The sequence below is a fragment of the Nelumbo nucifera genome, chromosome 3 (assembly GCF_055504915.1).
Source record: "Nelumbo nucifera cultivar China Antique chromosome 3, China Antique-T2T, whole genome shotgun sequence".
NCBI classification, from domain to species: Eukaryota; Viridiplantae; Streptophyta; class Magnoliopsida; order Proteales; family Nelumbonaceae; genus Nelumbo; species Nelumbo nucifera.
This window is the reverse complement of record NC_142651.1, coordinates 81328104-81400192: the sequence shown is the minus strand read 5'-3', so window position 1 is coordinate 81400192 and position 72089 is coordinate 81328104. Positions and strand designations below refer to the sequence as shown.

General features: G+C 43.1%; 2 protein-coding genes across 4 annotated transcripts in view; both read left to right on the top strand.

Annotated features, from left to right (window-relative positions):
* LOC104588485 (uncharacterized) overlaps positions 1-8280 on the top strand; it is an 8601-nt gene extending 321 nt beyond the window's left edge. The window contains exons 2-5 of the mRNA XM_088900402.1: positions 114-860; positions 985-1116; positions 6591-7027; positions 7669-8280. Coding sequence (XP_088756528.1) covers positions 114-860; positions 985-1116; positions 6591-7027; positions 7669-8280 — 1928 coding nt within the window. The remainder of the gene's footprint in view (positions 1-113; positions 861-984; positions 1117-6590; positions 7028-7668) is intronic.
* Positions 8281-35324: 27044 nt separating this feature from the next.
* LOC104588484 (glycolate oxidase 1) lies at positions 35325-40907 on the top strand. 3 transcript variants are annotated; one of them, XM_010246424.3, is made up of 12 exons: positions 35325-35672; positions 37166-37327; positions 37664-37788; positions 38547-38593; positions 39037-39114; positions 39228-39352; positions 39548-39614; positions 39698-39760; positions 39906-39975; positions 40073-40173; positions 40259-40363; positions 40456-40907. In XM_010246424.3, exons 2-12 carry the CDS (start codon positions 37191-37193, stop codon positions 40654-40656), a joined length of 1119 nt encoding a protein of 372 aa, XP_010244726.1. In that variant the 5' UTR covers positions 35325-35672; positions 37166-37190; the 3' UTR covers positions 40657-40907. The 3 variants fall into 3 exon arrangements, with proteins under 3 accessions (XP_010244726.1, XP_010244724.1, XP_010244727.1); XM_010246422.3 differs by lacking the exon at positions 35325-35672 and adding an exon at positions 35683-35846; XM_010246425.3 differs by lacking the exon at positions 35325-35672 and having other exon boundaries at positions 37216-37331.
* The last annotated feature ends 31182 nt before the right edge of the window (positions 40908-72089 follow it).

Genomic DNA, 72089 nt, shown 5'->3' with positions numbered 1-72089 from the left:
GCAGGCTTGAAAGTGTTTTGGCTTTAGACAATGCACAAACAACACACACACACACTTCTCTGTCGTCTGTATCAAATCTTACTCTAACAATGAAAAGTTTGGTTCATTAACAGATCAAATCATGGATCTCCTTACTCATCGACAAGTGCTGAAGGAACTGAGTCATTTCCGGCTCCTGTACAAAGCTGCTCTAAGAGGTGATTGGGGAGCTGCTAATCTTTTCTTGCAAAGGAATCCCGACGCTGTGGCTGCTAAGATCAACGTCTCTTGGATGACTGCGCTAAGTGTCGCTGCTAGTGCCGGACACGCTCAATTCGTGCAGAAGCTAGTGGAGAAAATGTCTGTTAAACAACTGGAATCAAAGGATAGATTGGGTAGAACTGCTCTATTTTATGCTGCCATGGCCGACTGCACCCAATCTGCCAAGGCGATGGTAACAAAGAACCCTAATTTGACGCAGATAAGGAACGATGAAAACGCGACACCCCTTCTGTGTGCCTTAACATATGGCAGCAAAAAGATGGTAAGGTATCTCTACTCCGTTACCAGAGATGAAGATCCCAGTCCTTTTCGAGGTGGAAATGGTGTTCGATTATTAGTTTTCATGATCGCCTCTGGTTTCTACGGTGAGTGGCCACCTAAAGCTGAAGATATCACCAGTATCAGCGATCGTTCAATTACCGATCTATTTCTCTTTCTCTTCACAGATACTGCTCTTGATCTAGTCCAGCGCTACCCTCAGCTAGCTACTGCTCGTGATGATAAATCTGGTTACACTGCTCTCTTGGCGTTATCTCAAAGACCTTCAGCATTTCCAAGTAAAAGTCGCTATGGATTTCTAGAACGATTGATCTATTCATGTTAGTTTTCCCACCACTCCTTTCTCTTTTCTCTGTTAAGCACTTCCGACATCTCTCTTCTTCTCGTCATTAGAAGTTAGAGAAAGAATTCAGATATATTCTGACTGCCTTTTATGTCTATAAGTGATCAGCGTGGAAAAATCCGGCAGCCCTCGACCAACGATCAACGGAGATGTTGAGAATCCACCGGAATCTGGAAACCTTACGCAAGTGCCTGATCGGCCTTGCTCTCTCCTGAACGCTCAAATCAATAAAGGTCTGCAATTCTATCAAGTCAACGAGTTATGTTTTGACAAAAAAAAAATTAACTGCAGCCGAATTTCTTATTCCCTTTTGACTCCGAATCCGGAATCCACTATAGAGACGGAAGGATACTAGGCCAATCACGATATGCCACGTCAGCGTGGTAGTCGTTGACGTGCATGTGTATATCACGGACCCCACATGTACGGAATTAATGTGGCCTATTGCCCCAATCTTACCATCCCCTCTTTAATGTATTCGGTTCCTATCGAACATGATGTTTTAGTAATAAGTTCATGCCTGGGTCACAGTAGTGTCAACTCAAAATTGATGTCAATTCAAGGGGATATTGGTGTATAGAAAGGGAGTTTTTGACATTTTAAATATTTATAATTTGCAGTAAAATTCAGAAATTTCAACATTTTCTTTAATTGTTTTTATTTTATTGATTTTTTGTGCTTTTTAAGTTCAATGGATATTTCAATATTCACATCTTTGGGAAATTAGATTTTTATTTATATTTAAAACATGACATAATCTTTTTTTCTGTTAACATCTCCATGTCAAAGCTAAGGGAAGGGGTTAGTTGTATAATTTATGTGAAACTAGTTTAATAACATGTGATATGTACACATGTAAGTGATATATGATATGTGGTACCGGTATTTAGATTTAACTTTTATGATTCACACAAAAATTAAGTAAAGCATTTTTTTTTTTTGTTCAGGCTCAGTTTGGAATGAGTACAAATACAAATATGTAGAGTGTAAAATCTTGTATTGTTTTTATTATTTGGTATGTATTTCAGTATTTGTGTTGTAGATATATGTATTTGGGCTCAAGTTGAACAAATTAGGGTTGACTTTGGTTTAAAGCCTTAGGTCCAATGCATAGAGTTGGGTCTACATTAAACTTAAATTTAGCCCAACCTACTTGACTTGCACCATAATGGTCCAATCGTTTGGGTAAGCTAGTTAACCAATGATGTTATAATTAAATAATAAAAATTTTAAAAAATAGATAGAAACACAAAAATTTTAAAAATACACAAAATTTACAGAAAATTTTGAGATATCTAAGATATTATAAACTTGTGATATCAAACAAAAATAAGTGTGATAAACAAGAATTATTTTTAGAATTAATTATGTAAATGAAATAAAAAATTTAAAGTTGCCCAAAAATGATACTGTCTTTTTACAAGTCAAATAGGTCAGCACATGGTGTTATAATTATATAATAAAACCTCAAAAAATAAATGAAAATAAAAAAATATAGAAAGCACAAAAATCTGTTTATGGAATTTGTGCACATGTCTAGTATCATATATTTATCATATTAAACAAAAATAAATATGATAAATAAAAAATATTTTTGTTAACAATAAAAGTGAAATATAAAATCTAAATACATCAGCACACCTATTACTTATCCTTTTTAAATGGTTCTAATAAGGATATTGGAATTATTAATGCAATCTGAAATTACTATGTGTGCATATTTACTAATATATATAGAAGTCTTGCATAACCTTTCCATGCAATACAATAATAAATAATGTTTATCATATTTATGTTGTATATTATATTATATCATATAAAAATTATATTGTACGATATACCATTTCATATAATTTAAATATTATATTAAAAAATATGATTAGATAATATATATGAAGTTGTAAAGTATATATAGTAAGATATAAATATTATCTAAACTATACATAGTCCAGAAATATGTTTATAATTGTACTAAATGGTATAACTATACTTGTATATTCCTAAGGAGAAAACTCTAAAGAAACACATTTCAGGGATTCCAACGTACCAAAGGAGATCCCAAAAAGTAGAAAAGTTGTTTTTTATACTCAAACTTTTTAGCTTCCCAAAGAATAGAGTTAAGATTTAGGACTATAACCGGATCGAGTTCGGATCAGGTTCAACTATATCTAAATCCGGAGTTATTATTGAAATCCCAAATCAAGTATCATACTGGCATTGGATTCGCATTTCTTTTGTTATTAAAATAAAGAAAAAAAATATTAACTCGCATTGTTATTAAACGAATATTGCAGGTTTTTTTGTTTTATAAAAAAAAATATTGTAGGTTTTAACGAGTCCGTATAGGTGTCAATTGGACTGGATTTGATGTAACTCGATCCAGTCCAATGTGAGTCCACTTACAAATGGAGTGGACCCAATCCAGTCCAAATCCAATCCAATCCATTAAAATGTAAATAGACCGGATTGGATCTAATCCAAACCAAATGAAAATATCAAAAATTATATAAAAATTTACAAAAATATATTAAAATGAAGAAAATCTGAAAATTACAAAAATATACCATCTTGGCATTGAAAACACACCTTTGTAAAAGTGATTTCATAAAAGTATTTTTAAAAGTACTTTATACTTTTATAAAAGTACTTTTGTAAAACTGCTTTTGCAAAAGTGCTTTCGTAAAACTTCTTTCATAAAAGTGCGTTCGTAAAAGTTCTTATATAGAAGTACTTCCATAAAAGTGCTTTCGTAAAAGTTATTTCATAAAAGTGCTTTCGGTAAAGTGCTTATATAGTACTTCCATAAAAATGCTTTCGTAAAAGTGTTCTATAAAAGTACTTCCTTAAAAGTGCTTTCATAAAAGTATTTCCATAAAATGCTTTTATAAAAGTACTTCCGTAAAAGTTGTTTTGTAAAAGTGATTTCATAAAAGTGCTTTTGTATAAAAGTATTTTTCATAAAATTACTTTTATAAAAGTGCTTTTGTAAAAGTGTTTTTATAAAAATGCCTTCGTAAAAGTACTTCCATAAAAGTATATCGACTTTAATTTTGATCGATTTCAAATTGGACAAGGGTTTGGCCTCATGATCAGATTATTGAAAATTTGGTTTAGGTCCAATTTAGACCAATAAGAACATGGACCAATTTATTTTGGATTGGCTCAATCCAGTAAATATAATGAACCATCCAAATCCAATTTGGTAAGGTTTGGATCAGATAGGATCCAATCCAAAACCGGTCGATTGACACCCCTACAAGTCCAGATCTATTCCTCACAGAGCACGCCTCACACCAACTTCATGACGTCTCCTTACCACACATGGAGGAAGCGGGATTTGCTCCTCACAAATGGGCGCCTCACAAGTACATCCATTGTGCATTGGGAACATCTCCCATGAATAATAACTAATAAGTACAGGAGATGTTCCCAATGCATGATAGGATGTGCGTGAGAGGCGCCAAGTGTGAGGAGCAGATCTAGTCTCCACATGGAGAGCATATCCCGTATTTGTAATTACTATTCATGTTACCAATACAAGGTGAGATGTGACTGAGGTCGATGTTAGTGAGAGATCCATCGTATGGACGCCCAAATCATGCAGAATAAAGGGGCGAATTTCAAAATTTTTTCTCTCCCTTTCAATTGGGAATCGCATTCCCTATTTAAAAAATCATATTTTCAATGATCAATCTTGAACCATAAACTGAACCAAATCTGAACCAAAAAGAGTAGGAGAAGATTATACCTGATACGGAGAAAAAGTATTTCCCAACGAAGGTGTTCACGCCCAAGGAAAGATCCAAAGACTACTCCCACTGAAGATGGCGCAGTGCAGGATGGAGCAGAATCAGCAGTATTCTTCTCCAAGAATTCTGTCATTCGCAAGAAACAGCAGGATGGCATGTGAGCACAGCTTCCTATCAATTCATTCTCAAAGAACTGATGTCAAGATCGAATCTTGACTTCTCCCACAACTGGAGATCGAACTGGATGTCTGACGGTTGCAGGAAGGAGGCGGCAAGAAAGATCTTTTGCAGGGATTGCAGAAATCTTTCTTTTTTATTTCAGCTCTGAAGAGGATCTGATTATGTGATTCTTCTAAAGGCTGCCACCCCCTCCTTCTTTTGTAACCCTAAAAGATCAGCTCCTAATCCAATTAAGAGCTGCTGATCCAAATCATATTTGGATCAGACCTCTCTTTAGGTGATGAGGATAAACCCTTATCTTATCTGCAGATTAGATCAGCCTTCTCTTAATCTCAATAGGAGGTTTCTAGATCTGAATCATATTCAGATCTGGACTCTCTGAGTGGATAGGGTTAAGACCCTATCCTATGTGCTGATCCATCTTAGAATTCACCCATATTTAACTTATTAAATAAGTCCAATTCGAAATGGGCTTTAGGCCCATTAAGCTTATGTGCTCACTTAACCTTCCTAACTGCTGCCCAATTGGGCTTCCTTGTATGGCATGGGACCCAAGCATTGATCTACACATCAGCCAGATGGGTTCAGCCCAGCCTTTGTTACAAGGCCTGGCCGAATACACTGTTATGAACAGTGCACCCCCTGAAACCCATCAAATGGGCTCTATGGGCCCAACACTTATCCTAAGTGGTCCCTGGGCCAAGCCACCTTGTAACACCCAGGGACTGTGGGCAGATGCAAGATTAGCCCATCAGGCATTACCCTCAATGGTCTTACACTTAACCTCTCAGCCCATAATGATCATACACTGCCCGACAAGAGATGACCTCTCCATCAGCTGCAAGGAACAGTATTGCACTCTCTACTTATATGGATCCCGGGAATTAAAACCTTTTACAAACATTTTAGAAACCATAATATATATATTTTTATATCTCATATAAAATATACTTTGCAAAACAAATCTCAACGATTGAAATCGGCTGCCGGCAGTCTTGGTTTCCATCTATAAGAGTGCATCCCTAATAATTACCTTTGTCCGACAAAGGGGCTGATCCTGTCACTATGATCACCCACTCAGATGAATTCTCAGACTGTCCCAACATACCCAGGTTTTGACCCCCGCTAAGGATCTCACCGATTGGTACATCAAAGACAGCCCAATCCGACACCTAGTGTAGTATCATAATCGAGTCTAGGGGTTGGGTGTAACTTTCCAGTTTTGCCTATTAATCTCTAAGGTTCAGAGCAATACTGGAAATTTGGTCCAGTTCAAAGATTCAATTAATCCTACACTGTATATGCCTAGGGTCTCTCCCTAGCAGCTGAAACAGGCCACCCCAACCGACTTGGTGGCACAATAGTGTCAGCTTTATCAAGATAGGTCTCCCCAGACCGACCCACTGGCTGTGAACATTCTAAACTAACACGAATCTCATTAAGTGTCTAATTTAAGGGTATTACACAGAAACATACCAAGGGAACATGAATCAAATATGCACTTTTATTCATTTACAATAAATTCATAAAGTACATTCTGATTGAAGCTAAGGGCATACAAAACTGTCCAACAGTTCTTCTATGTGATGAGATACGAAACCGTTACTCCATCTCCTTTTTGTTTTTTCTTTTCTCTCGTGGCATTGGCACGACTCCTCTGATGTTTGAATGCTGTATTTTGGAGTTTGGCTGAACTAGGTAGCTCCTGTTGCCTATGTTACTCTGAGTAAATCATGTTCAGTCAAATTGATTCTTTTTCACTTATGAGATTTGTGTAGTTCCCATGGTCAAGCAAGTGCGCGACATGAAATTGACGCAAATCCAATCTGTCAAACTGGTAAATCGCATTTGTGAACAACTTTCATCCATGGAAACTGATGAGATGCTAGAGTGCTTCCTCAATCCCGCCGTTTTGAACATAGCCGCAGAGCATGGAAACACTGAGGTCGTCATTCAGTGCTGTGAGTATTTTCCTGATCTTTTATGGTTGACAATGAAGGGAAGAAGTATATTTCATGTTGCAGTTGAGCATCGCCAAGAAAAAATTTTCAGTCTTGTATATGGTATGAGTGCACGTAGAAGGCTCTTGACTTCTTTGAGAGTTGATGATTCCAATACCATGTTGCATATGGTGGCAAAGTTGGCACCTTCCCCACAACTTAATGTAGCTTCTGGTGCAGCTCTGCAAATGCAGCGAGAACTTCAATGGTTCAAGGCAATTCTTCTTACCCATTTGTCCATGGTTTTTAATTAATAATATTTCGATTTGGTGAACGGCTCTGATAGATTATGATAGATATACCTCGATGCTTCTACTGTTGTAGGTACTGTAATTGCTATTATCTTACCATCATCTGTTTTTTGTGAATAATTAAAACTAGAGAAACACATGAACATGGAAGACAAGATTCAATGTGGTTTGGCAATGGCTTCTTATGTTCATGGATGAACCCCTATGGGATTGACTAAGTTCATCACAAACCCTAATTCAACCCCTATTAATTCTGTTTAACCATTGTGAAATTATGATTAATTATTTAAATCATTTCTTACTATTTCAATTATTCAAGTCCTTTTTGTTTTCCCCTACCCCTTCTAGCCCCTTCAAGTTGCAACAGATTGATTCTACTTATGGGTGTTGTAGATGGCCTTAGAATACAAGATATCTACACATCAAACCTAACTGGACCATTGATGAGCCCCACTTCAAACAAAAAAAGAAAAAAAAGTTAGCATTTCTTTTAATTGCAAACCAATTCCACATAAACAAGTTACAAACTCATAATCCTAGAAAATGGAGACTCTCCTGAATGGACCAAGCCTCATGACTTATTCTCTCTAACCTTTTCTGCGTAGGGGGTCGAGAAGATTGTGGACCCTTCCTTTCAAAATTTGAAAAATTCAGAAGGGAAAACGCCTCGAGCTTTATTTACTGAACACCACAAGGAATTGGCTGTAAAGGGAGAAAAATGGATGAAGGAAACAGCAACACCATGCATGATTGTGGCCACAATCATAGCCTCAGTGGTGTTTGGGGCAGCTTTTACTGTACCAGGTGGAATTAATGGTGATTCAGGGATACCCATCTTTTTACAGTCCAACTATTTCATGGCTTTCGTGGTATCAGATGCGATGGCGCTTTTCTTCTCAACTACTTCAATAGTTATGTTCCTATCCATCCTAACTTCAAGCTACAACGAAGAAGATTTTCTAATTGCTTTGCCTAGAACGTTGATAATTGGTCTTGGAGCTCTCTTCATCTCTGTTGCAGCTATGGTAACAGCATTCAGTGCAGGCCTTTACATTGTACTTGGTCATCGAGTTAAATGGGTCATCTTTCCAATCACTCTACTTGCCTGTCTTCCATTGTCTTCATTCGCATTATTACAGTTTCCTCTCTTTGTGAAAATTATACATTCCACATATGGGTCTCCCATATTCGAACAGAATGGTGAACCCAAGGTTTAATTGCTAGTCCTAACCTCATATATATGGATTATATTTTCCCTATTGTAGGATATATTTACCATAGTATATAGTATATATTTCTCTATCTTTATTTGGAAATCAAAAACTTCTGAATTTCATTTCCATTTCTGCTCTTTGATAAGTAATTGAGAACGGTAGGAAGCATCATTATTTCCATTTTGCTCTTAACAGAGTATTATTTAGGCTTCAATTATGATGTTGTACACTTGAGAAATGACGATTTTACATAAAAAAGGGTAAATTGCTGAAACTTACGTGAAGTTTCTACTTGTTGCTGAAACCTCCCCTAAATTTTGGTAATTGCTATCACCTCTCCTGAACTTTCTGACATAGTTGCAAGTAGACTCTGTTAGACAGTTTTGTATGCCCTTAGCTTCAATCTGATCTGATGTACTTTTGACATTTAGTGTAAATAAATAAAGTGCATGTTTGATTCATGTTGTATGATATGATTCTGTGTAAAACCCTAAAACTGGACACTTACTGAGACTCGTGTGAGTTTTAAATGTTCACAGCCATTGGATAAGTCTGGGGAGAATTATCCTGCCAAAGCTGATACTGATGTGTCAGCAAGTGTTGGGATGGCTCGTCTCAGCCACCAGGGTAAGACCCAAGCAACATGCAGTATGGGATTACTCGAATCCTTGAACCGTACCAGATTTCCGGTATTGCCCTGGACCTTAGAGATAGATGGGCAAAACTGGAAAGTTACACCTGACCCCTAGACTCGATTATGATACTTCACTAGATGTCAGATTGGGCAGTCTTTGATATGCCAATCAGTGAGATCATTAGCGGGGGTCAAAACTTGGGCATGTTGGGGCATGTTAGACAGTTTTGTATGCCCTTAGCTTCAATCAGAATGATGTACACTATGAGTTTATTGTAAATTAATAAAAGTACATATTCGATTCATGTTCCCTTGGTATGTTTCTGTGTAATACCCATAAACTGGACACTTAATGAGACTCGTGTTAGTTTAGAATGTTCACAGCCAGTGGGTCGGTCAGGGGAGACCTATCCTGATAAGGCTGACACTGTTGTGCCACCAAGTCGGTTGGGGTGGCCTGTCTCAGCTGTCAGGGTGAGACCCTAGGCGCATATAGAGTAGGATTAATTGAATCTTTGAACTGGACCAGATTTTCAGTATTGCCCTGAACCTTGGAGATTGATGGGAAAAACTGGAAAGTTACACCCGACCCCTACACTCAATTATGATACTGCACTAGGTGTCAGATTGGGCTGTCTTTGATGTACCAATCAGTGAGATCCTTAGCGGGGGTCAAAACCTGGGTATGTTGGGACAGTCTGAGAATTCATCTGAGTAAGTGATCATAGTGACAGGATCAACCCCTTTGTTGGACAAAAGTAATGATCGGGGATGCACTCGCACTGATGGAAACCAAGACTGCCGGTAGCCGATTTCAATCGTTGAGATTTGTTTTACAAAGTATATTTTATATGAGATATAAAAGTATATATATTATGGTTTCTAAAATGTTTGCAAGAAGGTTTTAATTCCCGGGATCCATAGAAGTAGAGAATGCAACACTATTCCTTGCAGCTGAAGGAGAGGTCCTCTCTTGTCGAGCAGTGTATGATCATTATGGGCTGAGAGGTTAAGTGTAAGGCCATTGAGGATAATACCTGATGGGTTAATCTTGCATCTGCCCACAGTCCCTGGGTGTTACAAGGTGGTTTGGCCTAGGGACCACTTAGGGTAAGTGTTGGGCCCATAAAGCCCATTTGATGGGTTTCAGGGGGTGCACTGTCCATAACAGTGTATTCGGCCAGGCCTTATAACAAAGGCTGGGCCGAACCCATGTGGCTGATATGTAGATCAATGCTTGGGTCCCACGCCATACAAGGAAGCCCAACTAGGCAGCAGTTAGGAAGGTTAAGTGAGCACATAAGCTTAATGGGCCTAAAACCCATTTCAAACTGGACTTATTTAATAAGTTAAATATGGGTGAATTTTGAGATGAGTCAGCAGATAGGATAGGGTCTTAACCCTATCCACTCAGAGAGTTCAGATCTGAATATCATTCAGATCTAGAAACCTCCTAATGAGATTAGGAGAAGGCTGATCTAATCTACAGATAAGATAAGGGTTGATCCTTATCACCTAAAGAGAGGACTGATCCAAATATGATTTGGATAAGCAGCTCCTAATTGGATTAGAAGCTGATCCTTTGGGTTTACAAAAGAATGAGGGGGCAGCAGCCTTTAGAAGAATCACACAATCAGATCCTCTTTAGAGCTGAAACTAGAGAAGAAAGATTTCTGCAATCCCTGCAAAGATCTTTCTAATGGGCCTGAGGATTGATGTTTAATTAAATGGTTAATTCGGCCTAACCTGTAAAGGCCTAGTTTTAAATAGTTAAAACTGCTAAAAGCCCACTTAACTCTTAAAGCTATTTGGGCCGAACCTTTCAACCCTAATTCGGCCCATATACCTAGATAATATTATGGATTTAAAATGGGCTTCAAATGGGCTTTATAGATAATTAATTGATTGGATCAATTTATTCCTACATGAGATGTTTGGATGTGTGATGTGCTACGTACATGGGTCATAAGTGTTTGGCCCATGCTCAATCGACAGTGGCTATTGCGCACACCATGGCTGAATGCACATCATTGCCATGGTATCCCTTTTGGTCATTGGATGACCTCCCTCCGTGGTGGGCCCTACACCTCATGAAGAGGTTACGTGCGGAACCCTAGCCGATTTAGGCCCACCAAAATCTAGTTTTATGAAAGTCAGTGGGAGCCACTTTGGTTTGACTTAGATCAAACTAGGGCATAATTAACAGTTCCCTCCAGCTAATACGAGTGCATGTGATAGGGAGATTCATATGATGAACTCTCTAAAGGCCTTCCATCATTAGCATGAGGATGGGTCCTTCAGTAATGAGGAAACGCACCAGAAAATGGACTATCCATTTGTTGTTGGGCTTGTCTAAGTGTTTCATAAGATGATAGGGGCGTCATAGACCGATGTGGGAGGGGCTTCACCAGAAAATGGGAATTCTCTCACGGTACCTTGGCATTCACGAATATGATGGGTAAGCACTCACTGGACAGAAAGGGTTACCTGAAAACGGCTCTGAACCTTCACAGAAAGGTGGTGGGGTTATGCAGTTGAAACAGTTGGCTCTATGCACCCTATGTGGTTCCCCACATTTCTAGAGACAACTCGCAGTCTCCATCACTGAGAAAGGAGGGAAATCTCAGAGATGAATAAATGGAAATGGAACATAGATTAAAATCCATATCTATGAAATGAACATGAATCAAATTAGGTTATGGACTGATGTTTGCTCTTTTATCAGAAAATAGCAAACGGACAATTTGCAAAGTTGCTTGACGACAACAAGCTGAAGGGCCCAAACTATGCCGACTGGTACAGGAACCTTATGTTGGTCTTAACCTCTGAAAAGTTGGATAAGGTAGCCAAGAATCCTGCCCCGGATCGTCCGGGAGATAGGGCTTCCGAGGCCTAGAGAAGAGAATACCAAGAATGGGAAGAGAAAAACTCCCTTGCTCGCTGGTATATCATTGCCTCTTTGGACAATCCAATTCAGAGGCAGTTCGATCAGATCGAACTTGCTAAGGACGTATTGGATAGTCTGAAGACAATGTACGAAGAGCAGAACCGTTCTACTCGGCAGAAGGTCTTGAAACAGTTCATGACCGCGCAAATGTCCAAGGGCCAACAAGTTCACGACCATTGTCTCCAGATGATGGGCTATCTCAACGAACTGGAGACTCTTGGATCCGGGCTGGATCTGGTAACACAGATCGATGAGATTCTCAACTCTCTGCCTCCATCCTTTAATCCATTCATCATGAACTACAGCATGAACAAGTTGAACGTCAGCTTGCAAAAACTCAACAATATGTTGCAAAGGGCCGAAGAATTGATTAAAAAGGATGAGCCCATTGCCATGCTTGTTGAAACTGGAAAATCAGGCAAGAAAAGGAAGGCAAAGAGAAAGCCCCAGAAGAAGGCTGCCAAACCCAAGAAACAGAGGAAGGACAAGGCATCAAATGCCTGTCATTTTTGCAAGAAGACCGGCCACTGGAAAAGGAATTGTCCTGCCTACCTGGAATCCAAGAAAGGTAATCTCGAAACTTGTGTTATAGAAACCAACTTGTTGGTAGCTTCTGCGTCCTGGTGTATTGACTCCGGGGCTTCAACTCATGCGTGTAACTCACTGCCGGGGTTCAAGGTAAGCAGAAGGCTGAGTTAAAGAGAAGTCACGCTCTACTTGGGGACTACTGCAACTGTTGCAGCCGCGGCCATAGAAACCGTGGAGTTATTTTTTAGAGAAGGAACAATTGTACTGAAAGATTGTCTTTATGTACAAAATTTAAGGAGAATTTTGATTTATGTCTCAAAACTATGTGCAGATGGTTATTCTGTCTTCTTTAGTAATATGATTACTATTAAAAGAAATAACAGATTCATCGCATATGGGGAACTGGAGAATGGTCTCTATGTTCTACATCCTTCTCTAGAAACTAACATAACCGAAACTACGTCGGCTGAAATCCCCAAGAAGAGAGCCCGTGATACAGTTAATCCCACGTGTATGTGGCATTACCGACTTGGCCACATCGGTGTTGACCGAATCACAAGGCTGGTAAAGGATGATCCTTTGGATTTTCTAACTGTAGAAGATCTTCCCACTTGTGAGCCTTGCCTGCAAGGCAAGATGACGAAACGGCCATTTAACGGTAAGCCTGAAAGATGTATAGGCACACTTGACCTTATACATACAGATGTATGTGGTCCCCTGAGTGTTAGGACACGGAATCAACACCTGTACTTCATCACCTTCACCGATGATTTTTCACAATATGGTTACGTGTACCTAATGAGACACAAGTCTGAATCCTTTGAAAAGTTCAAAGAGTTTAGACAAGAGGTCGAGAAACAGTTAGGGAGAGAAATTAAAGCCTTCGATCAGATCGAGGTGGCGAGTATCTCTCTGACGAATTCAGGGACTACTTGAAGGACAATGGGATAGTATCACAGTTAGCTCCTCCTGCTACACCACAACTTAACGGTGTTTCAGAGAGGAGGAATAGGACCTTATTGGATATGGTCTGGTCACTTCTCATACACTCAGAGTTACCCACATCCTTTTGGGGTTACGCATTAGCGACTGCGATTTATGTGTTGAATCGGGTTCCAACCAAATCGGTTCCGAATACTCCATATGAACTTTGGACCGGAAAGAAACCAACTGTCAAACACTTGAAGATTTGCGGTTGTCCAACACATGTTAAAAGAACAAGTGCAGACAAGTTGGAATCCAAAACTAGTCGTTGCCTATTTGTAGGCTACTCAAAAGGCTTTGTAGGTTACCTATTCTATGACCCAAGTGAGCAGAAAGTGTTCTGCAGTCGAAATGCACATTTCTTGGAAACCAATTACATCCTGGACACCCATCGTCAGGAAGTTGTTCTTGATGAGGAGAGCTCAGGAGCAGTGGGAGATGTCCCACAAGTTCCAGGTAGTGACCAACCTAGAAGATCCACTCGGGTATCCAGGCCACTAGTCCGTTATGGTTATGACCAGGATAGTTACCTGGTGCAAAACCTTGACTAGTGAGGAGGATCCCGTGACTTACGCGGAAGCTATGTTGGACATAGATTCCCAGAAGTGGGTGGAGGTCATGAGAGCAGAGATGGACTCAATGGAGACCAATGGAGTCTGGACTCTAGTAGATCCGCCCTCCGGGGTAAAAGCAATCGGATGCAAATGGATTTACAAGAGGAAGAAGGGCCTCGATGGTAAGGTTGAGACCTTCAAAGCTCATCTGGTGGCGAAAGGGTACACTCAGAAAGAGGGCATCGATTATGAGGAAACTTTTTTGCCTGTGGCCATGCTTAAAACCATTAGGATCCTGCTAGCTGTAGCAGCATACCATGATTATGAGATTTGGCAGATGGATGTCAAAACTGCATTCCTGAATGGAGATCTTACTGAAGATATCTATATGCAGTAGCCGCAAGGCTTCATTGCTGCAGGTCAGGAAAACATGGTATATAAACTTAATAGATCCATTTATGGACTTAAGCAAGCTTCTAGAAGTTGGAACATCCGTTTTGACTCTGCTGTCAAATCGTTTGACTTCTAGCAGAATCCGGATGAACCCTGTGTCTACAGGAAATACAGTGGAGATAAGGTTATCTTCTTGGTTCTGTATGTAAATGACATTCTACTCATTGGGAATGATGTAGGAATGTTGACTACGGTGAAGGTATGGCTTTCATAGCAATTCTCCATGAAAGATCTTGGAGAAGCCTCCTATATACTAGGTCTTCGACTCTATAAAGATAGATCGAAGCGGATAATAGGATTATCCCAATCTTCTTACATTGATAAAATAGTTAAAAGATATAGCATGGAAAACTCCAAGAATGGAAATGTTCCTTTCAGGCACGGAGTCACTCTCTCCAAGAAGATGTCTCCCAAGACTTCTGGGGAGATTGATGGCATGAAAGACGATCCCTATGCCTCTGCCATAGAAAGCATCATGTATGCCATGCTGTGCACTCGTCCTGACATTGCTCAGGCAGTGAGTGTAGTAACTGGATTTCAGGCCAACCCAGGGCAGGAGCACTGGTCTGTTGTGAAAAACATACTTAAGTACCTTCGAAGGACAAAAGAGTTTTGTCTAGTATTCGACGGTAGCTCACTATAGATCCAAAGGTGTACGGATGTCGATTTCCAGTCGGATCCAGATGATAGAAAGTCTACATCTAGATATGTTTTCACGATAGGATCATGTGCTGTTTCTTGAATGTCAGCAAACAAGGGTCCTGAGTAGCAAATTAACAGTCCACAACCCTAGCCGAGCGCACTACCGTAAGTGAGGCTACCTTATGAATGTAGGTGTTCATTCCGGAATTTGGAATTCAGCACATCACCCATTCCACTGTTGTATGACAACACTGGACCTACGGGCGGATGATGTTAAGAGGTAGCATCAGCAAAGAATGTGGTACACCCATTGACTAAGCCACTGATACAAAAAGTGTTTATAAAACAAATGGAAAGTCTGGGACTCTGGCTTGTACCTAATTGAACCTAAGTGCAAGTGGGAGCTGTTAGACAATTTTGTATGCCCTTAGCTTCAATTAGAATGATGTACACTATGAGTTTATTGTAAATGAATAAAAGTACATATTTGATTCATGATCCCTTGGTATGTTTCTGTGTAATACCCTTAAACTGGACACTTAATGAGACTCGTGTTAATTTAGAATGTTAACAGCCAGTGGGTCGGTCTGGGGAAACCTATCCTGATAAGGCTGACAGTGTTGTGCCACCAAGTCGGTTGGGGTGGCCTGTCTCAGCTGTCAGGGTGAGACCCTAGGCGCAAACAGTGTAGGATTAATTGAATATTTGAACTGGACCAGATTTCTAGTATTGCCCTAGACCTTGGAGATTGAGGGGCAAAACTGGAAAGTTACACCCGACCCCTAGACTCGATTATGATACTGCACTAGGTGTCGGATTGGGCTGTCATTGATGTACCAATCAGTGAGATCCTTAGCGGGGGTCAAAACCTGGGTATGTTGGGACAGTCTGAGAATTCATCTGAGTAAGTGATCATAGAGACAGGATCAGCCCCTTTGTCGGACAAAGGTAATGATCGGGGATGCACTCTCACTGATGGAAACCAAGACTGTCGGCAGCCGATTTCAATCGTTGAGATTTGTTTTGCAAAGTATATTTTATATGAGATATAAAAATATATATATTATGGTTTCTAAAATATTTGCAAGAAGGTTTTAATTCCCAGGATCCATAGAAGTAGAGAGTGGAACACAGTTCCTTGCAGCCGAAGGAGAGGTCCTCTCTTGTCGGGCAGTGTATGATCATTATGGGCTGAGAGGTTAAGTGTAAGGCCATTGAGGATAATACCTGATGAGTTAATCTTGCATCTGCCCACAGTCCCTGGGTGTTACAAGGTGGCTTGACCCAGGGACCACTTAGGGTAAGTGTTGGGCCCATAAAGCCCATTTGATGGGTTTCAGGGGGTGCACTGTCCATAACAGTGTATTCGGCCAGGCCTTATAACAAAGGCTGGGCCGAACCCATGTGGCTGATGTGTAGATCAATGCTTGGGTCCCACGCCATGCAAGGAAGCCCAACTGGGCAGCAGTTAGGAAGGTTAAGTGAGCACATAAGCTTAATGGGCCTAAAGCCCATTTCGAACTGGACTTATTTAATAAGTTAAATATGGGCGAATTCTAAGATGGGTCAGCAGATAGGATAGGGTCTTAACCCTATCCACCCAGAGAGTCCAGATCTGAATATGATTCAGATCTAGAAACCTCCTAATGAGATTAGGAGAAGGTTGATCTAATCTACAGATAAGATAAGGGATGATCATTATCCCCAAAAGAGAGGTCTGATCGAAATATGATTTGGATAAGCAGCTCCTAATTAGATTAGGAGCTGATCCTTTGGGTTTACAAAAGAAGGAAGGGGCGGCAGCCTTTAGAAGAATCACATAATCAGATCCTCTTTAGAGCTGAAACTAGAGAAAAAAGATTTCTGCAATCCCTACAAAGATCTTTCTTGCCGCCTCCTTCCTATAGCCACCAAACATCCAGTTCGATCTCCAGTTGTGTGCGAAGTCAAGATTCGATCTTGACATCAGTTCTTTGAGAAAGAATTGATAGGAAGCTGTGCTCACGTGCCATCCTACTATTTCTTGCGAAGGACAGAATTCTTGGAGAAGAATACTGTTGATTCTGCTCCATCCTGCACTGCGCCATCTTCAGTGGGAGTAGTCTTTGGATCCTTCCTTGGGCGTGAACACCTTTGTTGGGGGATACTATTTCTCCGTATTAGGTATAATCCTCTCCTACTCCTTTTGGTTCAGAGCTGGTTCAGTTTATGGTTCAAGAATGATCCTTGAAAATATGATTTTCTAAATGGGGAATGCGATTCCCAGTTGAAGGGAGAGAAATTTTTTTTTCGCCCACCTTATTCTGCAAGATTTGGGCGTCCATATGATGGATCTCTCATCCCTTCAAAGCAGTCTGAGAATTCATCTGAGTGGGCGTTCATAGTGATAGGATCATCCCCTTTGTTGGACAAAGGTAATGATCGGGAATGCACTCTCTCTGATGGAAACCAAACTGCCGGCAGTTGATTTCAATCGCTGGAATTTTGTTTTGCAAAATTTATATATATGATATATATTTAAGTATGTTTTCAAAATGTTTGCAAATGGTTTTAATTCCCGGGATCCATGTGAGTAGAGAGTGCAGCACTGTTCCTTGCAGCCGAGGGAGAGGTCCTCTCTTGTCGGGCAGTGCTTGATCATTATGGGCTGAGAAGTTAAGTGTAAGGCCATTTAGGATAATACCTGATGGGATAATCTTGCACCTGCCCACAGTCCCTGGGTTTTTATAAGATGGCTTGGCCCAGGGACCACTTAGTGTAAGTGTTGGGCCCATAGGGTCCATGTGATGGGCTCAGGGGTTCACTGGGCTTCTCAGTGAATTCGGCTAGGCCTTGTAATAAAGGTTGGGTCGAAACCATGTGGCTGGTGTGTAGATCAATGCTTGGGTCCCAAGCCATACAAAGAAGCCCAACTGAGCAGCAGATTGGAAACCAATTGAGCACTAATTATTAAATGGGCCAAAAGTCCATTTCGGACTGGGCTGATATGATCACCCATTTAAGGGGCGGATCTGAGATTGAGGTTAGCAAAAGGATTGGGCCTTTAACCTAATCCACTCCAGGAGACCAAATTCAAATCAGATTTGAATGTGGTAATCTCCTGATAAGATCAGGAGTAAGCTAACCTAATCTACAAATAGGATTAAGATCATCCCCTATCCAGATACTGAACTAGATTGGGATAACTCCTAATGGGATTAGGAGATTTCTTAATCAAGAAGAAAGAGGAGAAATCCTAAGAGAGGATTAACAGAATTCGAACCTAGCATTTTGAGCAAGAAACTTTCTGCGAATTGAGAAAGGATCTCATACACTCCAAAGAGAAGAGAAGCAATCTTCGTCATCTTCATCTCAGGAGTTCTCCAGCCGCCGCCATTCTCTGAAAAGATTCGATCTTTGAAGAAAATAAATCAAGAAATCAGTTCTTGATATCAGTTTTGCAGAAGGAACTGAAAAGATTTGGTGCTTAGTGTTTCTAGAGGATTCTTGCGAAGGATTCAGTGTGTAGGACGCACTCTGCTGGTTCCGTTCCACACATTGCTATGTCATCTTCAGCAGGAGCGGATCTTGGTGTCCTCTTTGGGCGTGAACACCAATTTTGGGAGATACTGCTTCTCTGGATCAGGTATAATTCCTCCCTTGTCTTTTGGTTCAGATCTAGTTCGATTATGGTTCAAGTAGGATCCTTGAATATTGTATTCTAAATTTAGGGAATATGATTCACAGTTGGAAGAAGGTTGGAAAATTTTTGAATTTTGCCCACCCATTCCGTAACCTTTATGGCATCCATACGATGGATCCTACCATTCTTTCAGACTCCCTCCAGTAAAATCTTCTAAAAAGAGTTAAAATACCTATGCAGTTATTTTGACAAAAAAAAATTATTTTCTAAATTTTCTCCTTCATATGAATCACTACTTCAAATCCTTTCAATCAATTTTCTGAAATTGATTTGTTTTCCAAATTTATCCTTCATTTCATTCACTCAAAGGTAAAACTACAACTTTAAATTCTCTTGTTCTTGTTGTTCATAAAGTTTGTATTATTTTTTTTTCCGTAAAAAACAGCTTCAATAGTAACTTTATGGGTATTTTGGACATTTTTATGGCTCTTGTTAAAGGATTCTAACAAAGGGGGTCTATTTACAACTGTATCTGAAAGTTCAGGGGAGGTGATTGCAATTACTAAACTTCAGGAGAGGTTTTAGCAATGATCAAAAACTTCAGGAGAGGTTTCAGTATGGCAGCAAATATATAACTACATGGCACCCCCATGCTGTTCCAAGTTGTGCATTTCATTTAAGTATGTTACACTTACCATTACCTGATGCTATTTTTGTCAGTAGCAGGACCTTCTGTCAGCATAGGTATTTATGGCTCTGATATGAAACATCCACTTAATTGAGGATCCTTTAAATTGACTATGGGGTGTTTGGCAATATGATTGATTTTGTTTTTCAAAACAAAAACAGTTGCCACATGAGAAAAAAAATCAACATATTTTTGCTGATGTGGCAGTTTTTGTTTTCAAAAACTAAACCAAACACATTTGCAAATACTATCTGATCAAATGCGAAGTCCACCCACGTCAACCTTGTGTCCAATCCCTACAAGTCTAATCCAAAGTCATACTAGTTGTACCTGGTACGGGTGTCAATTGGACTGGATTTCGTAAAAGCACTTTTATGAAAGTATTTTTATGAAAGCACTTTAATAAAAGAATTTTTATGAGAAGTACTTTTATAAAAATGCTTTTATGAAATTCAACTAGGAATAGTTTTATAAGTAGTATTTTAAATTTTAACTAGGGATAATTTTGGAAGAAAAAATTGAATGAGTGCTTATTGTATAAGCACTTAAAAAAGTTGGAAATTTGGGCTTAAAAAATAAACCCTTCCTTTTAAAATAAACCCTTATTTTGGGCTTATTTCCCAAACACCAATATGTACTCAATGGTGTGGTCCTAGCCCAAATAACCAGAGAGAGTGATCAACAATGTAAATAATCAGAACTTGGAAAAAAATTGTCTATACATTGTGGAACATATGGAAACAAAGAAATAATCTTATCTTTACTAACTTGCACCCAATGCTTGTTCAAGGTGATCAACAATGTAAAAACAGATCTGATTTCATACTGTGAAAGCTTTGCCAACCTTGATGCAAAGCTGAAAAGCAGACACCCAATCCTCACATGATAAACTTCAATGCTTTCATCAAACCCAGAGAAGGGGGCTTCCACAGGTTTAGGTAAGCACATCAAAACCCCGTCAAATAGTACAAACAATTGATGCCATGGGTAGCCAAGAATGCAACTTAGAAGGTGAGCCAACATAGAACTTTGCAATTTCCTCCAGGTTGTGGGAGTCCAAGCTTATTGTTGACTGTCTCAGTAAGAGAATCATATAAACCATGCTTCTACAACACCCAACGTTAAAGACATACAGAGGACCATACAACAATACAACCTGGTGGAAAAATTCACATATACCTACAACTACAGGAAAGGTAATTAGATTCATTGAACAATAACCCATGAAAATGTCTACTTAATCTAATCCATAACTTATATTAACTTCATCTTGTCTCCAAATTCTTCAAAATGGGAGCTTTTCTGTAATTTTCCTGTGTGCTTTTTTCTAAGTTTGTTATAAGAAAAATGGGAAAAAGGACCCTTTTCTTTTCTTATTTTTATTGTGGATCATGGCACTTGTTGTACACAATGATGAATTTTTTAGCGTCATTTTCTGGGTAAAAGAACTAAATACTACAGTTCTACTATGAGAATTGACGAGGGTAGATTTGGCCCTCCATTGACATCATGACACGTGGCATCTCAGAACAATTGAACGACACCCAGTTACCACGAGGGCGAGGACTTGCCTTAGACAAAATGATAGAAACCCAGCTGCCAACCTATTGGAAACTCATCTGGCAACCTACCTCCACCGACCTGATGGAGTCCCAATTGGCGACCTCATACACAACTTGGGAACCTTGACAAGGCGGCTAGGAGCACCTCATCCAGACCTGACCTGTGGTACCTCATCATTACTGGTCCAAGGGACCTCGATGCAAGGAGCGACCTCCCTCGAGGATTTGTGGATTCAACTGAGGTTCAGGTGGCGATCCACGAGACATGCTCGCCAACCTCCTTTGGGTGCGCATACCGTCACTCTCGAGTCCTCCGGAAGTCATCTCCCGCAATGAATGTTTCAAAGGAAACATGATAAGGCACAAATCCTATTCTACTTGCGCCACTACCTCCAAGGACTTTAGACTGGCCAGCCACATCTTCCCGAAGATCTCAGACGTAGTGCGTGAAGCCCACGCAAAACAACGCCTATATAAAAGTCTTATTTCCAACCTCAAAAAGTACGTGCTGTTAGACAGTGTATGCCGTTAGCTCCAATCAGAATGATGTACATTATGACATTTAATGTAAATGAATAAAGTATATATTTGATTCATGTTATTGTGGTGTGTTTCTATGTAATACCCTTAAACTGGACACATATGAGACTCGTGTTAGTTTAGAATGTTCACAACCGTTGAATAAGTTTGGGGTAGCATGTCTCAGCTGCTAGGGTGAGACCCGAGGTACATTCAGTGTAGGTTTACTTGAAACCCTGAACCAGACCAGATTTCCAGTATTTCCCTGGACCTTGGAGATAGATGGGCAAAGCCGAAAAGTTACACCTGACCCCTAGACTCGATTATGATATTGCACTAGGTGTCGGATTGGGCTGTCTTTGATATGCCAATCAGTGAGATCCTTAGAGGGGATCAAAACCTAGGTATGTTGGGACAGTCTGAGAATTCATCTAAGTGGGTGATCATAGTGACAGGATCAACCCCTTTGTCGGACGAAGGTAATGATCGGAGATGCACTTTCTATAATGGAAACCAAAGCTATCGGCAGCCGATTTCAATCGTTGAAATTTGTTTTTGCAAAATATATTTATATAAAGATATACATATATATTATGGCTCCAAAATGTTTGCAAAAGGTTTTAATTCCCAGGATCCATCTGAGTAGAGAGTGCAACATTGTTCCTTGCAGTCAAGGGAGAGGTCCTCTCTTGTCGAGCAGTGTTTGATCATTATGGGCTGAGAGGTTAAGTGTAAGACCATTGAGGGTAAGACCTGATGGGCTAATCTTGCATCTTCCCACAGTCCCTGGGTTTTATAAGGTGGCTTGGCCCAAGGACCACTTAGTGTAAGTGTTGGGCCCGTTAAGAGCCCATGGTGATGGGCTCAGGGGTTCACTGTTCAAAATAGTGTATTCGGCCAGGCCTTGTAACATAGGCTAGGCTGAACCCATGTGGCTGATGTATAGATCAATGTTTGGGTCCCACGCCATACAAAAAAACCCAACTGGGCAGCAGTTTGGAGGGTTACTGAGCACAAGGACTTATTGGGCCTAAAGCCCATTTTGAACTGGTATAATATGATTAGTTAAACAAGGGCGGATTTGGGATTTGGATCAGCAGACAGGATAGGGAGTTATCCCTATCCACTCAGAGAGTCTAGATCCAAATAGAGATTTGGATTTGGAAACCTCCTAATGAGATTAGGAGAGCTGATCTAACCTGTAGATAAGATAAGGATCTATCCTTATCACTTAAAGAGAGTCCAGATTCAAATAAGGATTTGAATCAGGAAACTCCTAATGGGATTAGGAGCTTATCTCTTTAAGTCTATAAAAGGAGGAGGGGGCGAACCATTCAACATATCTCAAAACCCCAGACATCAGATCTTAGATCACACGAAGAGAAGACAACAACAGTGTGACTACACCATCTTCTCCCTACGTTCTCCTCCAGTTGCCGCCAACTGCCAGTTCAATCTCCATTCTTGTAGGAGCGATCAAGAATAGTTCTTGATATCAGTCTTTCGAGAAAGGCTTATCTGAAGTCGTGCTCACAGCCTCCGCCGAATTCTTGCTGAAGGGTTCGGTTCTTGGGAAGAACACTGTTGATTCTGCTCCACCCTACACTGTGTCATCTTCAGTGGAGCAGTCTTTGGAGATTTCTTTGGGCGTGTACACCTTCATTGGGAGTTACTACTACTCTATATCAGGTATATCCCTTTTCTACCTTTTGGTTTCAGATCTGGTCCGGTTCTTGGTTCAAGATTGATCCTTGAAAATGCAGATTTTCTAAAATAGGGAATGTGATTCCCACATGGGAGAGAGAAATTTTTGAAATTTCGCCCTACCTTCCTGCAGGGTTCGGATATCCATATGATGGATCTCTCATCCCTTCAATGGTATCAGAGCCATGGTTCAAATCTTGAACCGAAATAGACTAGATCTGAACCTGCGCAAATGGGCAGGTGTTCTACCCGATTTGTGCAGATTAGGGTTTTTCTAGGAAATCGGTTCCCAGATCAAGGGCAAATGATATGAAATTAATTATTTATAAATCTGAATTTTATTTAGAATTTTCCTTTATAATTTTCTTGATTTATGGGTTGTTCGTGCAAAGGAGATCGAATTCTTTATTGGCGTAGGATATCTACGATTTTGCAGTTCTATTAATTTTGGTCTGTAATTATTTTTTTTTAATTTCTAGACTGAATATATAGGAATTCGATCTGATGTAATAATAATAGAAAAATTAGGGTTTTCTATTTATTTTATTTCAAGATCGAAGTTGGATGCACAGGAGAAGGAGATTTCGTAGATGAAGAAATCGCTATCTGCGATTTGTAGTTTGTGAAACTGCAAACTGTGATCTAACATCTGCTTTGCAAGTTTGAGATGTACGAACAACCCTGTTACTGATTTTTTATTGTCTTTGATCAGTAAGTAATTTCAGATCGTTTTCTTGAATTAATTCTTTAATTAAAAATCAAACCCTAGACCCATTCGTACCAGATTGGTCCAAACTGGTTGGACCAAATCTGTGGTTCGATGGAGGCTGATGTCATCTCTAATTTCCCACTTTTGGGTCAAGGGGTTGATGGTTAATTATGAGATTTAATTCGGCCCACACCTATAAGGCCCAGTTTTAAAGAGTTAAAACTACTAAAGCCCTCTAATTGCAGAAAAGCTATATGGGCCGAACTGCTTAAGCCTATTCAGCCCATATACCTAGATAATATTAATCAGTAATATTATGGATTAAAATGGGCTTTAATAATGGGTTTTACAGATATTAATTGATTGGATCAATTCTATCCTTGCATGTGATGTATGGATGTGTGAGGTGCAACATTCATGGGCCATAAGCACTTGGCTCATGCAGATACGATACTGGCTCTTGTGCACACCACGGTTGAATGCACATCATTGCCATGGTGTCCCTATGGGTCATTGGATGACCTCCCTCAGTGGTGGCCCCACACACCCTGAAAAGGATACGTGCAGAACTGTAGCCGTTTAGGGCCCACCTAAATCTAGCTTTATGAAAGTCAGTGGAAGCCACTTTGGTTTGACCTAAATTAAACTAGGGCGTAACTTTTGTTCCCTCCTGAAATATGAGTTCATGTGATAGGGAGATTCATATGATGAACTCTCTAAAGGCCTTCCATCATTAGCATGAAGATGGGTCCTTCAGTAATGAGGAAACGCACCATAAAATTGGGCTATCCTAAAATGGAAGACCGATGTGGGAGGGGCCTATCCTAAAATGGAAGACTCTCTCACGGTACCTTGGCGTTCATGAATATGATGGGTGAACACTCACTGGACATAAAGGTTTAACCTAAAATGGCAATGAACCGTGTCTGACAGAGGCCAAAGGGAAAGCTCATATGGTGAGTGGATATGATCTTTCACAGAAAGGTGGTGGGGTTATGCAGCTGAAACAGTTGGCTCCATGCACCCTATGTGATTTCCCACATTTCCAGAGACATAAATCGCTGTCTCCGTCACTGAGATAGGAGAGAAATCTCAGAGATGAACAAATGAAAATGGAACATAAATTAAAAGCCATATCTATGTAGATAACATGAATCAAATTAGGTTGTGGACTAATGTTTGCTTTTTACCAGAAATGGCAAACGGACAATTTGCAAAGCTGTTGGGTGACAACAAACTTAAAGGACCAAACTATGTTGACTGGTACCGTAACCTTATGTCAGTCCTAACTTCTGAGAAGTTGGACAAGGTGGCTAAAAACCCTGCCCCGGAGCATCCGGGTGATAGGGCTTCTGAGGCCCGTAGGAGGGACTATCAGGATTGGGAGGAGAAAAACTCCCTAGCCCGGTGCTATATCGTTGCCTCCCTAGACAATCCGATACAGAGGCAGTTTGATCAGATCGAACTTGCCAAGGACATATTGGATAGTTTAAAGACAATGTACGAAGAGCATAATCGTTCTACTCGGCAGAAGGTCTTGAAGCAGTTCATGACCGCACAGATGTCCACGGGCCAGCAAGTTCATGACCATTGTCTTCGGATGATGGGTTATATCAATGAGCTTGAGGCTCTTGGATCCGGGTTGGATCATGCGACCCAGATAGATGCCATCCTGAATTCTTTGCCTCCTTTCTTCAATCCATTCATCATGAATTACAACATGAATAAGCAGAATATTAGCGTTCAGGAACTCAGCAATATGTTGTAGAGGGCCGAGGAACTGATTAAGAAGGATGAGCATATTGCTATGCTTGTTGAAACTAGCAAGTAGGGCAAGAAAAAGAGGAAGGCAAAGAAGAAGCCACAGAAGAAAGCCACCAAGTCCAAGAAGCAGAAGAAGGGCAGAGCATCAAATACTTGTCACTTTTGCAAACAGACCGGCCACAGGAAGAGGAACTGTCCTCAACACCTGGAATCCAAGAAAAGTAATTTTGAATCTTGTGTCATAGAAACCAATTTGTTGGTAACTTCTGTTTCCTGGTGTATTGACTCCGGGGCATCGACTCATGCGTGTAACTCATTACAGGGGTTCAAGATAAGCAGAAGACTGAGTGACGAAGAAGTAACTCTTTACTTGGGGACTTCTACAAGTGTTGCAGCTATGGCTATAGGAACCGTAAATTTAATTTTCAAACAATGAATAATTGTACTGAAAGATTGTCTTTATGTACAAAATTTGATAAGAATTTTGATTTCTGTTTCAAAATTGTGTGCGGATGGATATTCTATTCTTTTTGGTAACACGATTACGATTAAAAGAAATAACAAATTCATCGCATACGGAGAACTTGAGAATGGTATCTATGTTCTTCATCCTTCTCTGGAAACTAACATAGCCGAATTTATGTCGGTTGATATCCCCAAGAAAAGAATCCATGAAACAGTTAATCCCACGTTCTTGTGGCATTACCGACTTGGCCATATCAGCATTGATTGTATCATAAGGTTGGTAAAGGATGATCCTTTGGATTTTCTAACTGTAGAAGATCTTCCCACTTGTGAGCCTTGCCTTCAAGGTAAGATGATGAAACGGCCATTTAATGTTAAGCCTAAAAGATGTACAGGCATGCTTAACCTTATACATACTGATGTATGTGGTCCCCAGAGTGTTAGGACTCGTAACCAGCACGTGTATTTCATTACATTCACCGATGATTATTCTCGGTATGGTTATGTGTACCTAATGAGACACAAGTCTGAATCATTTGAAAAGTTCAAAGAGTTCAGACAAGAGGTCTAGAAACAGTTAGGGAGAGAAATTAAGACCCTTCGGTCAGATCGAGGTGGCGACTATCTCTCTGACGAATTCAGGGACTACTTGAAGGTCAAGGGGATAGTATCACAGTTGGCTCCTCCTGCTACACCACAGTTAAACGGTGTTTCAGAGAGGAGGAATAGGACCTTTTGGATATGGTCTGGTCACTTCTCATACACTCAGAGTTACCCACATCCTTTTGGGGTTACGCATTAGCGACTGCGATTTATGTGTTGAATCGGGTTCCAACCAAATCGGTTCCGAATACTCCATATGAACTTTGGACCGGAAAGAAACCAAGTGTCAAACACTTGAAGATTTGGGGTTGTCCAGCACACGTTAAAAGAACGAGTGCAGACAAATTGGAATCCAAGACCAGTCGTTGCCTATCCGTAGGCTACCCCAAGGGCTCTGCGGGTTACCTATTCTATGACCCGGGAGAACAGAAGGTGTTCTGTGGACAAAATGCCCATTTCTTGGAAGATGATTACATCATGAACAATCATCATCAGGAAGTTGTTCTTGATAAGGAGAGTTCAGGGTCAGTGGGAGATGTTCCACAAGTTCCAGGTAATGACCAACCTAGAAGATGTACCCGGGTATCCAGGCCTCTAGTCCGTTTTGGCTATGACCAGGATAGTTACCTGGTGGAAGCTATGACTTGTGATGAGGATCCCGTGACTTATACGGAAGCTATGTTGGACATAGATTCCTTGAAGTGGGTAGATGCCATGAGAGCTGAGATGGACTCAATGAAGACCAATGGAGTCTAGACTCTAGTAGATTTGCCCTCTGGGGTAAAAGCAATTAGATGCAAATGGATCTATAAGAGGAAGAAGGGCCCCGATGGTAAGGTTGAGACCTATAAGGCTCGTTTGGTGGCGAAAGGGTATACTCAGAAAGATGGCATCGATTATGAGGAAACCTTTTCGTCGGTGGCCATGCTTAAATCCATTAGGATCCTGCTAACTATAGCAGCATACCATGACTACGAGATTTGGCAAATGGATGTCAAAATTGCGTTCCTGAAATGGAGATCTTAGTGAAGATATCTATATGCAGCAACCGCAAGGTTTCATAGCTGTGGGTCAGGAACACATGGTATGTAAATTAAATAGATCCATATATGGACTTAAGTAAGCTTCTAGGAGTTGGAACATCTAGTTTGACTCTACTGTCAAAAAGTTTGACTTTGAGCAAAACCCGGATGAACCCAGTGTTTACAAGAAATCTAGTGGAGATAAGGTTATGTTCTTGGTTCTGTATGTAGATGGCATTCTACTCATTGGGAATGATGTAGGAATGTTGACTACAGTGAAAGTATAGCTTTAATAGCAATTCTCCATGAAAGATCTTGGAGAAGCCTCATATATACTGGGTCTTCGATTCTATAGAGATAGATCGAATAGGATAATAGGATTATCCCAATCTGCTTACATTGACAAAATTGTCAAGAGATACAACATGGAGAACTCCAAGAAGGGAAATGTTCCTTTCAGGCACAGAGTCACTCTCTCCAAGGGGATGTCTCCCAAGACTCCCGAGGAGATTGAGGGCATGAAGGACGTTCCCTATGCCTCAGCCATAGGGAGCATCATGTATGCCATGTTGTACACTCGTCCTGACATTGCTCAGGCAGTATGTGTGGTAAGCAGATTCCACGCCAACCCAGGGCAGGAGCACTGGACTGTTGTGAAAAATATACTTAAGTACCTTCGAAGGACAAAAGAGTTTCGTCTGGTATTCGATGGTAGCTCACTACAAATATAGGGGTATACTAATGCCGATTTCTAGTCGGATCCAGATGATAGAAAGTCTACATCTGGGTATGTTTTCACGATAGGATCGTGTGTTGTTTGCTGGAAAAGCAACAAACAGGGGTCCACTGCAGATTCCATAACTGAAGCCAAAAACATTGTTGCAAGTGAACCTGCCAAAGAAGCTGTATAGATGAAGAAGTTCATTCATGAATTAGGAGTAGTTCCATCCATAACATCACCCATTCCGTTGTTGTGTGACAACAATGAAGCTATCGCTCAGGCTAAGGAGCCAAGAGCCCATTCGAAGTCGAAGCACATCGAGAGGAAGTACCATGTACTCTGGGAGATAGTTGGAAGAGGGGATGTCTTGATTCAGAAGGTAGCATCAGTGGAGAATGTAGTAGGCCCATTGACTAAACCACTAACACAAGAAGTGTTTGAGAAACACGTGGAAAGTATAGGACTCCGGCTTATACCAGATTGTACCTAAGTGCAAGTGGGAGCTATTAGATAGTGTATGCCCTTAGCTCCAATCAAAATGATATACATTATGACATTTAATGTAAATGAATAAAGTACATATTTGATTCATGTTATTGTAGTGTGTTTCTATGTAATACCCTTAAACTGGACATATATGAGACTCGTGTTAGTTTAGAATGTTCACAGCCGTTGAACAAGTCTGGGGAGATTTATCCTGGCAAGGCTGACACTGATGTGCCGCCAAGTTGGTTGGGGTAGCCTGTCTCAGCTGCTACGGTGAGACTCGAGGTACATGCAGTGTAGGTTTACTTGAAACCCTGAACCGGACAAGATTTCCAGTATTGCCCTGGACCCTAGACTCGATTATGATACTGCACTAGGTGTCGGATTGGGTTGTCTTTGATATGCCAATCGGTGAGATCTTTAGAGGGGGTCAAAACCTGGGTATGTTGGGACAGTCTGAGAATTCATCTGAGTAGGTGATCATAGTGACAGGATCAACCCCTTTGTTGGACAAAGGTAATGGTCGGGGATGCACTCTCTCTGATGTAAACCAAAGCTGCGGGCAGCCGATTTCAATTGTTGAAATTTGTTTTTGCAAAATATATTTATATAAAGATATACATATATTACGGTTTCAAAATGTTGGCAAAAGGTTTTCATTCCCGGGATCCATGTGAGTAGAGAGTGCAACACTGTTCCTTGTAGCCGAGGGAGAGGTACTCTCTTGTCGGGCAGTGTTTGATCATTATGGGCTGAGAGGTTAAGTGTAAAACCATTGAGGGTAATACCTGATGGTCTAATCTTGCATCTGCCCATAGTCCCTGGGTTTTTATAAGGTGGCTTGGCCTAGGGACAACTTAGTGTAAGTGTTGGGCCCGTTAAGAGCCCATGGTGATGGGCTCAGGGGTTCACTGTCCAAAACAGTGTATTTAGCCAGGCCTTATAACATAGGCTGGGCTGAACCCATGTGGCTGATGTGTAGATCAATGTTTGGGTCCCACGCCATACAAAGAAGCCCAACTGGGCAGCAGTTTGGAGGGTTACTGAGATCAAGGACTTATTGGGCCTAAAGCCCATTTCGAACTGGTCTAATATGATTAGTTAAACAAGGGCAGATCTAGGATTTGGATCAGCAGATAGGATAGGGAATTATCCCTATCCACTTAGAGAGTCTAGATCCAAATAGAGATTTGGATATGGAAACCTCCTAAGGAGATTAGGAGAGCTTATCTAATCTGCAGATAATATAAGGATCTACCATTATCACTTAAAGAGAGTCTAGATTCAAATAAGGATTTGAATCAGGAAACTCCTAATGGGATTAGGAGCTGATCTCTTTAAGTCTATAAAAGGAGGAGGGGGCGAATCATTCAACATATCTCAAAACCCTAGACATCAGATCTTAGATCACACAGAGAAAAGACAGCAACAGTGTGACTGCGCCATATTCTCCCTGCATTCTCCTCTAGTTGCCGCCAACTGCTAGTTCGATCTCCATTCTTGTAGGAGTGATCAAGAATAGTTCTTGATATCAATCTTTGGAGAAAAGATTATCTGAAGTCGTGCTCACAGCCTCCATCAAATTCTTGCTGAAGGGTTCGGTTCTTGGGAAGAACACTACTGATTCTGCTCCACCCTACACTGTGTCATCTTCAGTGAGAGCAGTCTTTGGAGATTTCTTTGGGCGTGAACACCTTCATTGGGAGTTACTACTACTCTGTATTAGGTATATCCTTCTCCTACCTTTTGGTTTCAGATCTGGTCTGGTTCTTGGTTCAAGTTTGATCCTTGAAAATGCAGATTTTCTAAAACAGGGAATGTGATTCCCACATGGGAGAGAGAGAAATTTTTGAAATTTCGCCCTACCTTCCTGTAGGGTTCGGCTATCCATATGATGGATCTCTCATCCCTTCATGCGTAACTTAACTATTGCAGCTCTCTAGCTCTCTAGCATTTTATCTCTCGCCAAAATCTCCACATCACTGACTTAAGTATCGAAGTGCCAACCTCGGGTAAAGAAACCTGAGTACTGTAACACTTTCTAATAGGGAACTCGCCAACTCAACATTCGAACTGTCCTCCCGTAGGGAGTTGCCAGATTGTGCATCATTAATTGGTGTCGTCTATGGAATATGCTACACCAAAGTTGTCACTCGTGTTCTAAGCCTCAAGTAATGGCATTCTCAAGCAACAACAACGCATGGATCAAAGGATCCCCCGCAGGGGGGCAGAATCAGAATGATCAGCCCGAACATGTCCCAATAGTCTCGCCCGAATTGAATCTCTCCTATCCCTAATTGTGAGGCCGTCCCCACAAGTTGAGCCCTCTATGGTTCCCGTGAGAGTTGACAACCAACAAGTTGTGAGGCCACCCCCATAGGTCAAGCCCTCCATGGTTCCCATAAGAGTTGACAGCGAATAGACTGTGGAGCTGCCCTCGTAGGTCAAGCCCTCCATTGTTCTAGTGGGAGTTGATGACCAACAGACTATGGAGCCACCCTACTAACCTCAACTCATTTTAAATTTGCACTTAAAATCCAGGTTCTCAACTCATTTTAAACTTACACTCAACGGTAATCAGCCCGGACAAGCCTCGTCAACTCTATTTGCGAGGTGCCTCTATCGGTTGAGCCCTCCGCAGTTCCTATGAGAAATGGTGGCCAATGGACTCTGCGGTTGTCCTTGCAGGTCGAGCCTTTCAAGGCTCTTGTGCGAGTTGGCGACCTACAGTTAGTAGAGATGGCCCCCGCAAATTGAGCTCCCTGCGGCTTATCATAGGAGAAACGACCAGCGTTTTAGAGGGTTGATGTAGTGTAGAAATGGCACTAATCCGTCGTTCAAGTGCCAATAGTGATGCACGTATCAACAATGCTATCATAAGAGGGGCAGGAACTATACGACCAGCCTAGGCGAGCTTCAGAAGTTTGGACCAGATTGCCTCCCAACCCAACTGCAAAGCCTCACTACTAATTGATCCCTTCATGGCTTCCGTGAGAGTTGGCAACCAGTTGAATGTGGAACCGGTCTCACAGGTTGAACCTTTCATGATTCCTGTGAGAGTAGGCGACCTACAGACAGTAGAGCCACCCCCTCAAGGTGATCCCCCCATGGCTCCAGTAGGAGTGGGTAGCCAGCAATTCCAGGAGCAGGTGCAGTACATGTGCGGCATTGACCCGCGAACATAGACCTAGGAGAATCAATCCCACGTGATGTCATAGATGAATCTACGTTTAAAGCTACTACAGAATGACCATCTACTTTGGCGACCTAGTCAAATCAAATTCTAAGGGAAAGCCAAACTACTTTTAATTAAGGCCCCTATGCCAACCTTGAGATACATCGGTAGCTCGAAAGCTCGACGCTATTTTGATGGTCGAAATTATGACCATCCGCTTTAGTGACTTGGTCAAACTGAATTTTAAGGAGAAGCCACCCCACTTTTTAGCTAAGGTCCCTCAAGCCAATCTCGAAACACATCAGCAACAGGTAGACCGATCTAAGTAGGTCGGCCCCCCATCTATCTAGCTCGGTTGTGTTTTGACTGCTACTACTACACTTAAACTGATCTCAAAGGACGTCGGCATATCACCGCCAACCTGATAAAAAAAGGAAAGAAAAATGGAGGAAAAGAAGACTAGTTCACTTTCAGCACCACGGCAAACATACAAACTTGGCCAATTTCTTCACAGTTGTCCTTCACCTAGTTTCAGGCTCTACATCGACCTTGTCAACTACTCCTTCGATAACCAACTTGAGGGACATTGTTGTAGTCTATGTAAGTGGAGTGACCTAACAAGGCAGTCATGCAGTTGGAAGCCCCTCTTGAGGAAGTCATGACGAACTTCGCTCTTGAGGTATTTGGTCGAATTGTAGAACTCCTTGACAGTTGCATCCCTAGTAAGGTAGATGTCCTTGGGGTGCCTACTCCGCCTCTCCTCGAGCGGATGAGTTCGCTCCTGTGCCCCGATAATCAAAACAGCGAAGTCCTACGTAAGGCTGCATTCAACCCTTAGACTCTTCTAACCTGGGGAGCAAATTGGACCAACGCCTACGAGCTCATCAAGCCAATCGCTCCGGACTAAAATTTTACAGCGAGCTACTCCCTTCACCAAACCAACCTCGTCTCGGGAGTGGGGAGCAATTGATGAGGGCAGATTTGTCCCTCCTCTGACATCATGACACATGGCATCTTAGAACAGCTAGATGACACCTTGACACCACAAGGGCGATGACTTGTCTTAACCAAAGTGATGGAAACCCAGCTATTGACCTACTAGAAACACAGCTGGCAACCTACCTCCACCGACCTGATGGGGTCTTAGGCTCCCAGTTGGCGACCTCATACACAACTTGGGCACCTCGACAGGGCGGCTAGGAGCACCTCGTCTAGGGCCGACCTATGGTACCTCCTCAATGTTACCTGTCAAAGGGACATCAACGCAAGAGCAACCTCCCTCGAGGACTTGTTGACTCGACTAAGGTCCAAGTGGCGACCCGCGAGACATGGTCGTCGACCTCCTTCGTGTGTGCATTTCGTCACTCCTGGGTCTTTCGGAAGTCAGTTCCTGCATCGGATGTTTTGGATGAAACCGGATACGGCACAAAGCCTGGTCTACAGACTGACCAGCTACGTCTTCCTATAAATCTCGGATGCGGTGTGTGAATCCTATGCCAAACAACACCTATATAAAGGTCCTATTCCCAACCTTAAAAGGTTGCACAACTTAACTCTCGTAGCATTTCAGCTTATTCTAATTCCTGTCTAAACCAAACAAGTTATAGGACTAAACCATTCTGGTTCTGATTCGAAGGGTTCAATTCCAATCCCGAAAGTAAACCAAACAGACCTTAAATATTAATAGGTATAGACTATAAATAAAGAGCTCTGGCCTAAAGCTGTTTCAAGTCACACTATCTGAATCTAGTTTTGCAGAACAAGTTTTTATATCATACGATTACAATTTTATGTTAATGACAGAATACTGCGGATTTCACTTCACATGAATTCATGAAAACATCAGAAAGCAATACATGATATACATGATTGCATTGCATGTAGAAATTTGGCTTTGGGTGGGTTTGGTTGCGCTTTTTATTGGCCCATGGTCTACCCAAAGCCAACCCATGCTAAAAAATGGGCCCCATTTCAGACTGGACCAAGTTGGTTTAAGCCAGCCCGACCCATGTCCCAACCCCTAGATATGCTGATCCAATCAGAAAAGGACAAGAGTTCTAGTTTGGGCAGGTGGAAGGGTCAGCTCAAGAATAACCCCAATTGGCTGTTCTATTAGGACAACGCCAATCCATCCCCAGTCCTCAAGAAAGCACAAAATGACAACTCGTGAGTTTCCTGCCATCCAGAGGAAAAATTGCCTTCTTAATTCTTGCAACAAAACTCAATCAAAACTCGTATCCATCAGTCACAAAGTGCCAAAGACAAATTTCCAAAGCTTACTCTTTTTAATATTGTGATTAACATTCGTCCAAGACTTACCTAAGACGAAACTACACGTTCAATGAAACAAAATTTAGTCGTGAACCAGAGTAGGTAGCCCACAAGAAAGATTATTGCATTACCGTGGTATTCGCTGGAACCGGACCAAAAAAGAACTGGACTTATATATATAAAAAGACGGCTTTTATATCAGCTACGAATCTGACGGAATCCTGCAAGAGGCAAGACATGGACGGTGGGGATGTCTCTGGATTCCAATCTGATGACCCAACAACAGTGCATAGGAATATTCTCCCTTGAAATATCACACGTCCACGTGTGATTCCATATAAAGTTACTACCCGTGATAGATCAAAGGTTTGCAATTGGACGGTTAAAAAATTGCCAAGTTGCTCAATCACAATCATCGGTTTACAGTTGAGTCCATGGTCAATACAAGAACGTCACAAGCGGACGCCGGAAAATGGAGTGGATTTCCTAAACGGGTCGCCTCCACTCGAGTCTTCTTCCTTCAGTCCAGAGGGCTCGTCTACGCTAGCGAAACGGTTCCTGGCCGGATGGCCCACATCTTTTATCCAATAAAACCCTGCCATGTGCAAAACAACCTCTATTTTTGTTGTTGGAGTGCGACAAAGTTTCAGGCTTTCATTTCAATAACCAAGCCACGTGGCACGACGATTTTTTGTCCTTATTTAGAAGATAAAAGCTATTTGAAATTCAATGGCTATTATTATTCAATAATCAATAGGCATGGTGGCACGGATGACAATGGAAATCGTCGGCCTGATGCGTGGGTCCCGTCGTAGGTAGCTGACGTGGTGTTTCTTGATGGCCAGTGGTACTAGGAAATAGTAGACGATTTGAACTCTGCGATCAGGATTTGCCACGTTTATACTAGCACACAATCGTCCAGAGAAGGGATATGCACCAACACCAACACGATCACCCACAGCACACAAAAGCACATCTGATCGTCACAAGATCCTGGAGAGAGTCGTTGCTAAGGAATCGTAACAGTCCTTTGAACTATGAACTGCCCCTCTCTCTCTCTCTCTCCATAAAATACCAGCCAATTTTGAATTTTTTGTGTGAGATAATTGAAGTTAAGACCAGACTTCACTACCCCATCTAATTATTCGGCTGATGTAGCTCAGAGAGAGAGAGAGAGAGACGTATCTTATTTTCAATTTTCTCGATTTTTTAATTTTCTTGGATTGGTTTGATAATTAACTAATGCTCTCGAACACACGAATACGTATGTGGATGAGAAGACCCATTGGCATGATAGGATGCGGAATCAAATGCACACCTTGAAAAACTGATCCACAAAGCTGTAAATTTCCCTCCATGATCTCAACCCCTTTGTCTTCTTGTGCTGTTTTTTTATTTTACCCATTACATTTGTTTGCACTATTTTAATTCCTCTCTTCGTTCTCACTTCAATATTATCTACACCTCTTCTCTTGGTTTCTTTCATGCATTTTCCTGCTTAGTCGAAGAAGCCAAGGTCAGCTCTGCTCCTCTCTACTGTTTGAACTGTTGTGATTCCAGCTTGTTTGTTAAGTAGGTGTTTGATTATCAGAAACTTTCCATTTCAGATTGTCTATTGTGTTTTCTGTATATGGGTCTTGTGGAAATTTGATAAATCCTGAGTGCTTGAGTTTATATTTTCTTGTATGGAGTAGGGACGTGACTTTTTCGCTTGATTTCGACCTCAGCTGTGTACTCCCGTTATTGGGTACTTACATGGATCAGACTACATACTGTCAGTTGTGTTTTTATCAAGTGGGGTTTATATGGGATTTAGCTTGTCGCTTCTTTCAGGAACTTGGATTTAAATAGAATTTGAATATCAGGTTCTGTTGTTTTTTTTTTTTTTTTTCTTTTTCTTTTTGCTCCGGGAATTTGATTGCAAGCTGTTTAGTGGTGATATTTGCAAGTTACTAGGATTTTCCTTGAAATTCAGTCTTACTCTTTCACTGGGATCATGAATTTGAGCTGTTTTATTTTTTTGGTTGGTACTGGCAAGGTTTGAATCTTAACAAAACTTTCTCTAGGACTAGCGTTTCAGTGTTTCAAGTGAAATCCTTTTATAATGTGACCTCTGATTCAGTATTCCTATTTTCTTGCTGGGAATGTGAAGATCTTCTGTATAGAATAGTATGCGGTTTTTTGTGTCTTTTTTAGTGTGAGTCAGTCTTAAGCTCCTTTGCTTTTTCTGCAAGCTGCCTTTTAAGTAACCTGTGGCCCAGCATCCCTTATCAATAGATTCTAATAAAAGGTTTTACACTCAAGTCTGTTTAATCTTCTGAGATTCAGATGAATTTGTCCATCTACCTATCTTTACTCTCTAAATTGGTCTTACAGTGACTGATCTTAGTATTTTTCTACATGTTATGTTGGAAAATAAAAAACTGGGGGAAAACTAAATTTGATTTGAATCACAAACAAATAAAACTCCAACATGTTACATTCTCTTTGGTTTTACTTGAGTTTTTGAATGATATATTTTTTTAGGGATTTTATTTTCTGCTTTAGCTATTTCTTACTTATCTCGGTGGATTCCTGTCTCTTTGGTTACCCAGATTTTGATGTGACTGTATACTTTAGTTTCAAATAATGAATGATTAACTTTAATACTATCTATATATCATCTTATTGCCTGTAAAAAATTTATTTTCTTTTCCTGTTTCTGTTTCTTTGGGCTCAAGAACTAATTCTTTACATGATAGTAAACCAGAACTTAGTTGCAATCAGTTTTTGTAGGTTTGTGCAAAAAATATACTTTTATTGAATCTCTCTTATATTGATTTTGGGTGGTTCAAGGGAGAAAAATTCTTCATTTGTAAAGATGGAGATAACCAATGTTATGGAATATGAGGCCATTGCAAAGCAGAAACTGCCAAAGATGGTGTATGACTACTATGCATCAGGTGCAGAGGACCAATGGACTCTTCAGGAAAACAGAAATGCATTCTCAAGGATTCTGTAAGCTTACTTTATTAGTTTATTCCTTTATGGTCATCAAGAATCCAACTTTGGCAATTGGTTACATTCCCAAAATCCTAGTGTTTGCGAATTCCTCTATGCTCAAAGCACTTCTTGTGGAAAAGCCAAAAAAGAGATTTTCAGTTTCTTATTTTGATTGTATGCTTACTTGCTTTCTTCTGACATTGGTCCCATTTGTTCTACTTTTGAGCCAAGATTTTCTCTTCCAATGAGCTTTCCCTTTAAGCAAATTTGTGTAGTTTTTTCTTTGGGTGAAAATGTGGTGGAGTTCATGTTGGTGATTCTACTAATATCCCTGTTTGTTTGTACAAATAGGTTTCGTCCTCGTATTCTTATCGATGTAAGCAAGATAGACATGAGCACCACTGTCTTGGGATTCAAGATATCAATGCCCATCATGATTGCTCCCACTGCCATGCAAAAAATGGCTCACCCTGAGGGTAATCCCCTGTTTCTGTACACATGCCCGTTTTTCATGCTTGAGTAAAACTCAGAAATATCTAATATAAACAAAATTTGAAACTTATTCATGTACTTGAATGATACTATTTTAGGGTTATTTGAGTCATATCAAGTCATTACAGGGTATTTTTTAATGCATTGTTCAGTTCTGGAAATGTATTGTTGAACCATATCTCGGTAATCTTGAATGAGGTAATCTGAACAAGTTCACTCCAAACTTGGTTGACCACTTGATATTTAGTGAAGCGATGTTTTTGAATAATTTGTTTAATCCTATTCCTTTATGAAAAGGTGTTTTTTCTGTATTGAGTTTTAAGAAATTTGGGTTGCTCATGTGCACCATAATCAACTATCTAATTGAGTTGATACAGGAACTTTCCTTCTTACTAATTGAGCTTCTAGGTATATTTTCAGTTAGAAATTCTACTAGGCTTAACACATTTCAAACACCTGAACGATTCTAAACATTAGTTTATTAGCTCAATGGAGTTGGAAATTAATTAAGATATTTGTTTCTTTGGTTGTGCTTTTGTGCTCTAAGAGTCTAAGACTGACTACCTAGTCATGGAAAACTTCTTTTTTCAGGAGTTTCAAGGACTGTAGTTTTTCTAAAACTTATAAGCTAGTCAAGCTGCAAAGGAAGCTCTTCAAGTTATTAATTAAAATTTTAACCATAATTATTTCTCCTAAGAAAGAAGAGAAACATGTCTGACCCCAAAATATAATCTTTATGCAGGAGAGTATGCAACAGCAAGAGCAGCATCAGCCGCTGGCACTATCATGGTTTGCTTTCTCATCCTTTATGTTTCATTTCAATTTGTTAGTTAATTATGTTCTTACAAGCATCAACCCATTAACCCCAAATCAACATTTGTCTGAGTGCGGATTGTTCAAACTAAATAACAATAGCTTATGAGCAATGTAGGTAAAGGAATCCATCCTGTTGGAAATTTTATATGTTTGATTTGATTACTCATGTTCTCCTATATAGGATCCTGATGTGATTAGTGATGATAAGCTAAGCGAATATAAACAAAATTCCTTTCCACAACAAACCATTTGTTGTTCATAAGTAAATAAATATATATGTATATTTTATTATAAGCTCCCTATACTTACACAGTTCTGAATTTATATGCAGAACAAACATTCTTTCTATTGGCTTCATGGATGTTACATAACTAGTATACATTTGTCACTCTGTTTATGCATGATTGTTATTCCAGACGTTGTCATCATGGGCTACTTCTAGCGTTGAAGAGGTTGCTTCAACAGGACCTGGCATTCGCTTTTTCCAGCTCTATGTAGGCTTCCTTATTTTCCTTTTGTTAATTATTTTTTGTTGATCTGGTTCTTTAAGTGTTTTTTCCATTTTTGGTTCTCAATCAGGTAAATGACTATCCTGAAAATTGTTCAGGTAAACAAAGACAGGAATGTAGTTGCTCAGCTTGTGAGAAGAGCAGAAAGAGCTGGCTTCAAGGCAATTGCCCTCACTGTTGATACTCCACGATTGGGTCGCAGAGAAGCTGACATCAAGAACAGGTGGGTCTGAAATTTTGTTTGTTAAGACAATTACATGATTAGGTTGGGTTATTTATTAACTTTACAGGGTAAACTCAACCTACGAGAGTTTTGAGTCCTAAGGTTTTTGACAGTCTGTATGCAGAAAAATCTTGTTGTATATTTACTCTGCTGTTTCTTAAGAATCTGAATTCCTTTTAATTGACTGCTCTATAGATTTACTTTGCCACCATTCTTGACATTGAAGAATTTTGAGGGGTTGGACCTTGGAAAGATGGACGAGGTGAGCAACAAACACTCTCATGGTTCATTATGCCCCTTAACTAATATTATCCTTCATGATTCTGTTTCTGGGGCCAAATACAGACAAATGATTCTGGACTTGCCTCATACGTTGCTGGACAAATTGACCGATCTCTAAGCTGGAAGGTATGTTAGTGAAACTTCAGTAATTGTGTTTTTCTTCAAATTTGAGAATATCATTATCATAGTTCAATAATGAAGAGATGGACACAACTATTCCTTGAATTATAAAAGTGTACTCTTCTGAAACTTTTATGATGGATTTTGACAGGATGTGAAGTGGCTTCAGACAATCACCAAATTGCCAATTCTAGTGAAGGGTGTACTCACTGCTGAGGATGGTGAGTAATAGATTTGAAAGTCCTCTCTTTTCTAATTTTATTGTGGACTCTCCAGCAATGCTTTATAAATAAACCCTCTTGTATGTTGACTATGCAGCACGGTTGGCCATACAAGCTGGAGCAGCAGGAATAATTGTCTCAAACCATGGAGCTCGTCAACTTGATTATGTCCCTGCTACTATCATGGCTCTAGAAGAGGTATAGTTCCTTAATTATACCTTTCATTTATTTGAGATTATATGACATGGTGTTGACATAAGAGATTCTGTTGAACTAACTTTAGGTTGTTAAAGCTGCACAAGGCCAAGTTCCTGTTTTCCTGGATGGTGGAGTCCGGCGTGGAACAGATGTTTTCAAGGCACTAGCCCTTGGAGCTTCTGGCATATTTGTAAGTAAATAATCCACAGGATCATGGTAGTGAAGCCCCATTTACTTTACTGTCTATATATTTAGCCAATCTGACCTTGGTCTCGATCTCAGATTGGAAGGCCTGTGGTATTCTCTTTGGCTTCTGAAGGTGAAGCTGGTGTTAGGAAGGTGCTCCAAATGCTTCGTGATGAATTTGAGCTGACTATGGCATTAAGTGGTTGCCGCTCACTCAAGGAGATAACCCGTGACCACATTGTGACTGAATGGGACCATCCTCGTCCTCTCCCTCCTCTGCCTTCAGCCAGGTTATAAACATTCTTGAATTTCAACAACAGGCCAACATAATCCTACAGTATGATTAAGGTTTATCTTTTCAAGAGCCTGATGTCATTGGGAGAGCTTATTTAAGATTTGAGAGTCCAGAAATAATTTAGAGAACCTAATCTTTTTTAATGATGATTAATCGTACTTCCATAAGTGGCCATGATAGCCTTTTTTCTGTATATTCTTTCTTTGAACCAGGATATTGTTTCAAAAGATATAGTATTCTAAACTTCCATGAAGGATACTTGTTATTCTTGGATAGTATGAAAGCGTGGGTTGATAGTTGATACCCACAAATTACAACAGCACTACCCAAAGGAATCTCAAAAGAGTACCTGGTGTGTGCCTAATGCCTTGTAAGAGTCTCAAAGGCCAGGGACTGAGAGCTGGTGCAATAAATAACTAGTACTTTTCAACCATTTGGTACTGGTGAGCCCTGTCATATTCATGGTTAATGGGACCATAGAATTGATAAACCCAAGTTTACATCTGTTTATGTTGTCAACTGGAATATGAGAATGGCATTAGCTGTAATGGCATTGCAGGAGCAAAGGCTCAATAGAAGCTTTGAGTTTGCATTACTGTAATCTTGTAAATACAATCACTTTGCCCCCTTTATATGTTGGCAATCATAACTTCTATCTATTACTGATAGAAAAACTCCCAAAGCCAATTATGCTGCTTCAGTTGTCAACATTTCAGTTGGCCTATTTGGGACATGAATGGTTTAGAGGTTCAATGTGAGGGAATCAGTTGACTCCAGAATCTCCTCCACAATAGAGTCAGTGTGCTGCACAAAACCTATTCCTTTGAGGTTTTTCCTGAATTTTAAGGGTTTTGAAAAATGAAACTGTAAATAGACCATAGATGGTTTCATTGAAGAAATGGTCAGTTCTCTCCTTTACTTGAAGGTGGATGAAAAGTGTCTCAGCATTGTTACAGTTGTTTATGAAATTAGCAATCTGTTATTCGGAATTGCTCATTTTATCAAACTACTGAAACTTAAAAGCATTCTTAGAAGATGAATGTGGTGATGGCATGGCCATCTGATCCATTTATCAGAAGGTATCTCCTCTGAAATTTCATCTTTCAATCTAGTTCAGATTCAGTTGCTCACTTGCTCAAACATATTGGAATGCAATATGTTGGTTTAATCTGTGTTCCAAATCAGATTGAACCTGGGAACTGGACTGCTTGCATGATCAGGGCATCCAAAGCAATTCAGCAGTTTGGGCAGTTGTACCTAGCGCTACCCCAAACTGCAGTGGAACTCTTCGAACCAATTTGAATTTGATCATCACTGGAGAGTGAGGCAAAGAAGTTAGTTTTTTTCAAAGTGATTGGCATGACAAATCTTGGGGATTTCTTGCCATTATTGCAGTGGACTGATTGTCAATGTCTGGAGTAAGGCATTGCTTTCTTGGAGGTTTTGATGAATGAACCTCTACATCCACAGAAAAGAGTGAATGTTAAAGAATAAAAACCTATTCAGGAACCTCACCAACAGCTTAAGCTTTTAGGCTGCATGGTTCCTTGAGATGATAGCCTGTTTGACCAAATGTGTTCTAGTGTTCCATTCTTGTTGCCCATTATAATTAATTAAATTTTAACATAAGGTATTGGTGGGCTTATGTTTGTATACAGCTCCACACTTCAATCCCAATAGGCTTTCATGTGAGGGGGCATGTTAGAGAATGAAAACCTATCTAGGAACCTCACCTAACAGCTTAAGCTTTTAGGTATGCAATTTGACACTATGGGTGTTTTAACATCTTCAGTAGGGCTAAAAGGAAAAAATAAGAGAGGATGGGGTCAATTTGGACATTTTATTTTAACTATTAGACTAATTGAGCTATGACTTACGCATTTGAAAATGTCAAAAAAATTGACATATTGAAATGCCAAATGAACAAACGAAGTAGAGGGTATTTCGATCATTACAGGGAACTAAAAGACAATTAGAAGAAGACAAAGAAAGGAGAAAAACCTCTCAAATCATGTTTTCCCTCTATGTATTGTTATTTTTTAAGTTATTCTATGACCCCATTAGAAAAAGTTCCTCACTATGCCGCTGCCTGTTTGGCTTTTGGTTTGAGATCATTTTGAGTCAAAACAGCCACAATACACTTTGCATGGAAATCCATGTGGGGAGGGGTATTTGGGTTTCAATATGGAGTTCACATCTGTGCCCCACAATGCCCCACAGCACATCCCCACCTTGTATTGGGAACATCTTCTAGTGATGTCTCATCATCTCCAGTACTTGTTATCGGGAGATGTTCCCAATACAAGGTGGGGATGTGCTGTGGGGCATTGTGGGGCGTTCCCTTGTGGGGTGCAGATGTGAACTCTTCAAGATGAAAGTGATTCAACCCAAAACATTTCAGGTTGAAACATCAATAGTACCAAGCACAACGAAATCATTAAGGCCTTCTTCACTTTTTGGGAAGTTACGTACCCATGTTCTTTTATTTTCCAAATAAATAAGACAATGGCCATTTTAGCCATAAAAAGCCATTATTAAAAGGGGGCAATTTTGTCTCATCCAAGTAGGAAAGTTATCCACCTAGGAGTAGTGTTTTCAACCCATCTTTGACTAGGCCGGTTGAATAGTTTGAATCATCACCCGGCCATGACTCTAGGTTTGGTTTTAGTGAAACCCAAAATTTTATAAAAAAACATTGACCAAGTCAAAAGATGTATGAAAACTTCAAAGGCCATAGCTTTGTGCTCCGATGTTAGATTAAGGTAATCTTTTTTTTTGAGTAACTTTTCGATATCTATGTGTTCTAAGGCATCATGCCCTACTATTTTCGTGGAAAAAAAAAACCCTTTTTTGGCCTCAAATTGTAACTCTTAATTTTTTTTTTTTTTGTTTGATAGTGACTCCAAACCCAAGACACTAGATGAACCAATCTAGATAAGACTCGGATGGGAGAGGACACCTTTCCCGAGTCCAATAGGTGCCATCAACATGGGGTTCCATGCAAGCACAAGCATAAAAAAAATAACTATTTAATTAACTAAGAGCATATTAATAAGAAATAAAGCAAAACGGATAAAAAAACATCACAAGAGAATCCCCCTAATTATATTTATATTTATATTTTTTATTTTCTTTTTTTGAATTTAATTTTATGACAAATTTCTTAAACTACCCTTATGGTTTAGCTAATTGACTAACTCTATCCTTATTGTTTATTTACTTTCTTAAAGTATCCCCAAGTTTTTTGATAATTACTAATTACTCCTCTGTCATTAGGATTCCGTCACAATCTGTCATAATCCACTCACATGCCACACCACATAACTGTTATATTTTGAGAAAATGGTAGTATCTGATACCAATATTGATTTGGAAAAATTCCCGATTAGTACCCTTTACTTTAGCTCGAGTGACAATTTGGTCATTGAACTTTAAAATGTGGCAATCTAGTACTGAACTTTCAAAACGCAACAATCTAGTACCTAATCGTTAACCAACTGTTAAGTGGCATGTGAAAAGACACAAATGTCCTTCAAGTAACATCTAATTTTCTTTATCAAACATTCGCTACAATCAAAACCAATAGTCAAATTTTTTATCCGTTTTAATTTTTTCCTCTAAGGCCCCATTCGCTTTTCGATAAGTTACTTACACGGGTAAATGCAATTACCTGGGTAAGTTTTTACTGGGAAACACTTACCCAAGAAAGTGCATTTACCCATGTTCTTTTATTTCTCAAGTAAATAAGGCAATGACCATTTTAGCCATAGAAATCCATTATTAAAGGGGCATTTTTGTACCATTCAAGTGTTAGCAACTTTCCCCCTATGTGGGAGAGTTATTTACCCACCTAGGACATGGGTATCACTTTCCTGGGTAAGTGATACCTAGGAAAATAAACTTTCCCTAGTCCCCACATAAAGCTGAAAAAAGAACATGGGATTCTTGGTCAATGGGAACCAAAATCCCATTGACCAACTTTCCCTTGCTCCAAATCCAAAAAAAGAACTAAATGGTATTTCCTATTTTCCTACCCACTCTCTACCTGCGGTAAATTGCATCCACACACCTCTATTATGAATTGAGAGATGTGTGGCTGCAATTCACGGCCAGTAGAGAGTGGGTAGGAAAAGTGAGTAGGAAATCTAGGTTCAAAAAGAACGCCCCCTAAGAGATAATCAACCAAATAGAAAACTGAACAAGAATGATAGAGGAGTAGGTAGGGAGGAAATAAAGGGACAAGCAGAAGTCAAAATAAACGAATAAATTACCACGAGTAATCCAACGCTCAATCACGATACACTCATTTAGTAAGAAGGGCCCCTTCTTGGGTCTTACGAAATAGCTTTGTGAAGAATGTGTTGAGCAAAGGTGCGAGGCGGATAGCATTTTGGCTCTGTTTCAATGACAAGCTCCAATAATGGCTTGAGGATGATTTTTTATGTTGCTCAATCCTAGGTAGTGCAAGAACCGAGGTCACAGTCAGATAATCCTTGCCAACTAGGCAGAGCCTAGGTGGAAGGACGGAGTTGCACACCAAGATCTGCGAACAAGAAACAAGTAAGAGGCACAAGGAGTTATCCCTAGGTAGATACTCCGATGCTCAAGTTAGTTGAAGAATGTGGGGGTCGGTCCAAGTAGTTGGAGAATAGTGTTGGTTCGAGCAGAGTAATGGTATGAAGTCTGAAATTCGATCCCTTACCTTGAGTGGGAGGTACCTTTTTATAGCCAAGGATTCGTGTCCTGGTCGGATGAGGCTACTAGGGTTGTCAGGATGAGTTCAACCTCCGAGGTTTTGGGATAAGACCTAATCTCCAGCAGGGTTGTCCCTATCCACTCTCCTGTCTTAGTCATGCTAATCCACATGATGTTGTGTCGATGTGGCTGAAAAGATAGGCTGGGCCGTGGAGGTGACACAGTGCTGACATGGCCGAAGAGATGGGGTGGCCACATAGGCGACACATGGCATCCAGCGCCAGCTCAACCATAACCCAAACACCACTCCCCCATATTCAAACTTGACGAGTTAAGTGCTCAGCCGAGGTGTAGCACGAAAGAGTACTTTGGTCCTTGACTGAGGAACATGAAGTTGGCTGTAGTTGAGCATGTCGTCGGGGTCGAATGGCTTGGGTTGGACCAGCTTTCTGGGCTAAACCATCCGAGTCAATGTCCGCACCGTCTCCGAAATGGGTTGTTAGAAGCGCTACCTCGTTCTTCAAGGCTTCACACGTGCGAAAGATGGCAACATCATTTTGTCTTCCCGAGGTGTCAGAGAGCAATGCCTAATCTGTACCATTGATTTGCTTTGTTTTGGGTTATTGGGAGCTCTATAAAAGGGGGTGAAGTGCATTTCCCCTTTGCCGTTTGCGAAGGGAGTGCTTTCAAAGCTCGGCGAGCGGTAGTCTTCGGCTGCTTGGTGATTGCTTCAGTTCTGCGGTCTTAATTTCCTAAGTTTAGTAAGATGTCTTCCTCATCCGCTAAGTTTTCCCGATCTTCTTCCTCTTCTTCGGCTTCCTCTTCTTCCACTTCATTTTCTAGTTCTGAGTTCGAGCCGGGGTCTCTCACCGAGACTGCCACGCTCAATGTTCTCGAGGCTGGTGACCAAGGGGTCGAGGCCGAGAACATTGGGGAGTTCATATTGAGCGGTTCACTGAAGCCAAGGTGGCAGAGGCTAGGCTGTCGACTAGGGTGGCTGATCTTCCAATACGTGTCGGTTGTCGGTTCGGGATCATGCCATGCTGTCTAACACCTGGAGACATGGCCCAAATCCGAAGTTTGTGTTGCATTCCTAGTGAGTTTGAAACCAGATGTCCGATGCTTGGGAAGAGGCCCATAGATGCTTGGCCAGGGGAGCTCTGTGTGTATGAGCACAACCTGATGGTCGAGCTGAGGTTCACGTTGCACGAGGGACTGGTCGAGGTATTTAGTCGGTACCAGGTACTGCCGCTACAACTGATGCCTAACTCATTCAGGTTTTTTATTGGTCTGATGGCATACTGTTTCATCCATAATATCGAGCTCACCCTAGGGATGATCACCTATTTCCTTTAGCAGCAGCATCACCAACAGGGGTATTACTACTACTCGGCCAGGCAACGCATCAAGATGTTGATCGGGACCCCATCTTCGGTGAAGCACTAGAAGGAGAGATTCTTCTTCGTGCATTATCCTGGAAGCTTGCCTCTACCAGCCGAGCTCTAGGAGTCAAGGACCAAGGTGAAGCAGCCCGAGCTGGACCAGCTCATTGAGGAAGAAAGGGTGACTATAGAGATGATTAAGGAGGTCGATTGCATGTCCTTCTCGAAATTGATTAGTGTTGGGTTGATGAGCGAGGAGGTCGGTATGTCTGTCATGCCGATTTTCCATTGTCTTCTTTTATGAGTTGTATGACTTGTACTAATTCATCATTTGGATTGTGCAGGTGTCGAAATGGTGAACCACGAAGAGATCAACTGTTGTATGAGGGTCGCGGCTGAAAGAGTGCAATCCCGTGCGGCTCAAGGGACCCAGCTCCATTTTGCAGAGGTGCAACCGACGTTTGTGGGGCATACTCCTCGGCCACAAAAGAGGGTGAGGTCGCCCGTCGAAGAAGTCGTGGTAGCCGATCGAGAGGAGGGCACTACTACCATTCGCTCTCCCCTCTACAGGATAATGTGTCGGAGAGCAATGACTCTGCAGTCTATCTACCGTGATGGAACATCCGACCTCAGGACAATCTAAGGATGGAGGGTGTGCCCAAGCAGATGCTTTGTGGTCTGCTGACGCCATCCATAAGGCGCGAGCTACTTGATATGACAAGGGACACCCTGGAGATCGCACTCATGTTTCAACTAGCTGTGGTGAGTCTTCTTGCTTGTACCGGTTACTTGCTTTGGTTGGTTACTCCTACTAATACTTGTTTTCTTATGTACAATGCTTGTACGGCGGTCACCATGGTTGATCATCTTCGGTCGGTGAGGTGTCTCTATGAGGTCGACAAGTCGAGGTTGAGCGATCAAAGGCTTGGGTGGCCGAGCTCGAAGCTACGAATGCTTGGCTGGCCGCGTTGGAGGCCGAGGTGGCCGAGCTGAAGCGCGGTATTGAGGAGCGGTCTGATATGGTCCGTAAGTTGAAGGACCGCATCACCAGTTTAAAGGTCAAGCAGGAGGCGTTGAGGAACGAGGCCGACAAGCGGGTGTCCCAGGCCGAGGAGGAGGCGGTTGCTCGGTTCAAGGCCTCCTAAGAGTATCATCATGAGATGGATGACTTCACTTTGACCTCTTCGGAGACAGGGTTCTATCTTTGATGAGATAGAGTCTTGTGTCAGCTTCCTAATGCGGCCGAGATCGTGTAAGGTTTGAGTCTACATGATCCCAGGACACCTACTGAGGGCGATGTTGCAGCAACTGAAGTTCTCGAGGAGGCCAGGGAGACCGAGGAGCACCCCGTTGTGGGCTGAGCTACTATTGTTGACCTGATCTTGTTCTGCCCTATTGAAGTTGTCTCTTTTTTTTTGTTGATGTAAGCGACTCGGTATGCCAAGCTTATAACCTTGTATAGGCTTTTTTGAATTAATGGAAAAGTATGCTTTTTGTTTCCGAGCTTGTGTGCTACCCTTTTTCTCGCTTTTTTTTATGTTATAGGCCTCGGTCTTTCCATGGCCAAGGTCAGGAGTGGCCAAGATCTTTGGTCTTCGGCTTACTTGGTCAATGTGTTTTCCAAGCTCTCATCTTTTGGGGATACTCAGTTACCAGTCTTGGGAGCTTTCGGCTCTTCGTGGGTTGGCCATTCGTCGACTAGCTTTGGTCTGATGATTCGTCAACAGGATGTGCGGAGTTCAGTGGCCACCCACTAGCCTTTGGGGCAGGAAAGTTCTTCTCCACTTTGGGCTTTGGCCGTCGACAGCCGAGTCAGTTTGCTTGGTCGGCTTTACGCTTCCGAACTATGCATCGTGGGCTCTGGCCGTTCAGTGGTCAGTCGAGTTGATGTGTGGGCACTCCATCGTTGTGATTTCAGTTGAGTGACGTGTGCTATGCAGTGTGTGCCGTGTAATATACGTAGTGTGTGTGTGTGTGTAGTGTCTGCCATGTAGTGTACGCAATGTGTGTTTGCACGGTGTGTGTCATGCAATATGTGTCGAACAACCATCTTGTAGAACAAAAAACCTCTTTATTGATATTGGATTACTGACAATACATTTGAAGGTTCCCAGTATTCCAACTCCTCTGTATAGGCCTTCCAACGAGGTCTTCTAGCCTGTTGGTACCGGGTCAGAGGACTCGGGTGACTTTCTATGGTCCTTCCCAATTGGGTCTAAGCTTTTCCTCTCCTGGTGCGGGCACTATGACTCTATGGAGAACAAGATCACCGGTTTTGAATTCTCTTCTTCGAACTTTGGAGCCGTAGTATTTGGCCATCCTTTGTTGTTGTGCCACCGTCTTGATGAGTGCTCGGTCCCGTGCTTCCTCTACCAAGTCAGTGAGCCTATTCCCACAGAGATCTTGGCTTCAGCCCCATAGGTTAGGATAAAATGTGTCTCTCCAGCAGTTGTCCGCGGAGTGGTCCTGTAAGCCTAGTGGATATTGGGCAACTCCTCCACACACCTTCCCTTGGCCTGGTCGAGTTTGATTTTCAGGCCATGTAGTAGGGTCCAGTTGGTCACTTCGGTCTACCCACTACTCTGGGGTTGGTGCACAAATGAAGTACGATGGTCGATCCTTAGGTCGGTGGAGAGGGCTTCGAATTTCCGGTTAGTGAACTACGTCCCACTGTCAGTTATGAAAACCTGAGGAATACTGAAGCGATTGACAATACCTTGCCAGAAGAAGTTTTGGGCATTGTGTGCGGTAATGCGTGTCGAGGCTTCAACTTCCACCCATTTGGTGAAGTAGTCCACAGTTGGGAAGGGGCTAAAGGTGTCCATTCCCCACAGCACGAAGGGCCATGGACTAGAGATCGGGTCTCAAGGGGCTGCTGGCTGATGGTGGAGATTGGAATGCCTCTGACAAATGTTACACTTTTTGACGAGTTGAGTTGCATCCTACTTCATGGTCAGCCAAAAGTACACTTGCCGAAGTGCCTTGCGACCCAGGGTTCGAGCGCCAAGGTGGTCTCCGCACATACCTTCATGTATCTCCCTGAGGACATAGTCGGCCTCGGAGGGTGGAAGACACCTCAGGTAGAGGAGAGTGTGTGAGCAGTGGTAGAGTTGCCCCTGGATGAAGCAATACCGGGCTAATCTGTACGTGAGTCTTTTGGCCTCTATTCAGTCTTTTGGCAATGTTCCATCCCAGAGGTACTATACGATGGGGTCCATCCAGGATGGGTTGTGTTGGATAAGGAGGATGAGAAGGGCTGCCGGCGCGATGCTCGGTTGGGCCAAGGTATCCATTCGTATCGTTGAGTCGAGATCAATCTGCGACGAACTAGCTAGCTTTGAGAATACGTCAACTCAGATGTTTTCGACTCGAGGAATCTGTTGAATGTTGAACTGCTCAATCCATTGGATGAGATCTTGCACCTATTGTAGATAGCTCGCCATGGTTGGGGTCCGCGTCTCAAACTAGCCGTGGGTCTTATTGATTCGCCAAGCTCCGAGGTCTAGGGCAAGCCGAAGTTTGGCTATCAAGGCTTCAAACTCATCTTCATTATTTGAGGTTTTAAACTCAAACCTAACCATCCACAAGGAGGGTCCAAATTTGTGGCGTTGGGGCGAGGTCTTGTGCGATGAAGTGCATTCTGCGAGAAAATCGGCCAAGGACTGGGCTTTGATGGCGGGCTGAGGATCAAAGTCGATGTCGAATTCGCTCAGCTCCACACTCCACTTGACGAGATGACTAAATGCTTCTAGCCTCTGTAGGACTTGCTTGAGGGTCTGGTTAGTAAGCACTCGGATGTTATGAGCTTGTAAGAATGATCTGAGCTTTCTTACTGAGGTGACTAATGCTAGAGCCACTCTTTCTAAGTTGATGTACTGAGTTTCTGCGCCGCTGAGGACCTTATTGGAGTAGTAGATCGGCCTCTGTACCCAGTCTTCCTCCTTCACCAGTACCAAATTGAACACCTCATCCCCGGCTAAGAGGTAGAGCAACAACTCATCCCTTAGGCTCGATTTTGTGAGGAGAGGTAGTGAGCTTAGGTACTTCTTCAGTTCCTGGAAGGACCATTCACATTCCTCGGTCCATTGGAATCCCTTTATGTGTTTTAAGGCCTTGAAAAAGGGCCAACACCGGTACGTGGACTTAGACATGAATCTACTGAGAGCGGCTACACATTCGGAGAGGCACTGCACTTCTTTGTGGGTCTAGGGTGATTGCATATCGAGGATGGCATGGTTCTTTTCTGGATTAGCCTACGTTTCCCGTTAAGTGACCATGAACCCTTTGTCGGATCCAACCCCGAAGGCACATTTGATCGGGTTCAGATTCATCCTGTACTTCATAAGGGTGCCAAAGAGTTCCTTGAGTTCAGCCATGTGGTGCTCGGCTTTCTTGCTTTTATAGTCCACGGTCGGTGATGAAGGTGGTCTTCTCCTGGTCATCTAGGTGCATTTGAATCTGATTGTAGACTGAGAATGCATCCATAAAGCTCTGGAGTTCGTGCCTCGTCGTTGCGTCGATGAGCTAGTCGATCCTTGACAGGGAAAAGTTGTACTTAGGACAGGCTTTGTTTAGGTTGGTGAAGTCAAAGCAGATCCTCTAGTTCCCATTGGCCTTCTTCACCATTACCACATTGGCAAGCTAGTCCGGGTACTTTACTTCCTATATAAAGCTGGCATCGAGCAACTTTTGGACTTTGTCGTTGATCACCTGCCACAGTTCTATGGCAAAACATCTCTTCTTTTACCTGATGGGTTGGTAGCGTGGGTCAGCGTTCAGGTAGGGGGTGATGACCTTGGGGTCGATCCCCGGCATATACGCCGTCGACCAAGTGAACTCGTTGGCGTGGTCCCTTAGTAGCTGTACTAACTCATTCCGAAGACGATATCCCAGGAGAGAGCCAACCTGGCCCGTCTTTTCGGGGTCTTCTTCGTGAGGGGATGAGAGATCCATCCCATGGACGCCCAAAGATTGCAGAATAAGGGGCGAATTTCAAAAATTTTTCTCTCCCTTCAACTGGGAATCGCATTCCCTATTTAGAAAATCATATTTTCAAGGATCATTCTTGAACCTTAAACTGAATCAGATCTGAACCAAAAGGAGTAGGAGAGAATTATACCAGACACGGAGAAGTAGTATCTCCCAACGGAGGTGTTCATGTCCAAGGAAGGATCCAAAAACTGCTCCCACTGAAGATGGCGCAGTGCAGGATGGAGCAGAATCAGTAGTGTTCTTCTCCAAGAACTCTGTCCTTTGCAAAAATCAGCAGGATGGTGCGTGAAAACAGCTTCCTTTCAATCCTTTCTCAAAGAACTAATGTCAAGATCCAATCTTGACTTCTCCCACAACTGGAGATCGAACTGGCAAACAGGGTGGCAAGAACTGGCAAACTGGAGATCGAACTGACTTCTCAAAGAACTAATGTCAAGATCCAGATGTAGACTTTCTATCATGTGGGTCTGACTGGAAATCGGCATCTGTATACCCTTGGATCTGTAGTGAGCTACTGCCGAATACTAGACAAAACTCTTTTGTCCTTCAAAGGTACTTAAGTATGTTTTTCACAGCAGTCCAATGCTCCTGCCCTGGGTTGGCCTGAAATCTGCTTACTACACTCACTGCCTGAGCTATGTCAGGACGAGTGCACAGCATGGCATATATGATGCTCCCTACGGCTGAGGCATAAGGAATGTCTTTCATGCCATCAATCTCCTCAGAAGTCTTGGGAGACATCTTCTTGGAGAGAGTGACTCCGTGCCTAAAAGGAACATTTCCTTTCCTGGAGTTTTTCATGCTGTATCTCTTGACTATTTTGTCAATCTAAGCAGATTGGGATAATCCTATTATCCGCTTCGATCTCTCTCTATAGAGTCGAAGACCCAGTATATAGGAGGCTTCTCCAAGATCTTTCATGGAGAATTGCTGTGATAGCCATACTTTCACCGTAGTTAACATTCCTACATCATTCCCAATGAGTAGAATGTCATCTACATACAGAACCAAGAACGTAACCTTATCTCCACTGTACTTCCTGTAGACACAGGGTTCATCCGGATTCTACTCGAAGTCAAACGATTTGACAACAGAGTTAAAACGGATGTTCCAACTTCTAGAAACTTGCTTAAGTCCATAAATGAATCTGTTAAGTTTACATACCATTTTTCTTGTCCTGCTGCAATGAAGCCTTGTGGCTGCTGCATATAGATATCTTCAGTAAGATCTCCATTCAGGAATGCAGTTTTGACATCCATCTGCCAAATCTCATAATCATGGTATGCTGCTACAGCTAGCAGGATCCTAATGCATTTAAGCATGGTCACAGGCGAAAAGGTTTCCTCATAATCGATGCCCTCTTTCTCAGTGTACCCTTTCGCCACCAGACGAGCCTTGAAGGTCTCAACCTTACCATCGGGGCCCTTCTTTCTCTTGTAAATCCATTTGCAACCGATTGCCTTTACCACGGAGGGCGGATCTACTAGAGTCCAGACTCCATTGGTCTCCATTGAGTCCATCTCTGCTCTCATGGCCTCCACCCACTTCTGGGAATCTATGTCCAACATAGCTTCCGCGTAAGTCACGGGATCCGCCACACTAGTCAAGGTTTCCACCAGGTAACTATCCTGGTCATAACCATAACGGACTGGTGGCCTGGATACCCGAGTGGATCTTCTAGGTTGGTCACCACCTGTAACTTGTGGGATATCTCCCACTGCTCCGGAGCTCTCCTCATCAAGAACAACTTCCTGACGATGGGTGTCTAGGATATAATCGGTTTCCAAGAATTGTGCATTTCGACTGTAGAACACTTTCTGCTCACTTGGGTCATAGAATAGATAACCTACAGAGCCTTTTGGTAGCCTACAAATAGGCAACGACCGGTCTTGGATTCCAACTTGTCTACACTCGTTCTTTTAACGTGTGCTGGACAACCCCAAATCTTCAAGTGTCTGACACTTGGCTTCTTTCCGGTCCAAACTTCATATGGAGTATTCGGAACTGATTTGGTTGGAACCCGATTCAGCACATAGATCGCAGTCTCCAATGCGTTGCCCCAAAAGGATGTGGGTAACTCTGAGTGTATGAGAAGCGACCGAACCATATCCAATAAGGTCCTATTCCTCCTCTCTGAAACACCGTTAAGTTGTGGTGTAGCAGGATGAGCTAATTGTGATACTATCCCATTGTCCTTTAAGTAGTCCCTGAATTCGCCAGAGAGATACTCGCCACCTCGATCTGATCGAAGGGCTTTAATTTCTCTCCCTAACTCTTTCTCGACCTCTTGTCTAAACTCTTTGAACTTTTCAAAGGATTCAGACTTGTGTCTCATTAGGTACACGTAACCATATCGTGAAAAATCATCTGTGAAGGTGATGAAATACACGTGTTGATTTCGTGTCCTAACACTCAGGGGACCACATACATCAGTATGTATTAGGTCAACTGTGCCTGTACATCTTTCAGGTTTACCGTTAAATGGCCGTTTCGTCATCTTTCCTGGTAGGCAAGGATCACAAGTGGGAAGATCTTCTACAGTTAGAAAATCCAAAGGACCATCCTTTACCAATCTTGTGAATCGGTCAACACCGATGTGGCCAAGTCGGTAATGCCACAAACACGTGGGATTAACTGTATCATGGGCTATCTTCTTGGGGATTTCAGCCGACGTAGTTTCGGTTATCTTAGTTTCTAGAGAAGGATGTAGAACATAGAGACCGTTCTCTAGTTCCCCGTATGCGATGAATCTGTTGTTTCTTTTAATAGTAATCGTATTACTAAAGAAGACAGAATAACCATCTGCATACAGTTTTGAAACAGAAATCAAATTTCTCCTTAAATTTTGTACATAAAGACAGTCTGTCAGTACAATTGTTCATTCCCTAAAAAATAACTCCACGGATCCTATGGCCACGGTTGCAACAGTTGCATTAGTCCCCAAGTAGAGTGTGACTTCTCCTTCACTCAGCCTTCTGCTTACCTTGAACCCCAGCAGTGAGTTACACGCATGAGTTGAAGCTCCGGAGTCAATACACCAGGACGCGGAAGCTACCAACAAATTGGTTTCTATAACACAAGTTTCAAAGTTACCTTTCTTGGATTCCACGTAGGCAGGACAATTCCTTTTCCAGTGGCTGGTCTTCTTGCAAAAGTGATAGGCATCTGATGCTTTGTCTTTCTTCTACTTCTTGCTCTTAGTGGCTTTTTCTGAAGCTTCTTTGCCTTCCTCTTTCTCTTGCCTGTCTTGCCAGCTTCAACAAGCATGGCTACAGGATCATGTTATAGTTGCTGAGCTCTTGCAAGGTCCAGCATATTGCCGAGCTCTTGCAAGCTGACATTCAGCTTGTTCATGTTATACTTCATGATGAACGGATTAAAGGAAGGAGGCAAAGAGTTAAGGATAGCATTTATCTGGGTTGCAAGGTCCAGCCCAGATCCAAGAGCCTCCAGTTCATTGATGTATCCCATCATCCGAAGACAATGGTCGTGAACTTGATGACCCTTGGAGATTTGTGCGATCATGAACTGTTTCAAGACCTTTTGTCGAATAGAACGATTCTGCTCTTCATACATCGTCCTGAGACTGTCTAATAGGTCCTTGGCAAGTTCGATCTGATCGAACTGCCTCTGTATCGGGTTGTCCAAGGAGGCAATGATGTAACACCGGGCAAGGGAGTTTTTCTCCTCCCATTCTTGATAGTCTCTCCTTCGGGCCTCAGAAGCCCTATCACCCGGACGCTCTGGGTAGGATTCTTTGCCCCTTTGTCCAGCTTTTCAGAAGGAAGGACCAGCATAAGGTTCCTGTACCAGTCAGCATAGTTTGGGCCCTTCAACTTGTTGTCATCAATCAGTTTTGCAAATGATCCATTTACCATTTTCTGATAAAAGAGCAAACATCAGTCCACAACCTAATTTGATTCATGTTCAGTTCATAGATATGGATTTTAATCTATGTTCCATTTCCATTTATTCATCTCTGAGATTTCCCTCCTTTCTCAGTGACGGAGACTACGGGTTGTCTCTGGAAATGTGGGAAATCACATGGGGTGCATGGAGCCAATTGTTTCAGTTGCATAACCCCACCACCTTTCTGTGAAGGATCATATCCACTCATCACATGAGCTTTCCCTTTGGCCTCTGTCAGACAAGGTTCAAAGCCGTTTTCAGGTAAACCTTTCTGTCCAGTGAGTGCTTACCCATCATGTTCGTGAACACCAAGGCACCGTGAGAGAGTTCCCATTTTCTGGTGAAGCCCCTCCCACATCGGTCTATGACGCCCCTATCATCTTATGAAACACTCAGACAAACCCAACAGCAAATGGATAGCCCATTTTCTGGTGCGTTTCCTCATTACAGAAGGACCCATCCTCATGCTAATGATGGAAGGCCTTTATAGAATTTCCCATCCTCATGCTAAAAATAATTTCAGATTATTCGCCCATTAATTTTGGGAACAGAATTTCCCAAAACCCATATTTGCGCAAATCGGGTAGAACACCTTCTGCCCATTTGTGCAGGTTCAAATCTGAAACAAGAGTGTTCAAGATTTGAACCTGGGCTCTGAAACCACTGAAGGGATGAGAGATCCATCCCATGGACGCCCAAAGATTGTGGAACAAGGGGCGAATTTCAAAAATTTTTCTCTCCCTTCAATTGGGAATCGCATTCCCGATTTAGAAAATCATATTTTCAAGGATCATTCTTGAACCTTAAACTAAATCAGATCTGAACCAAAAGGAGTAGGAGAGAATTATACCTGATACGGAGAAGTAGTATCTCCCAACGGAGGTGTTCACGCCCAAGGAAGGATCCAAAAACTGCTCACACTGAAAATGGCACAGTGTAGGATGGAGCAGAATCAGCAGTGTTCTTCTCCAAAACTCTGTCCTTCGCAAGAATCAGTAGGATGGTACATGACACAGCTTCCTTTCAATCCTTTCTCAAAGAACTGATGTCAAGATCCAATCTTGACTTCTCCCACAATTGGAGATCGAACTGGCAAACAGGGCGGCAAGAACAGGGAGGCGGCAAAAGAGTATTCGGAGGGTGCAGAATTCTCTCTTCTTGATTTCAGCACTAAAGAAAATCTGATGATCTGTCTCTTGGCTGACGCCCCCTTCTTTTGTTAACCTAAAAGATCAGCTCCTAATCCAATTAGGAACAGCTTATCCAAATCATATTTGGATGAGACTTCTCTTTAGGTGATAGGGATAAACCCTTATCTGCAGATTAGATTAGCTTTCTCCTAATCCCATTAGGAGGTTTCTAAATCTGAATCACATTCAGATCAGGACTCTCTGAGTGGATAGGGTGAAGACCCTATCCTATCTGCTAATCCATCTCAGAATTCGCCCCTTTAATTAACTAAATGAATAGCCCAGTTCGAAATGGGCTTTAGGCCCATTAAGCTTATGTGCTCACTTAACCTTCCTAACTGCTGCCGAGTTGGGATTCCTTGTATGGCGTGGGACCCAAGCATTGATCTACACATCAGCCACATGGGTTCAGCCCAGCCTTTGTTACAAGGCCTGGCCGAATACACTGTTAAAGACAGTGCACCCCCTGAAACCCATCGAATGGGCTCTATGGGCCCAACACTTACCCTAAGTGGTCCCTGTGCCAAGCCACCTTGTAACACCCAGGGACTGTGAGCAGATGCAAGATTAGCCCATCAGGTATTATCCTCAATTGTCTTACACTCAACCTCTCAGCCCATAATGATCACACACTGCCCGACAAGAGAGGACCTCTCCCTCGGCTGCAAGGAACAGGGTTGCACTCTCCACTTATATGGATCCCAGGAATTAAAACCTTTTTGCAAACATTTGAGAAACCATAATATATATATACTGTTATATCTCATATAAAATATACTTTGCAAAACAAATCTCAACGGTTGAAATCGGCTGCCTGCAGTCTTGGTTTCCATCAGTAAGAGTGCATCCCCGATCATTACCTTTGTCCGACAAAGGGGCTGATCCTGTCACTATGATCACCCACTCAGATGAATTCTCGGACCATCCCAACAAACGCAGGTTTTGACCCCCGCTAAGGATCTCACTGATTGGTACATCAAAGACAGCCTAATCCAACACCTACTGCAGTATCATAATCGAGTCTAGGGGTTGGGTGTAACTTTCCAGTTTTGCCCATCAATCTCCAAGGTCCAGGGCAATACTGAAAATCTGGTCCAGTTCATAAATTCAATTAATCCTACACTGTGTGTGCTTAGGATCTCACCCTGGCAGCTAAGACAGGCCACCCCAACCGATTTGGTGGCACCACAGTGTCAGCCTTGTCAGGATAGGTCTTCCCAGACCGACCCACTGGCTGAGAAAATTCTAAACTAACACGAGTCTCATTAAGTGTCTAGTTTAAGGGTATTACACAGAAACATACCAAGGGAACATGAATCAAATATGCAGTTTTATTCATTTACAATAAACTCATAAAAAACATCATTCTGATTGAAGTTAAGGGCATACAAAACTGTCTAACAGGAAAGCATGGGACTCCGGCTTATACCAGATTGGACCTAAGTGCAAATGGGAGTTGTTAGACAGTTTTTGTATGCCCTTAGCTTCAATCAGAATGATGTACATTATAAGTTTGTTGTAAATGAATAAAGTACATATTTGATTCATGTTCCTGTGGTGTGTTTCTGTGTAATACCCTTAAACTGGACACTTATTGAGACTCGTGTTAGTTTAGAATGTTCACAGCTAGTGGGTCGGTCTGGGGAGACCTATCCTGATAAGGCTGACACTGATGTGCCACTAAGTCGGTTGGGGTGGCTTGTCTCAGCCGCCAGGGTGAGACCCTAGGCACATACAGTGTAGGATTAATTGAATCTTTGAACCGGACCAGATTACCAATATTGCCCTGGACCTTGGAGATTAATGGGCAAAATTGGAAAGTTACACCCGACCCCTAGACTCGATTATGATACTTTACTAGGTGTCGGATTAGGCTGTCTTTGATGTACCAATCAGTGAGATCCTTAGCGGGGGTCAAAACCTGGGTATGTTGGGACAGTCCGAGAATTCATCTGAGTGGGTGATCATAGTGACAGGATCAGCCCCTTTGTTGGACAAAGGTAATGATCGGGGATGCACTCTCACTGATGGAAACCAAGACTGCCGGTAGCCGATTTCAACCGTTGAGATTTATTTTGCAAAATATATTTTATATGAGATATAAAAATATACATATATTATGGTTTCTCAAATGTTTGCAAAAAGGTTTTAATTCCCGGGATCCATATAAGTGGAGAGTGCAACACTGTTCCTTGCAGCCGAGGGAGAGGTCCTCTCTTGTCGGGCAGTGTGTGATCATTATGGGCTGAGAGGTTGAGTGTAAGACCATTGAGGATAAAACCTGATGGGCTAATCTTGTATCTGCCCACAGTCCCGGGGTGTTACAAGGTGGCTTGGCACAGGGACCACTTAGGGTAAGTGTTGGGCCCATAGAGCCCATTCGATGGGTTTCAAGGGGTGCACTATATTTAACAGTGTTTTTGGCCAGGCCTTGTAACAAAGGCTGGGTGAACCCATGTGGCTGATGTATAGATCAATGCTTGGGTCCCACGCCATACAAGGAAGTCCAACTGGGCAGCAGTTTGGAAGGTTAAGTGAGCACATAAGCTTAATGGGCCTAAAGCCCATTTCGAACTGGGCTATTCATTTAGTTAATTAAAGGGGCGAATTCTGAGATGGATTAGCAGATTGGATAGGGTCGTGACCCTATCAACTTAGAGAGTCCAGATCTGAATGTGATTTCGATTTAGAAATCTTCTAATGTGATTGGGATAAAGCTAATCTAATCTGCAGATAAGATAAGGGTTTATCCCTATCACCTAAAGAGAAGTCTCATCCAAATATGATTTGGATAAGCTGTTCCTAATTGGATTAGGAGCTGATCTTTTAGGTTAACAAAAGAAGGGGGCGGCAGCCAAGAGACAAATCATCAGATTTTCATTAGTGCTGAAATCAAGAAGAGAGAATTCTGCACCCTCCGAATACTCTCTTGCCGCCTCCCTGTTCTTGTCGCCTTGTTTGCCAGTTCGATCTCTAGTTGTGGGAGAAGTTAAGTGTAAGACCATTGAAGGTAATACCTGATAAGCTAATCTTTCATCTGCCCACAGTCCCTGGGTGTTACAAGGTGGCTTGGCCCAGGGACCACTTAGGGTAAGTGTTGGGCCCATAGAGCCCATATGCTGGGTTTCAGGGGGTGCACTGCCCATAACAGTGTATTCGGCCAGGCCTTGTAACAAAGGCTGGGCTGAACCCATGTGGCTGATGTGTAGATCAATGTTTGGGTCCCACGCCATACAAGGAAGCCCAACTGGGCAGCAGTTAGGAAGGCTAAGTGGGCACATAACCTTAATGGGCCTAAAGCCCACTTCGAACTGGGCTAATTTAATCAATTAAATAAGGGGTGAATTCTGGGAATGGATTAGCATATAGGATAGGGTCTTAACCCTATCCACTCAGAGAGTCCAGATCTAAATGTGATTCAGATCAGGAAACCTCCTAATGAGATTAGGAGAAGGCTGATCTAATCTATAGATAAGATAAGGGTTTACCCTTATCACCTAAAGGCATGTCTGATCCAAATATGATTTGGATCAGCAACTCCTAATGGGATTAGGAGCTGATCCCATTAAGGTTACAAAAGGAGGGGGCGGCAGCCTTTAGAAGACACATATTCACATCCTCTTCAAGGCTGAAACACAGAAGGAAGAAAATAGCATCCCTGCGAAATTCTTTCTTGCCCCCTCCTTCTTGCTGCCGCCTCACCTGCCAGTTCGACCTCCAGTTCAGTGGGAGAAATCAAGATTTGATCTTGACATCAATTCCTTTTGAAGGGACTAATAGGAAGCTGTGCTCACGTGCCATCCTGCTATTTCTTGCGAAGGATTAGGTTCTTGGAGAGAACACTGCTGAATCTGCTCCATCCTACACTGCGCCATTTTCAGTGGGAGCAGTATTTGAATCCTTCATTGGGTGTGAACACCTTCGTTGGGAGATATTATTTCTCTGTATCAGGTATAATCCTCCACTACTGCTTTTATTCAGATCAGGTTCAGTTTATGGTTCAAGATTGATCCTTTAAAATATGATTTTCTAAAATAGGGAATGCGATTCCCAGTTGAAGGGAGAGAAATTTTTTTTGAAATTCGCCCACCTTATTCCGCAAGATTTAGGCGTCCATACGATGGATCTCCCATCCCTTCAAGGCAATGATATAGCACTGAGCCAAGGAGTTTTTCTCCTCCCAATCCTGATAGTCCCTCCTATGGGCCTCAGAAGCCCTTTCACTCGGACGCTCTAGAGCAGGGTTTTTAGCCACCTTGTCCAACTTCTCAGAAGTCAGGACCAGCATAAGGTTACAGTACCAATCGGCATAGTTTCGGCCCTTAAGCTTGTTGTCGTCAAGAAGCTTTGCATAATTGTCCGTTTGCCATTTTCTGATAAAAGAGCAAACATCAGTCCACAACCTAATTTGATTCATGTTATCTACATAGATATGGCTTTTAATCTATGTTCCATTCCCATTTGTTCATCTCTGAGATTTCCCTCCCATCTCATTGACGGAGACTGTGAATTGTCTCTGGAAATCACATAGGGTGCATGGAGCCCACTATTTCAGCTGCATAACCCCACCACCTTTCTGTGAAAGATCATATCCACTCATCATATGAGCTTTCCCTTTGGCCTCTGTCAAACAAGGTTCAGAGTCATTTTGGGTTAAACCTTTTGTCTAGTGAGTGCTCACCCATCATATTCGTGAACGCCAAGGTATCGTGAGAGAGTTCCCATTTTCTGGTGAAGCCCCTCCCACATCGGTCTATGACGCCCCTATCATCTTATGAAACACTCCAACAGATCCAGCAGCAAATGGATAGCCCATTTTCTGTTGTGTTTCCTCATTTCTAAAGAACCCATCTTCATGCTAATGATGGAAGGCCTTTAGAGAGTTCATCATATGAATCTCCCTATCACATGCACTCATATTTCAGGAGGGAACAAAAAGTTACACCGTAGTTTAATTTAGGTCAAACCAGAGTGGCTCCCACTGACTTTCATAAAGCCAGATTTCTAGTGGGCCATAAATGGCTAGGGTTCCGCACGTATCCTTTTCAGGAGTGTGGGGCCCACCACTGAGGGAGATCATCCAATGATCTTTAGGGACACCATGACAATGATGTGCGTTCAGCCATGGTGTGCTAGAGCCTCTGTCGTATCTGCATGGGCAAGTACTTATGGCCCATGTACGTAGCACATCACACATCCACACATCACATGCAAGGAAAGAAATGATCCAATCAATTAATATTTGTAAAGCCCATTATAAAAGTCCACTTTAATCCACACCAATTAATGTTATCTAGGTATATGGGTTGAATAGCAGTTAGCAGTTCGGCCCATATAGCTTTCCTGCAAATTGTGGGCTTTTGCAGTTTTAACACCTTAAAACTGGGCCTTCCAAGTGTGGGCCGAATTAAGTCTCTTAATTAACCATCAATCCCTCGACCCAAAAAAAGGGAAATTAGGGCTAACAATCAGCCTCCGTCGAACCACAGGTTTGGTTCAACCAGTTTGGACCAACTTGGTTTGAATGGGTCTAGGGTTTGATTTTTAATTCAAGAAACGATCTGAAAATTAATTTACTGATTAAAGAACAAGAAAGAATCAGTCATAGGGCTGTTCGCACACCTCCATCCTGCAAAACAAATGTCAGAACCCAGTTTGTAGTTTCACAAACTGCAAATCGCAGATAGCAATTTATACATCTACGAAATCTCCTTCTACGCCGCCATCTTTGTTCAATAAAATAAAATAAATAGAAAACCTAATTTCTATTAATATTACATCTGATCGAATCCTATACATTCAGTCTAGAAAATAAAAAAAATATTTATAAACCAAAATGTAAAAACAAAAACTGCAAATCGCAGGTTCACTACGTCAATCAAGATTACGATCTCCAATTGTACGGACCCCTGACGCAAATAAATGCGTCGCGAGTTCCATACAGATTACTTCTCAATACAATTTCTTTCAAATTCATTAAAATTTCATGTACTGATTCTTCAATACCTACTATGGTAGAATATTCGTGTGGTATCTTCTCAGATTTTGCACGTGTGATACATGTTCCTTCTATTTCTCCAAGCAAAGCCCTTCGCATCGCGATGCCTATCGTATCGGCTTAGTTCTAAATAAATTTCAGATTTATACAAATTAATTTCAGATCATTCACCCTTTAACTGGGATTTCCCAGAAAAAACCCTAACCTGTGAAAATCGGGTAGAACGCCTTCTGCCCATTTGTGCAGGTTCAGATCTGATTTAATTTGGTTCAAGATTTGAACCATGGCTCTAATACCACTGAAGGGTTGAGTAATCCATCATATGGATGGCCGAACCTTGCAGGAAGGTAGGGCAAATTTTCAAAAATTTCTCTCTCTCCCATGTGGGAATCGCATTCCCTGTTTTAGAAAAACTGCATTTTCGAGAATCAATCTTGAACCAAGAACCGAACTAGATCTGAACCAAAAATTGTAGGAGAGGGATATACCTGATACGAAGATGCAATATCCCCCAACAAAGGTGTATACGCCCAAAGAAAGACTCCAAAGACTGCTCCCACTGAAGATGACACAGTGAATGGTGGAGCATGTTATGGGCCCGGGCGTAGGATCTCGTCACGAGGTGGTTTGCTGGGAAAACTCCTTGCCTTCCCTTTGCGAGTTGACCCTATGATGGCAGACTGAGGGGTGATTTGTTCAAGAGATCACCTAACTCTCCTTGTTCTCTTCTTGACTGAAAATTCGATGCCTTTATTGAATAAATCAGCTCCTTAAATAGGAGATTACAGGAGGGTTTCCTTCTTGTATTCGGCTAAGGTAGTCCCTCTCTTATCACAACTTAAACATCTATCGAAACTCAAACTCCTACTTCTAAGGGAAACACAAAAATAGGGGATAAGGGAAAGGTACAGCTGGCATGTGGGCCCCGCTCTACGTTAACGTGCGCGACCCACCTTGCTGCTGCTGTGAGGTGCGTGCTACTGTCGTGTGGTGTGTGCCGCTGCTGTGCGGTGCGTGCTACTGCCGAGTGCTGCTGTCGGGCGGCTGGCAGACTGTACCGCGACGCACTGCCGGGCGGTGCGTGCCGCCTGTGCCGCGGCACGCTGCCGAGCAGTGCGTGCCGCTAGGCGCGCTGCTGCCTGTGGTTGCGGTGCAGCGTGTTGCCGGGAGTCATGTCCATAACATTACACCACTCCTAGGCAACGAGCTTGTCCTCAAGCTCGAGGTCGGGGTAGGCATTGTGCAGGTCGGTCCATGGAATCCAAGTGGCCTCTGCTGATGGTAGTCCATCCCAGTCTACTAGAACCTCGAAGGTGCCCTGTTTGATGCGTGATCGGACGAGAGCTCTAGGTTGGAGGATGGGTCTGTCGTCCTTGAGAGGGGGTAGAGGAGGCACTTGCATTGGGGGAGTCCCTATAAAAGGCTTTAGCAGGGACACATGGAAGACATCGTGGATTTTGTTGTGCTCGGGCAGTTCCAGTTGATAGGCAACCTTACCGATCTGTCGAAGAACTTTGAAGGGCCCGTAAAACCTTGGGGTCAGCTTTTGGGGGCCCTGTCGCCTGAGGGAGAGCTGTCAGTAGGGTTGGAGCTTTTGCCAAACGAACTGTCCTGGCTGGAAGGTGACCTCGCGGTGGTGCTGATCGTAGGCTATCTTCATACGTGTCTGTGCCTGCTGCAACCGTAAGGAGACTTCAGCCAGTAGGGCATCACGGTCTTGAAGGCTATGGTCTACTTCTTCGAACCGTGTTGAACCCGGTTCGTAGGAGAGAAGACGAGGGGGGTCTCGCCCATACACCACGCGGAAGGGAGTCATGCCGAGGAACGAGTGGTAAGATGTGTTGTAGCAGTATTCGACCCAAGGAAGGCAGTCCACCCAGCGTCGTGGTTGGTCCCCCACAAAGCAACGGAGGTACATTTCTATGGTGCGATTGACAACCTCCGTTTGCCGATCCGTCTGTGGATGATAGGTGAAGGAAAAGGCTAGGGTCGTGCCCTGTAATCTAAACAGCTCCTTCCAGAAGGTGCTGGTGAAGACTGCATCCCTATCATTGACGATGGTCTCAGGCAGCCCATGTAGGCGAAAGATGTGTGTGAAAAAGGCGTGGGCCATAGAAACTGCGTTGTAGGGGTGGGACAATGGAATGAAATGAGCATATTTTGAGAAGCGGTCCACCACTACGAATAAGATGGATTTCCCTCCAACCTTAGGCAAGCCATCAACGAAGTCCATAGAGATATCGGCTCAAGTCTGCGTTGGGAGTGCAAGGGGCTGCAGGAGTCCTGCAAGGTGTAAGTTCTCCCACTTTTGTTGCTGACATACGGAGCAGTTCCGGATGAAATCCCTAACCGAGCCTCGCATACCATGCCAATGAAAGTCTGCACAGACACGGTGTAACGTCTTTTGCACCCCATCATGGGTGGCGTTGTGGATGCGGGCGAGGATAGCTGGAATCAAGGGACAATCGGTTGGGAGATATACCCTTCCTTTGTACAGCGCAAGTCCCTCATGGATGGTCCAGTTTGGTTTGGTTGTGCCCGACTGTAACACTTGCATCAGGTCTCTCCACGTGGGTGATTGGGGCAATACGCTCCTTAGGTCCTCCAGTAGGGTCCCGCGTGGCTGGGAGACCGCGCAGAGGTGCGTCGTGTCCTCTTCCCGCCTGGACAGCGCATCAGCGGCCCAGTTGGAGGCTCCCGCCTTGTGGTCTACGCGGAAGTCAAATCCTAATAGTTTGCCTGCCCAGTGCTGTTGGAGTGGAGTAGTAAGCCGCAGTTCTAGAAGGTATTTGAGGTTGTAGTGGTCTGTCTTGACAATGAAGGGTCTGCCCCACAAATACGGCCTCCAGTGCTGGACGGCCTTGGCCAGTCCGATCAATTCACACTCGTAGGCCGGTAGCTTGAGGTGCCGATCTGCTAGTTTGCGGCTAAAGAAATGACCAGGAATTCAAAGTGGTTGTGATGCATTCGGAAGGCTGTTTTCTCCACATCTTTAGGGGCCATTCGGACCTAGAAGTAACCTGACCTGAGATCCAGCTTAGAAAAGTACTGAGACCCGTGGAGCTCATCTAGCAATTCGTCTACCACTGGGATCGGGAACTTGTCCTTGACGGTTCTACTGTTGAGCTCCCTGTAGTCCACACAAAATCTCCAGGTGCCGTCTTGCTTTGGCACCAACAGGACTGGTGAAGAGAATGGAGAGTGGCTGGGGCGTATGATTCCCTGTTCCAGCATCTTTGCACACTGCCTCTCTATCTCGTCCTTCTGTAGGTGCGGGTAGTGGTAAGGCCTCACGACGACGGGTCCTGCCCCTGGTATTAATGGGATCTGATGGTCACACGATCAGCTAAGTGGAAGGCCCCTAGGTTCTGAGAACACGTTTGAAAAGTCGACAAGAAGCCTCTCCATCTCCGTGGTGTGCAAGGCATCGCCATGGAGAGTAAGCACTTGTGGTTTCCTTGCTCTCATCTTGGTCCCTTTCCAGGTGACCCGCTTCCCATTTAAGTCAAATGTCAGGGTCAAGGCGTTGAAATCCCATAGGATGGGGCCGAGGGTGATGAGCCACTTAATCCCTAACACTATGTCGAACTCGTCTAAGGTCAGTACAAATAGATCTACGAGGAATGGTTCAGAATCCACCTGGATTTGGACGCTTCGGCAGATCCCTGGACTGTGAATTCTCTCCCCATTTGCTACAGCCACCGGGAGTCGTGGCCTGTCTTCCATTGGTAGCTTCAGTCGGAGCGCAGCTTGCTTGCTGATGAAGTTGTGGGTGCTCCCTGAGTCAACCAGAATTCATACTTGTTTTCCTGCCACCTGGGCCTGCAGCTGCATGGTTTGGGAGTTTTGGACTCTAGTGATGGCATGTAGGGAGATCCCGGGTTCTTGTGCCACCTGTTCCTCTTCTTCCTCCTCCAGCTCGTCTACTAGGAGGCAGAATAACCGCTTGCAACGGTGGCCGGCTGAGTACAACTCGTCACAGTTGAAGCATTGGCCCTTGGCTCGGCGCTCTGCCATCTCGGCCTTGGATAAGCGTCTGATGGGAGGTGTTGTCGTGCTGCTACCCATGCTAGTTGCAGCTCGGGTGGTGTTGCTGGTGAAAGGGCGTTGTTCCCTGTTGGCGGCCATTGAAGGCCCTCCTATGGTAGATCTTGGGTTCGCCCAAGTCGTTGCGGGACGCCCCATGCTGGACGGCCCTCGGCTGATCTGCAGCTTGCGCTCGAACGCTCGGGCCAGATTCATTGCTGTGACCAAGTTGGGTGGGCTCTGCATCTCCACATCAACCCTCAGAGGTTCCGATAGGCCGGCTGTGAACATATCCACCTGCTGGTCTGGCCAAACCGAAGAGGCTCTGGCGAGAAGGGTCTGAAACTGCCGCTGATAATCCGCGACGGTCCCAGTCTGCTTGAGGTTAATGAGCTCCCCCAAGGGGTTGCTCGTTAATGGGGGCCCGAACCGGAGGAGGCAATACGACTTGAACTGGCCCCAACTAAGGCCCGGTTCCTCCTGCTCCACTCGGTAGAACCAGAGCTGTGCTTCATCGGTCAAGTGGAATGCTGCCAGGCTGACCTTGTCCTTCTCTTCCGTGCACTGATTGCGGAAGAATTGCTCATAGCGGTACAGCCATCCAAGTGGGTCACCGTTGCCGTTGTATGAGGGGAACTCCAGATGACTGTATTTGGGTATGATTGCTGCTGTTGGTGTGTCACTCTGTCGCTCACCGGAGCCCTCTGCCCGGTCTGGGGGGTGGTTGTGATGAGTGGCTGCCCCTTCAAGGCTCCCTTCTCTGGTGGAGAAGTATAACTCCAGTAGACGTCGAAGTTCCCGGACGTCCTCTTTAACTTCCCTTACCTCCGCGTGATTTTCCACGAGACGGTGTTCTAGCTCGTGAACCCTGGTCGATAGCTGCTCCATGTCGCCCATGACGCTCAGCTCTGATACCAAAATGTTATGGGCCCAGGCGAAGGATCTCGTCACGGGGTGGTTTGCTGGGAAAACTCTTTGCCTTCCCTTTGCGAGTTGACCCTATGATGGCGGACTGAGGGGTGATTTGTTCAAGAGATCACCTAACTCTCATTGTTCTCTTCTTGACTGAAAATTCGATGCCTTTATTGAATAAATCAGCTCCTTAAATAGGAGATTACAGGAGGGTTTCCTTCTTGTATTCGGCTAAGGTAGTCCCTCTCTTATCGCAACTTAAACTTCTATCGAATCTCAAACTCCTACTTCTAAGGGAAACACAAAAATAGGGGATAAGGGAAAGGTACAGCTGGCGTGTGGGCCCCGCTCTACATTGGCGCGCGCGACCCACCTTGCTGCTGTTGTGAGGTGCGTGCTGCTGCCATGTGGTGCGTGCCGCTGCTGTGTGGTGTGTGCTGCTACCGAGTGCTACTGCCGTGCGGTGCATGTTGCTGCCAGGCGGCTGGCAGACTGTACCGCGGCACGCTGCCGGGCGGCGCGTGCCACCTGTGCCGCGGTACGCTGTCGAGCGGTGCGTGCCGCTGCTGCTTGTGGTTGCGACGCAGCGTGTTGCCAAGAGTCGTGTCCATAACAGAGCAGAATCAGCAGGGTTCGTCCAACGAACCGAATTCTTCAGCAATAATTCGATGGAGGCAGGGAGCACGACTTCTTATCAGCCTTTCTCCAAAGACGGATATCAAGACACCGCTTGATCGCTCTTACAAAGGAAGGAGATCGAGCTAGTAGTATGGCGGCAAATGAAGGAAACACAGGGAGAAGATGGCACAGTCACACTGTTGTGGTCTTCTCTCTGGGTGCTCTGATATCTGATCTCTGAGAAGCTTGGGATGCTGAGGATGAACTGAATGGTTCGCCCCCTCCTCCTTTTATAGGCTTAAAGAGAGCTCCTAATCTCATTAGGAGTTTCCTAATCCAAATGTGTATTTGGATTAGGAGTTCTCTTTAAGAGATAAGGATAAGCCCTTATCTTATCTGCAGATTAGATCAGCTCTCTCCTAATCTCATTAGGAGGTTTCTAGATCTGAATTCAGATCTGGACTCTTTGAGTGGATAGGGTAAGACCCTATCTTATCTGTTGATTTAATCCCAGATCCGCCCTCTAATTTAACTAGTCAAACTAGGCTAGTTCGAAATAGGCTTTAGACCCAAAAAGTCCAAGTGCTCAAACTGCATCCAACCTGTTGCCCAGTTGGGCTTCTCTGTATGGCGTGGGACCCATGCATTGATCTACACATCAGCCACATGGGTTCAGCCCAGCCTCTATTACAAGGCCTGACCGAATTCACTGAAAAGATAGTGAACCCCCTGAAGCCCATCACATGGACTCCTAATGGGCCCAACACTTACACTAAGTGGTCCCTGGGCCAAGCCACCTTATAAAAAACCCAGGGACTGTGGACAGATGCAAGATTAGCCCATCAGGTATTACCCTTAATGGTCTTACACTTAACCTCCTAGCCCATAATGATCAAACACTATCCGACAAGAGAGGACCTCTCCCTCGACTGCAACGAACAGTGTTGCACTCTCTATTCACATGGATCCCGGGAATTAAAACCTTTTGCAAACAATTTGAAACCATAATATATACATTTATATTCGTATATAAAATATATTTTGCAAAACAATTTTCAATGATTGAAATCGGCTGCCGGCAGTCTTGATTTCCATCAGAGAGAGTGCATCCCCGATCATTACCTTTGTCCGACAAAGGGGCTGATCCTGTCACTATGATCACCCACTCAGATGAATTCTTGAACTGTCCCAACATACCCAGGTTTTCACCCCCGCTAAGGATCTCACTGATTGGCATGTCAAGGACAGCCCAATCCTTCAAGAGCTTGAACCTTCAGAGACCTCAACCTTCAACTTGCAAATCCCTTACCCTTCTAAAGACCTCATCCAGTTAGGTAAAAACTTAAACCATATCGATGTCTTACTCCGACTATGGTCCCGAATGCTTTGACCTCCTTGACTTATCAGGAGCGAGCTCACCTTGTACCACCACGTCGATGAGTAGTAGTGAGAGGTATGGCTACGAATCCGAGGGCTCTTGTCTAAGGTCAGAGATCCAGGTGCTGAGGGAGAGGACTGCTCCTATAGGCTCCGAGGGTAGCCAAAGGGTGATGATTCTCCCTGTAAAAGTGGCGGGTCGACGAGGCCGAGGGATGGCGACGGTGCCTTGGGGTCGCCCGAGGTGGTGGAGGGTGAAGAATTCCTCGAGCCGAGCCCAAGGCTGGTGGCCAAGCGTGCAGCCCATGGCATAATAATAGAGCACCTTGCATGCTCCGAGCTAGACAACACACTTAGCATAGAGCAAGTGAAGGCTCTTGCTAAGGAATACCATACCCTAAAGGGATATAGACTTAGGATCCCTGACATTGGTGATCGGTCATGGCAGCCAGACGAGGGCGAGGTGTGCATGCACTAGCATTACCTCGAGTTTGGCATTAGGTTTCCCCTTCCTCCCCTCATCCCCAAGTTGTTGAGGTGTTACAACATCTCCTTGAGCTAGTTGACCCCCAACGCCGTCAGAACTATTACCGCCATGATGGTGATGGCTCGACTCCGAGGTGTTGAGATGATAGCGAAGATCTTCCGATGCATATTCGTCCCAAGGCAGAATCCCTCCGAGGCAGGTATTTATTACTTCTAGGCACACCATGAGAGAGTGGTGGACAATCCATAGTCCGTCCACAACTGGAAGAAGAAGTGCTTCTTCACATCTTGTCCTGAAGGTTGGTCAATCAGATTAGGTTGGGGGAAGCTGGACCTCGTAGCCGAGAGAATAACACCTTGGTACAGGGATGAGGAGGTTGAGGTGATAACCCATGTTCGATTGAACGGAACCACTAGAGTTGAGTCCTTGGTATCGGAGGAAGCCTTGGTGTAGGTTGGCCTCAGCCCTGCCCAGCTTGGTAGGGGAGCTCATGCTGCTGGCTTAACACACCGACTTAATTTCTTGTGTGTAGGGCACCAAGGTCCTTGGCGAGTTACAATCCAACGAGCATGGCCTCGTATTCAGCTTCATTGTTGGAATCCAAGAAGTCAAATCTCAATGCGTACTCCACTTCATTGTCATCCAAGGTAAGAAGGCCCCTGGCGAGGGGTAATCCTAGAAATAGGCGTCGAGGGGAGGGGCGCCAGCCGAGAGGGCACCTCGGCTGCCGACGCAGACTGGTGCTGGTGCCGAGAGGGGGAAGGGACCGGTCGAGGTGGACCAACAGAGGGAGAATGCCCCAAAGAGGCCAGCCGAGTCACTTCAGCCCCTGAGGGGCAAGAGGCTGGCCACCAAGGACCACCTAGCTGAGGAAGGTGACAAAGGTGCAAACACGCAGAGGGTGTCATTGGGGGGTCTCGCCACTCGGGACCTCGTACGTCGTCTGAGTCGTGGGATGAGGCGCAGCTGATAGTGCAGCGTACTTTCTGTCCCTAGTGGAATGTGAAGGATGGGGACTCCATTAGCACCCGAGGGGTCGGCCGAGCCCTGCTGACTGGGATGATTCCTTCCCCCGATAGGCACACCATGGCTCAGAAGGGCATGTAGGGTGTTCGGGACACCCTTATGGACCACATGGCTGAGGTGAGTGTTGCTTTCTTAGTCACTTAGGAAACTTTTCTTGTTCTCGCTTTCCTTTTGTTAACGACCGACTTTGCTGCATGCCGCTTGTTATGATGTTGGCCTATGTGACAAGGTGGAGGTTCTTCTTTCTCAACTGAAGACCTCTGAGGAAAAGAGGGTTTAACTCGAGGTTTGGGTTGTTGAGGTAGAGAGCTACCGAGAGTCGATCATCTTGGCCATGCGTGAGGAGCGTGACTTCAAGCAGGCCTTGGAGGTCGAGATCTCAGCCGAGAAGGAGTTGACTCGGGATCTGAAGGAGGTGTTGAAGACAACTGAGAACCGGATGAAGGCGTCTAAGGAACAGAGGCTCCAAGTCAGAGAGAGGCGCCAAGCTGCTGAGAAGCGGGTAGAAGAGGTCGTGGAGGCTTGGAATGCGTCGGTCGAGTATGATACGACACTAGTCAACTATGGCGTTGCTTCATACTTAGAGGGTATTGAGGACACCAAGGGCCAAGTGCTTGCTCTGATTCCAGATATTGACATCAGCAAATTGGGGCACTTTCCTAAGTCAGAAGTCGATGTCTCTGTGCCAGCTGATGAGGTGCATCTACCCAAGGGTTAGTTTGTTGGGGAGCAACCTGTGCCAACCGAAGGGAATGCCTGAGGGTCTTGAGTTGCTTTTTCTTCTCCTTTTCTTTTTGTTCAGTTTTTTGTAAGGGGCTTGGCC

Excerpts from the sequence above, each read along its gene's own strand:
- LOC104588484 (XM_010246424.3), top strand. The coding sequence starts at position 37,191 with ATGGAGATAACCAATGTTATGGAATATGAGGCCATTGCAAAGCAGAAA. Across the intron at positions 38,594-39,036 it reads CAGCCGCTGGCACTATCATG|ACGTTGTCATCATGGGCTAC; the intron begins GTTTGCTTTCTC and ends TTGTTATTCCAG. Across the intron at positions 39,353-39,547 it reads GAAGCTGACATCAAGAACAG|ATTTACTTTGCCACCATTCT; the intron begins GTGGGTCTGAAA and ends ACTGCTCTATAG.